Raw genomic sequence first — 72,089 nt, 5'->3', positions numbered from 1 at the left:
GCATTTCTGGAAATTGAACACTGGATGGCAGCTGTGCTTTAAAAGCCATTCACTCGTTCATGATAGACCCTCACAGGAAACACACAATAAGGAGATTTTTCACTTATCCTTTGGTGGAATGGCTGTGATGGGGGGAGGGGATGATGATGTAGCATTTTTGTCTCTGTTGTTTCACTGATATTAGGACTTTCAATGTGCTGCTGCCTGACCTTGTAAAACATTAACTCTTTTAACACAGATTGTGACCATATAATCAAATGAGAATAAGGAGTTTAATTAAAGGCATTTAAAAAGTTGCAATTTTATTACATCATTATTTAAAAAGACACAAAAATGGCAGCAATAATCACTGGTATTGAGGCCAATAATCACATCCATAGATGGAGCCCATATTTCATATCAAAAATAGGTAAAAGTAAATAGAGCATGTGACCATGTTGTAAAACACTTAAAGTTGTGTAAAAACCGTGGCGTAGGAACGGGCGGTGAAATAAGCGCGCCAAAAAAACTATAAAGTTTAAGTTTTTTTTCCGTAATTCATCAGATGAGCGTGATAACGGACGCTGCGCTGAATGGCGGCGCGTAGGAACGGGCGGTGAAATAAGCGCGCCTAAACAACTATAAAGTTTACGTTTTTTTTCCGTAATCCATCAGATGAGCGTGATAACGGTTGCTGTGCTGAACGGCGGCACGTAGGAATGGGCGGTGAAATAAGTGCACCAAAAAAACTATAAAGTTTACGTTTTATTTCTGTAATTCATCAGATGAGCGTGATAACGGACGCTGCGCTGAATGGCGGCGCGTAGGAACGGGCGGTGAAATAAGCGCGCCAAAAAAACTATAAAGTTTACGCTTTTTTTCCATAATTCATCAGATGAGCGTGATAACGGACGCTGCGCTGAATGGCGGCACGTAGGAACGGGGGATGAAATAAGCGCGCCAAAACAACTATAAAGTTTACGTTTTTTTTCCGTAATCCATCAGATGAGCGTGATAACGGACGCTGCGCTGAATGGCGGCGCGTAGGAACGAGCGGTGAAATAAGCGCGCCAAAAAAACTATAAAGTTTACGTTTTTTTTCCGTAATTCATCAGATGAGCGTGATAACGGATGCTGTGCTGAACGGCGGCACGTAGGAACGGGCGGTGAAATAAGTGCGCCTAAAAAACGATAAAGTTTACGTTTTTTTTCTGTAATTCATCAGATGAGCGTGATAACGGACGCTGCGCTGAACGGCGAAGCGTAGGAACGGGCGGTGAAATAAGCGCGCCAAAAAAACTATAAAGTTTACGTTTTTTTTCCGTAATTCATCAGATGAGCGTGATAACGGAAGCTGCGCTGAACGGTGGCGCGTAGTAACAGGCGGTGAAATAAGCGCGCCAAAAAACTATAAAGTTTACTTTTTTTCCATAATTCATTAGATGAGCGTGATAACGGAAGCTGCGCTGAACGGCGGCGCGTAGGAACGGGCGGTGAAATAAGCGCGCCAAAAAAGCTATAAAGTGTACGTTTTTTTTCCATAATTCATTAGATGAGCGTGATAACGGAAGCTGCGTTGAACGGCGGCGCGTAGTAACGGGCGGTGAAATAAGCACGCCAAAAAAACTATAAAGTTTACGTTTTTTTTCCGTAATTCATCAGATGAGCGTGATAACGGATGCTGTGCTGAACGGCGGCACGTAGGAACGGGCGGTGAAATAAGTGCGCCAAAAAAACGATAAAGTTTACGTTTTTTTTCTGTAATTTATCAGATGAGCGTGATAACGGACGCAGCCCTTACCGGCGGCGTCGGAGCGACTTTTTTTTGTTGCAGATTGAATTTTAAGTGCTTTTGGTATCATCAAACCTGTAGCCAGCTCTCATCCTCATTGAGCTGCTCCAAGGGTGAGGGCTGGCTAGGGGTCGCCCTGGAGGCACCTGTAGCCAGCTCTCATCCTCATTGAGCTGCTCCAAGGGTGAGGGCTGGCTAGGGGTCGCCCTGGAGGCACCTCTAGCCAGCTCTCATCCTCATTGAGCCGCTCCAAGGGTGAGGGCTGGCTAGGGGTCGCCGTGGAGGCACCTGTAGCCAGCTCTCATCCTCATTGAGCCGCTCCAAGGGTGAGGGCTGGCTAGGGGTCACCCTGGAGGCACCTGTAGCCAGCTCTCATCCTCATTGAGCCGCTCCAAGGGTGAGGGCTGGCTAGGGGTCGCCCTGGAGGCACCTGTAGCCAGCTCTCATCCTCATTGAGCCGCTCCAAGGGTGAGGGCTGGCTAGGGGTCGCCCTGGAGGCACCTGTAGCCAGCTCTCATCCTCATTGAGCCGCTCCAAGGGTGAGGGCTGGCTAGGGGTCGCCCTGGAGGCACCTGTAGCCAGCTCTCATCCTCATTGAGCCGCTCCAAGGGTGAGGGCTGGCTAGGGGTCGCCCTGGAGGCACCTGTAGCCAGCTCTCATCCTCATTGAGCCGCTCCAAGGGTGAGGGCTGGCTAGGGGTCGCCCTGGAGGCACCTGTAGCCAGCTCTCATCCTCATTGAGCCGCTCCAAGGGTGAGGGCTGGCTAGGGGTCGCCCTGGAGGCACCTGTAGCCAGCTCTCATCCTCATTGAGCCGCTCCAAGGGTGAGGGCTGGCTAGGGGTCGCCCTGGAGGCACCTGTAGCCAGCTCTCATCCTCATTGAGCCGCTCCAAGGGTGAGGGCTGGCTACGGGTCGCCCTGGAGGCACCTGTAGCCAGCTCTCATCCTCATTGAGCTATTCCAAGGGTGAGGGCTGGCTAGGGGTCGCCCTGGAGGCAACTGTAGCCAGCTCTCATCCTCATTGAGCTATTCCAAGGGTGAGGGCTGGCTACGTGTCGCCCTGGAGGCACCTGTAGCCAGCTCTCATCCTCATTGAGCGTGATAACGGACGCTGCGCTGAACGGCGGCGCATAGGAACGGGCGGTGAAATAAGCGCGCCAAAAAAACTATAAAGTTTACGTTTTTTTCCGTAATTCATCAGATGAGGGTGATAACGGACGCTGCGCTGAACGGCGGCACGTAGGAACGGGCGGTGAAATAAGCGCGCCAAAAAAACTATAAAATTTACGTTTTTTTTCCGTAATTCATCAGATGAGCGTGATAACGGAAGCTGCGCTGAACGGCTGCGCGTAGGAACGGGCGGTGAAATAAGCGCGCCAAAAAAGCTATAAAGTGTACGTTTTTTTTCCATAATTCATTAGATGAGCGTGATAACGGAAGCTGCGTTGAACGACGGCGCGTAGGAACGGGCGGTGAAATAAGCGCGCCAAAAAAAGTATAAAGTTTACGTTTTTTTTCCGTAATTCATCAGATGAGCGTGATAACGGACGCTGCGCTGAATGGCTGCGCGTAGGAACGGGCGGTGAAATAAGCGCGCCAAAAAAACTATAAAGTTTACGTTTTTTTCCGTAATTCATCAGATGAGCGTGATAACGGATGCTGTGCTGAACGGCGGCACGTAGGAACGGGCGGTGAAATAAGTGCGACAAAAAAACGATAAAGTTTACGTTTTTTTTCTGTAATTTATCAGATGAGCGTGATAACGGACGCAGCCCTTACCGGCGGCGTCAGAACGACTTTTTTTTGTTGCAGATTGAATTTTAAGTGCTTTTGGTATCATCAAACCTGTAGCCAGCTCTCATCCTCATTGAGCTGCTCCAAGGGTGAGGGCTGGCTAGGGGTCGCCCTGGAGGCACCTGTAGCCAGCTCTCATCCTCATTGAGCTGCTCCAAGGGTGAGGGCTGGCTAGGGGTCGCCCTGGAGGCACCTGTAGCCTGCTCTCATCCTCATTGAGCTGCTCCAAGGGTGAGGGCTGGCTAGGGGTCGCCCTGGAGGCACCTGTAGCCAGCTCTCATCCTCATTGAGCTGCTCCAAGGGTGAGGGGTGGCTATGGGTCGCCCTGGAGGCACCTGTAGCCAGCTCTCATCCTCATTGAGCTGCTCCAAGGGTGAGGGCTGGCTAGGGGTCGCCGTGGAGGCACCTGTAGCCAGCTCTCATCCTCATTGAGCCGCTCCAAGGGTGAGGGCTGGCTAGGGGTCGCCCTGGAGGCACCTGTAGCCAGCTCTCATCCTCATTGAGCCGCTCCAAAGGTGAGGGCTGGCTAGGGGTCGCCCTGGAGGCACCTGTAGCCAGCTCTCATCCTCATTGAGCCGCTCCAAGGGTGAGGGCTGGCTAGGGGTCGCCCTGGAGGCACCTGTAGCCAGCTCTCATCCTCATTGAGCCGCTCCAAGGGTGAGGGCTGGCTAGGGGTCGCCCTGGAGGCACCTGTAGCCAGCTCTCATCCTCATTGAGCCGCTCCAAGGGTGAGGGCTGGCTAGGGGTCGCCCTGGAGGCACCTGTAGCCAGCAACCCTCCTCATTGAGCCGCTCAAAGGGTGAGGGCTGGCTAGGGGTCACCCTGGAGGCACCTGTAGCCAGCTCTCATCCTCATTGAGCCGCTCCAAGGGTGAGGGCTGGCTAGGGGTCGCCCTGGAGGCACCTGTAGCCAGCTCTCATCCTCATTGAGCAGCTCCAAGGGTGAGGGCTGGCTAGGGGTCGTCCTGGAGGCACCTGTAGCTAGCTCTCATCCTCATTGAGCCGCTCCAAGGGTGAGGGCTGGCTAGGGGTCGCCCTGGAGGCACCTGTAGCCAGCTCTCATCCTCATTGAGCCGCTCCAAGGGTGAGGGCTGGCTAGGGGTCGCCCTGGAGGCACCTGTAGCCAGCTCTCATCCTCATTGAGCCGCTCCAATTGTGAGGGCTGGCCAGGGGTCGCCCTGGAGGCACCTGTAGCCAGCAACCATCCTCATTGAGCCGCTCAAAGGGTGAGGGCTGGCTAGGGGTCACCCTGGAGGCACCTGTAGCCAGCTCTCATCCTCATTGAGCCGCTCCAAGGGTGAGGGCTGGCTAGGGGTCGCCCTGGAGGCACCTGTAGCCAGCTCTCATCCTCATTGAGCAGCTCCAAGGGTGAGGGCTGGCTAGGGGTCGCCCTGGAGGCACCTGTAGCCAGCTCTCATCCTCATTGAGCTATTCCAAGGGTGAGGGCTGGCTAGGTGTCGCCCTGGAGGAACCTGTAGCCAGCTCTCATCCTCATTGAGCGTGATAACGGACTCTGCGCTGAACGGCGGCGCATAGGAACGGGCGGTGAAATAAGCGCGCCAAAAAAACTATAAAATTTATGTTTTTTTTCCGTAATTCATCAGATGAGGGTGATAACGGACACTGCGCTGAACGGCGGCGCGTAGGAACGGGCGGTGAAATAAGCGCGCCAAAAAAACAATAAAATTTACGTTTTTTTTCCGTAATTCATCAGATGAGCGTGATAACGGAAGCTGCGCTGAACGGCGGCGCGTAGTAACGGGCGGTGAAATAAGCGCGCCAAAAAGACTATAAAGTTTACGTTTTTTTTCCGTAATTCATCAGATGAGCGTGATAACGGATGCTGTGCTGAACGGCGGCACGTAGGAATGGGCGGCGAAATAAGTGCGCCAAAAAAACGATAAAGTTTACGTTTTTTTTCTGTAATTTATCAGATGAGCGTGATAACGGACGCAGCCCTTACCGGCGGCGTCAGAGCGACTTTTTTTTGTTGCAGATTGAATTTTAAGTGCTTTTGGTATCATCAAACCTGTAGCCAGCTCTCATCCTCATTGAGCTATTCTAAGGGTGAGGGCTGGCTAGGGGTCGCCCTGGAGGCACCTGTAGCCAGCTCTCATCCTCATTGAGCGTGATAACGGACGCTGCGCTGAACGGCGGCGCATAGGAACGGGCGGTTAAATAAGCGCGCCAAAAAAACTATAAAATTTACGTTTTTTTTCCGTAATTCATCAGATGAGCGTGATAACGGAAGCTGCGCTGAACGGCGGCGCGTAGGAGCGGGCGGTGAAATAAGCGCGCCAAAAAAGCTATAAAGTGTACGTTTTTTTTCCATAATTCATTAGATGAGCGTGATAACGGAAGCTGCGTTGAACGGCGGCGCGTCGGAACGGGCGGTGAAATAAGCGCGCCAAAAAAACTATAAAGTTTACGTTTTTTTCCGTAATTCATCAGATGAGCGTGATAACGGACGCTGCGCTGAATGGCGGCGCGTAGGAACGGGCGGTGAAATAAGCGCGCCAAAAAAACTATAAAGTTTACGTTTTTTTTCCGTAATTCATCAGATGAGCGTGATAACGGATGCTGTGCTGAACGGCGGCACGTAGGAACGGGCGGTGAAATAAGTGCGCCAAAAAAACGATAAAGTTTACGTTTTTTTTCTGTAATTTATCAGATGAGCGTGATAACGGACGCCGCCCCTAACGGCGGCGTCAGAGCGACTTTTTTTTGTTGCAGATTGAATTTTAAGTGCTTTTGGTATCATCAAACCTGTAGCCAGCTCTCATCCTCATTGAGCTCTTCCAAGGGTGAGGGCTGGCTAAGGGTCGCCCTGGACGCACCTGTAGCCAGCTCTCATCCTCATTGAGCTGCTCCAAGGGTGAGGGCTGGCTAGGGTTCGCCCTGGAGGCACCTGTAGTCAGCTCTCATCCTCATTGAGCTGCTCCAAGGGTGAGGGCTGGCTAGGGGTCGCCCTGGAGGCACCTGTAGCCAGCTCTCATCCTCATTGAGCTGCTCCAAGGGTGAGGGCTGGCTAGGGGTCGCCCTGGAGGCACCTGTAGCCAGCTCTCATCCTCATTGAGCTGCTCCAAGGGTGAGGGCTGGCTAGGGGTCGCCCTGGAGGCACCTGTAGCCAGCTCTCATCCTCATTGAGCTGCTCCAAGGGTGAGGGCTGGCTAGGGGTCGCCCTGGAGGCACCTGTAGCCAGCTCTCATCCTCATTGAGCTGCTCCAAGGGTGAGGGCTGGCTAGGGGTCGCCCTGGAGGCACCTGTAGCCAGCTCTCATCCTCATTGAGCTGCTCCAAGGGTGAGGGCTGGCTAGGGGTCGCCCTGGAGGCACCTGTAGCCAGCTCTCATCCTCATTGAGCTGCTCCAAGGGTGAGGGCTGGCTAGGGGTCGCCCTGGAGGCACCTGTAGCCAGCTCTCATCCTCATTGAGCTGCTCCAAGGGTGAGGGCTGGCTAGGGGTCGCCCTGGAGGCACCTGTAGCCAGCTCTCATCCTCATTGAGCTATTCCAAGGGTGAGGGCTGGCTACGGGTATGCCCTGGAGGCACCTGTAGCCAGCTCTCATCCTCATTGAGCTATTCCAAGGGTGAGGGCTGGCTAGGGGTCGCCCTGGAGGCACCTGTAGCCAGCTCTCATCCTCATTGAGCTATTCCAAGGGTGAGGGCTGGCTACGTGTCGCCCTGGAGGCACCTGTAGCCAGCTCTCATCCTCATTGAGCGTGATAACGGACGCTGCGCTGAACGGCGGCGCATAGGAACGGGCGGTGAAATAAGCGTGCCAAAAAAACTATAAAGTTTACGTTTTTTTTCCGTAATTCATCAGATGAGGGTGATAACGGACGCTGCGCTGAACGGCGGCGCGTAGGAACGGGCGGTGAAATAAGCGCGCCAAAAAAACTATAAAATTTACGTTTTTTTCCGTAATTCATCAGATGAGCGTGATAACGGAAGCTGCGCTGAACGGCGGCGCGTAGGAACGGGCGGTGAAATAAGCGCGCCAAAAAAGCTATAAAGTGTACGTTTTTTTTCCATAATTCATTAGATGAGCGTGATAACGGAAGCTGCGTTGAACGGCGGCACGTAGGAACGGGCGGTGAAATAAGCGCGCCAAAAAAACTATAAAGTTTACGGTTTTTTTCCGTAATTCATCAGATGAGCGTGATAACGGATGCTGTGCTGAACGGCGGCACGTAGGAACGGGCGGTGAAATAAGTGCGCCAAAAAAACGATAAAGTTTACGTTTTTTTTCTTTAATTTATCAGATGAGCGTGATAACGGACGCAGCCCTTAACGGCGGCGTCAGAGCGACTTTTTTTTGTTGCAGATTGAATTTTAAGTGCTTTTGGTATCATCAAACCTGTAGCCAGCTCTCATCCTCATTGAGCTGCTCCAAGGGTGAGGGCTGGCTAGGGGTCGCCCTGGAGGCACCTGTAGCCAGCTCTCATCCTCATTGAGCTATTCCAAGGGTGAGGGCTGGCTACGGGTATGCCCTGGAGGCACCTGTAGCCAGCTCTCATCCTCATTGAGCTATTCCAAGGGTGAGGGCTGGCTAGGGGTCGCCCTGGAGGCACCTGTAGCCAGCTCTCATCCTCATTGAGCTATTCCAAGGGTGAGGGCTGGCTACGTGTCGCCCTGGAGGCACCTGTAGCCAGCTCTCATCCTCATTGAGCGTGATAACGGACGCTGCGCTGAACGGCGGCGCATAGGAACGGGCGGTGAAATAAGCGCGCCAAAAAAACTATAAAGTTTACGTTTTTTTTCCGTAATTCATCAGATGAGGGTGATAACGGACGCTGCGCTGAACGGCGGCGCGTAGGAATGGGCGGTGAAATAAGCGCGCCAAAAAAACTATAAAATTTACGTTTTTTTTCCGTAATTCATCAGATGAGCGTGATAACGGAAGCTGCGCTGAACGGCGGCGCGTAGGAACGGGCGGTGAAATAAGCGCGCCAAAAAAGCTATAAAGTGTACGTTTTTTTTCCATAATTCATTAGATGAGCGTGATAACGGAAGCTGCGTTGAACGGCGGCACGTAGGAACGGGCGGTGAAATAAGCGCGCCAAAAAAACTATAAAGTTTACGTTTTTTTTCCGTAATTCATCAGATGAGCGTGATAACGGATGCTGTGCTGAACGGCGGCACGTAGGAACGGGCGGTGAAATAAGTGCGCCAAAAAAACGATAAAGTTTACGTTTTTTTTTTGTAATTTATCAGATGAGCGTGACAACGGACGCAGCCCTTAACGGCGGCGTCAGAGCGACTTTTTTTTGTTGCAGATTGAATTTTAAGTGCTTTTGGTATCATCAAACCTGTAGCCAGCTCTCATCCTCATTGAGCTATTCCAAGGGTGAGGGCTGGCTAAGGGTCGCCCTGGAGGCACCTGTAGCCAGCTCTCATCCTCATTGAGCTGCTCCAAGGGTGAGGGCTGGCTAGGGGTCGCCCTGGAGGCACCTGTAGCCAGCTCTCATCCTCATTGAGCTGCTCCAAGGGTGAGGGCTGGCTAGGGGTCGCCCTGGAGGCACCTGTAGCCAGCTCTCATCCTCATTGAGCTGCTCCAAGGGTGAGGGCTGGCTAGGGGTCGCCCTGGAGGCACCTGTAGCCAGCTCTCATCCTCATTGAGCTGCTCCAAGGGTGAGGGCTGGCTAGGGGTCGCCCTGGAGGCACCTGTAGCCAGCTCTCATCCTCATTGAGCTGCTCCAAGGGTGAGGGCTGGCTAGGGGTCGCCCTGGAGGCACCTGTAGCCAGCTCTCATCCTCATTGAGCTGCTCCAAGGGTGAGGGCTGGCTAGGGGTCGCCCTGGAGGCACCTGTAGCCAGCTCTCATCCTCATTGAGCTGCTCCAAGGGTGAGGGCTGGCTAGGGGTCGCCCTGGAGGCACCTGTAGCCAGCTCTCATCCTCATTGAGCTGCTCCAAGGGTGAGGGCTGGCTAGATGTCGCCCTGGAGGCACCTGTAGCCAGCTCTCATCCTCATTGAGCTGCTCCAAGGGTGAGGGCTGGCTAGGGGTCGCCCTGGAGGCACCTGTAGCCAGCTCTGATCTTCATTGAGCTGCTCCAAGGGTGAGGGCTGGCGATGGGTCGCCCTGGAGGCACCTGTAGCCAGCTCTCATCCTCATTGAGCTGCTCCAAGGGTGAGGGCTGGCTAGGGGTCGCCCTGGAGGCACCTGTAGCCAGCTCTCATACTCATTGAGCTGCTCCAAGGGTGAGGGCTGGCTAGGGGTCGCCCTGGAGGCATCTGTAGCCAGCTCTCATCCTCATTGAGCTATTCCAAGGGTGAGGGCTGGCTAGGGGTATGCCCTGGAGGCACCTGTAGCCAGCTCTCATCTTCATTGAGCTATTCCAAGAGTGAGGGCTGGCTAGGGGTCGCCCTGGAGGCACCTGTAGCCAGCTCTCATCCTCATTGAGCTATTCCAAGGGTGAGGGCTGGCTACGTGTTCCCCTGGAGGCACCTGTAGCCAGCTCTCATCCTCATTGAGCGTGATAACGGACGCTGCGCTGAACGGCGGCGCATAGTAACGGGCGGTGAAATAAGCGCGCCAAAAAAACTATAAAGTTTACGTTTTTTTTCCGTAATTCATCAGATGAGGGTGATAACGGACGCTGCGCTGAACGGCGGCGCGTAGGAACGGGCGGTGAAATAAGCGCGCCAAAAAAACTATAAAATTTACGTTTTTTTTCCGTAATTCATCAGATGAGCGTGATAACGGAAGCTGCGCTGAACGGCGGCGCGTAGGAACGGGCGGTGAAATAAGCGTGCCAAAAAAGCTATAAAGTGTACGTTTTTTTTCCATAATTCATTAGATGAGCGTGATAACGGAAGCTGCGTTGAACGGCGGCGCGTAGGAACGGGCGGTGAAATAAGCGCGCCAAAAAAACTATAAAGTTTATGTTTTTTTTCCGGAATTCATCAGATGAGCGTGATAACGGACGCTGCGCTGAATGGCGGCGAGTAGGAACGGGCGGTGAAATAAGCGCGCCAAAAAAACTATAAAGTTTACGTTTTTTTTCCGTAATTCATCAGATGAGCGTGATAACGGATGCTGTGCTGAACGGCGGCACGTAGGAACGAGCGGTGAAATAAGTGCGCCAAAAAAACGATAAAGTTTACGTTTTTTTTCTTTAATTTATCAGATGAGCGTGATAACGGACGCAGCCCCTAACGGCGGCGTCAGAGCGACTTTTTTTTGTTGCAGATTGAATTTTAAGTGCTTTTGGTATCATCAAACCTGTAGCCAGCTCTCATCCTCATTGAGCTGCTCCAAGGGTGAGGGCTGGCTAGGGGTCGCCCTGGAGGCACCTGTAGCCAGCTCTCATCCTCATTGAGCTGCTCCAAGGGTGAGGGCTGGCTAGGGGTCGCCCTGGAGGCACCTGTAGCCAGCTCTCATCCTCATTGAGCTGCTCCAAGGGTGAGGGCTGGCTAGGGGTCGCCCTGGAGGCACCTGTAGCCAGCTCTCATCCTCATTGAGCTGCTCCAAGGGTGAGGGCTGGCTAGGGGTCGCCCTGGAGGCACCTGTAGCCAGCTCTCATCCTCATTGAGCTGCTCCAAGGGTGAGGGCTGGCTAGGGGTCGCCCTGGAGGCACCTGTAGCCAGCTCTCATCCTCATTGAGCTGCTCCAAGGGTGAGGGCTGGCTAGGGGTCGCCCTGGAGGCACCTGTAGCCAGCTCTCATCCTCATTGAGCTGCTCCAAGGGTGAGGGCTGGCTAGGGGTCTCCCTGGAGGCACCTGTAGCCAGCTCTCATCCTCATTGAGCTGCTCCAAGGGTGAGGGCTGGCTAGGGGTCGCCCTGGAGCACCTGTAGCCAGCTCTCATCCTCATTGAGCTGCTCCAAGGGTGAGGGCTGGCTAGGGGTCGCCCTGGAGGCACCTGTAGCCAGCTCTCATCCTCATTGAGCTGCTCCAAGGGTGAGGGCTGGCTAGGGGTCTCCCTGGAGGCACCTGTAGCCAGCTCTCATCCTCATTGAGCTGCTCCAAGGGTGAGAGTTGGCTAGGGGTCGCCCTGGAGGCACCTGTAGCCAGCTCTCATCCTCATTGAGCTGCTCCAAGGGTGAGGGCTGGCTAGGGGTCGCCCTGGAGGCACCTGTAGCCAGCTCTCATCCTCATTGAGCTATTCCAAGGGTGAGGGCTGGCTGCGGGTCGTCCTGGAAGTACCTGTAGCCAGCTCTCATCCTCATTGAGCGTGATAACGGACGCTGCGCTGAACGGCGGCGCATAGGAACGGGCGGTGAAATAAGCGCGCCAAAAAAACTATAAAGTTTACGTTTTTTTTCCGTAATTCATCAGATGAGGGTGATAACGGACGCTGCGCTGAACGGCGGCGCGTAGGAACGGGCGGTGAAATAAGCGCGCCAAAAAAACTATAAAATTTACGTTTTTTTTCCGCAATTCATCAGATGAGCGTGATAACGGAAGCTGCGCTGAACGGCGGCACGTAGGAACGGGCGGTGAAATAAGCGCGCCAAAAAAACTATAAAGTTTACGTTTTTTTCCGTAATTCATCAGATGAGCGTGATAACGGAAGCTGCGCTGAACGGCGGCGCGTAGGATCGGGCGGTGAAATAAGCGCGCCAAAAAAACTATAAAATTTACGTTTTTTTTCAGTAATTCATCAGATGAGCGTGATAACGGAAGCTGCGCTGAACGGCGGCGCGTAGGAACGGGCGGTGAAATAAGCGCGCCAAAAAAACTATAAAGTGTACGTTTTTTTTCCATAATTCATTAGATGAGCGTGATAACGGAAGCTGCGCTGAACGGCGGCGCGTAGGAATGGGCGGTGAAATAAGCGCACCAAAAAAACTATAAAGTTTACGTTTTTTTTTCGTAATTCATCAGATGAGCGTGATAACGGAAGGTGCGCTGAACGGCGGCGCGTAGAAACGGGCTGTGAAATAAGCGCGACAAAAAAACTATAAAGTTTACGTTTTTTTTCCATAATTCATTAGATGGGTGTGATAACGGACGCTGCGTTGAACGGCGGCGCGTAGGAACGGGCGGTGAAATAAGCGCGCCCAAAAAAATATAAGTTTTACGTTTTTTTTTCCGTAATTCATCAGATGAGCGTGATAATGGACGCTGCACTGAACGGAGGCGCGTAGGAACGGGCAGTGAAATAAGCGCGTCAAAAAACTATAAAGTTTTCGGGTTTTTTCCGTAATTCATCAGATGAGCGTGATAGCGGAAGCTGCGCTGAACGGCGGCGCGTAGGAACGGGCGGTGAAATAAGCGCGCCAAAAAAACTATAAAGTTTACGTTTTTTTCCGTAATTCATAAGATGAGCGTGATAACGGAAGGTGCGCTGTACCGCGGCGCGTGGGAACGGGCGGTGAAATAAGCGCGGCAAAAAAATTATAAAGTTTACGTTTTTTTTCCATAATTCATTAGATGAGCGTGATAACGGAAGCTGCGCTGAATGGCGGCACGTAGGAACGGGCGGTGAAATAAGAGCGCCAAAAAAACTATAAAGTTTACGTTTTTTTTCCGTAATTCATCAGATGAGCGTGATAACGGACGCAGCCCTGAACGGCGGCGTCAGAGCGACTTTTTTGTTGCAGATTGAATTTTAAGTGCTTTTGGTATCATCAAACCAGTAGCCAGCCCTCACCTTCATTGAACGATTCCAAGGGTGAGGGCTGGCTACGGGTCATGCTGGAAGTACCTGTAGCCAGCTCTCATCCTCATTGAGCTATTCCAAGGGTGAGGGCTGGCTACGGGTCGTCCTGGAAGTACCTGTAGCCAGCTCTCATCCTCATTGAGCTATTCCAAGGGTGAGGGCTGGCTACGGGTCATCCTGGAAGTACCTGTAGCCAGCTCTCATCCTCATTGAACGATTCCAAGGGTGAGGGCTGGCTACGGGTCATCCTGGAAGTACCTGTAGCCAGCTCTCATCCTCATTGAGCTATTCCAAGGGTGAGGGCTGGCTACGGGTCGTCCTGGAAGTACCTGTAGCCAGCTCTCATCAAGAAAAAGCTACGCCTACTAAGTTGCATTAACCAATCGGAGCAGATTCATGATTTACATTCAAATAAACCAATCACTGACAAGTGCATCATTTTAGGAAAAGGAAAAGGAGTTTTGGAGGGAAGTTTAATTTGATCCAGTGCTCAGGAGCAACAAGGGTGATTAGTGCACAAGAGAAGTTGTGACCTTAGCCAATTACAACCATGCCGCCCAAAAGAAGGTAAGTACACCTGGTGGGATAGTGAGTGGGAGGGAAATATGAATCTGCAGAGGTATGTGTTGCTTCTAGAAATACTCTTTCTGGACACCATTGCAGCATGCATTCTGGGGTACACTGAGACCATGGGAGTATTTGCAGAAGAGGTTAACATACAGCATGTATTGGGATCAGGTGCCTAACTATACTGCAGCATCATCTGAGCTTGTACTGGAATCAGGTGTATAAGTATACTTGTACTCATATAGCTTGTACTGGAATCAGGTGTATAAGTATACTTGTACTCATATAGCTTGTACTGGAATCAGGTGTATAAGTATACTTGTACTCATATAGCTTGTACTGGAATCAGGTGTATAAGTATGCTTGTACTCATATAGTTTGTACTGGAATCAGGTGCCTAATCTGATGTCCTCTCTGTGACCTCTGCAAACTTTTTAGCTTGGTTGTATTACTGTGGTGGGGGGAGGGGGAAGGATTGTGGTGTGAAAGTGTATTATAACATCATGTTAAGGCTTGCAATTGTTCAGGCTCAGTCACAGAAAGGGTTTATGTTTTTGGCGCGGTCTTTCTGTATCTTTCAAAGTTTGCAGTGTGAAAAGGCTTTAAACTGTATATGTACTTGCTCGCTCACTCGTTTTTTCTCCTTTTTGACTGATAAATGAGTGCCGGTCATGTGCAAAACTGTATAAGCATTTGCATAGTCAATACCACATTATTTTTTTGCACGGTATCTTTGTCAATCTAAATAATTCTTGCAAAACCTCAGATTTGCGCAAGATCTAGGAACATGCATATGATAAAAAACCGCATGTGTTTTGTGCACAATATTGTCACAATTTGTGTAGTATGCTATAAAAGTGCATTAACTTGTGCTAAACAATTGCTCCTTAAAAAATTGTGTACGTTTGTCCGTTTTTGTGACCAAAAATGAGGGCTGGCTATTGGTGGTCAAAATACACTCTAGAGCCAGCCCTCATCTTTTTAAAAAAAATCTATGGCAATGATGAGACGTGCCTTTTCTCATGAGCTGTGTATTTGTTGTAAAAAAAAAATCTGATTTTTGAAATCCAGTTATCCTGCTGAAACATAAAAAATGCTGGTTGATATTAGTGGGTGGAAAAGCTAGATTCTCACTGATATTGTTCCTGATCTTACATTTTTCTTTTTTACAGCGGCTTCAGGATGCTGAAGACATGTCCACTATGTTACAAAACATTTACTCAACTGCCACAGCACCTTACACGACAATGCCTTAGATACTGTACAGAAGAGGAGAAGGATGCGCTAGTGAAAGAATCTAGAAACTCACTGATAGCAATTGCAACAAAAGGAACATATATCCCTTATGACAAGATTCCAGAGATCACTACAAAGGACGATCTTATCTCCTTCCTGGAGGACAGAGGGTTTATAGTACCCGAGAAACCAACTATGGCCAGGTATGCCCCACTAGCATCTTATTCTTTGAATACTGATGTTCATACTTGTGTAAGCTTTATAGATTTGCATATATGTTCTGAACTATGCCAAATAATCACGTGTATTTTATGTTTACAGGATTGTTGAAGATGATGGGGCATCACCTGTGCAGGATGAGCTGACAACCAGTGAGCAAGAGCTGCCTAATGAGGAGGAAGTGATGTCTGTTGAGGAGGAAATGTCTACAGTCATCGAGGAGGAGCCGCCCGTCCCAGAGGAAGAGCCGCCCGTCCCAGAGGAAGAGCCGCCCGTCCCAGAGGAAGAGCCGCCCGTCCCAGAGGAAGAGCCGCCCGTCCCAGAGGAAGAGCCGCCCATCACAGAGGAAGAGCCGCCCGTCACAGTGGAAGAGCCGCCTGTCACAGAGGATTATGATGTCTACAGGTCAGTGTAAATTTATACAAGGAATTTACTTTAATCCCTTGCTCAAACATTGCCTTGGCCTCAGCACATCCTGGCTTTTAGGCCACTTTAAAAAATTGTCAACACTGCTGGCCTACTCAAGATTGTACTTCACGTTATTACTAAGGATTTTTATAATTTACAGGACTGTTGAAGATGAGGAGCCATCTACATCAACTGGCACATCGGCACGCCGAGCCATATCAAATCCTGAATTGGTGCATCTTTCAGCTGCAGAAGACTATACATCCTCTGAAACATCCGACAGTGAAGCCAATCAACAACCAGAGACCAGAGAAAGAGAGGAAAATACCAGCCAAACAGATGAAGACAGGCCGAGGTCAGTTAGTGTGTGTAACATTCTCACTCAACATGCTTTTATATATATATATATATATATATAGATATATATATATCTATATATCTATATATATATCTATATCTATCTATCTATATATATATCTATATATATATATATATATATAGAGCAAAAAAACAATACAAATAATGTTTAACTGGGACAATTAATAGCATATCCCACAACTTTACAGCCCTTACAAAGTAATTTTTTCTCCTATTTTAGGCAATAGATTTCCCTTCCATTGCAGCCATAAAACAGGATGCCAAAAAAGTGCCCTACACACAGACAGCTCTGTGGGGCACACAGCTTTGGCGGGGCATACTAAAATGCACTGCCATTACGATTTTCATCTGTGGGCCAGTAGAGGATGATGTACTAGCTTTACCCACAGATGAACTTCAGAACACGCAGTGTTCAGCAGTGGATGCTGCGTATAAAGGGCAGGCAGCCAGCAAAGTGCTGCTGCCAGTCAGAGCACTGGGGTCCACAGAAATCGGGCCTGGGGACACAGAAATGTTTACCACCCCTGACAACGGTGAGTGGAACCCCCAGCTGTCAAGGTCCCCGACATTTCCCCAGATTCTTCCACTGGGTGAGGGCCCCATGAATGCATCGTTACAGGGAACCCTGGACTCACAGGCCCCATAGCGGCTGCATAGTCTACTGCCATTGGCAGGACGTCACTATATATATGCTGTATATGCTTACACAGTATTTTTCTCAAAGTTGTAATTTGTTTCTACTCTGACCTGTTGTTCTTTCTTCCAAATTTGTAGGATGACAAGCCAGAAATGGACTGTTGACAAGAGGATCAAAATGAAAGATGCAGGTTATTATGATCGCCATTCTCTGTCTCATCCAATATTAAAAGGTTTTTCCTCTTATTTGCAGAACCATTGCAAGCTGGAAAGATACAAACAAATTGTTGAAAATGTGTCAAGGTTTTTATACTTTATGAACAAATGCCGTGTGAGCCTCAACTTTGCGACAAAGATTGAAAACGCCCATTTATTTTTCAAAAACCTTCAAGATCTCGGTCTGTGCAACCAAACTGTCACCAACTACATTAAGAATGTCCGGAAATTTGTACATTATCAACTATTTGCAACCAATTTACGCGATAAAAATGAAAAACTCTTCAAGGCAATGAAGTATTTCCAGTATGTGACTGCGGATATTCAGAAGAAATTTTCCAAGGGAGTTGCAAAAGAAGTTGTCAGCAAAAGGTATGTCAGCTAATTTTTATCCTTTCAGATGTATGCACAATTATTATTTTTTCTCTTTTCTCTCTCCCGCCAGGATTTTTCATACATGACTTAAAAATAGGCCTCACCTATCAGTCACATTTATTAATCTTTCTCTTAGGTACCTGGAGTTGCATAAATTGGACAAAACACCTCAGCAATGCCAGGAGATCCTGGCCGTTGCAAAGCCAGCTTTCCTGCAAGCCATCGAGGATGTCCAAGGAGGATCCCGAAATGAAGTGCATCAGTTGGAGATTCTCTATTACCTTGAGGCCTTAATCATACTAAAACACTTACAAAGACCAGGAGTTGTCAGAAACATGACGGTAAGTAACAACCTACTCATTATCCTGATTTAAAGCCACATGTCTATCTAACTTTCCCATGTCTTGACTCACAGGTTTCTGAGTGGACAGAGAGGATGCGTCACATCTATCAAAATGAACAGCTAATAATTGTCGGAGTTAAATGCCATAAGACTGCTGCCCACCAAGTAGCCTGTTTTGTGCTTACTGAAGAAGAAGAAAAGATAAGATGTTCCTGTCACTACGACGGCACCCACATTAGAGAGGGATCTGTTAGTTGTCATGACTTCAACCCGTAGGATTAGTGGCATTCTGTCCCTTTTAGTAGATCCTCCCTTTAACCAGATTTTACAGGACAACTTGGTGCTACATCCTCATGCAGGTGTGTTAGGAGTCTTTCCCTTATTTCCCTGCAGTATCCAGGATGCTAAACCATAGTATCGGTGTCCAGAATAGTGCATTTTCTTAACAATAATGCTTGTTGCAGCAGCATCCAGAATGCATTATCAGTAGGAACAGATATGCTCTCCCTTATCACAGATGTTCTGCACTTTAAATGAATGGTGCGCAGTTTATAGTCTGACATATGTTTGGTGTGAGGTGACTTTTCTATATATTTAGATTGTGTGGTTCCTATCATTACAGATGAGCGTTGTTCTACTCGAACTGTTCGCCAATCTCAAATTCGAGCTGTTTTGGGCGGTGTTCGAGCCGTTCGGCGAACACGAACAATTTGAGAAAAATTCGGCTGTTCGAGGTTATGTTCGATAACTGTTTGTGCACCAAAATCATAACTGGATTTTTTCTCAGTAATGATGAAAATTAATGTTAATACGCAGTTTGAGTGTACAGCGGGGTGGGGGGAGGGGCAGGGGATGGATCTCTGCAGGAACAATGAAGATCTCCATTTTTTTTTCTCTTTCCCGCATTTACAGTGGGGAGGTGCAATCTGTCAGCTTATCAGCAGCGCACACACGGAGCAAAGTGCTTTTTTTCACACAAGCAAGGGCATGTGTCATTGGCAGTGTATGTCACATGTCCTTGCCCTATAAGACCAAGCCATTTTCCCCGTCGCCACCATTTTCTCACTGCTGCAGCTGCGTGTTAGACGGCACCGCTGTTGCTGTGTGCGCTATACCTTGTTAATTTCAAGCCAATTTTCGCACAAATATACAGATAGCTTGGGAGTAGGGAATAGTTGTGATTGCAGTCCTTTTAAGGACTAGGTTACAGCATTTCCTACGACTTTTATCAGGCAGGTCTGTGCTCTTAAATAGATAGGTTGTGGGAGTAAAGACTAATTGTAATTGGAGTCCTTTTCAGGACTAGGTTACATCAGTTCCTATCAGTTTTTGCCAGGCAGGTCTGTGCCAGTGCTGTGCAAGTTTTTTTCACAGCATTTGGCTGAATCTAGCAAAGCTAATCCTTTTTGGCCTATTGCAGAGTGTGTTAGTCAGTGGAGTAGCCTATCTGTGTTGCAAGATATACCACCTGTGTATAGAATACCAATTTTTTTACTGCACCTAGTGAAGTAAAATCTTTTGGGCATAGCATCATTCTATTAGTCCATCTATACATCTATATATCCATCAGGTTGCAAACTGAATCTAATTTTTTTCTGCATCTAGCTCTGAAAAAATATTTGGCCTTCTAGCAGTGTGTCGGACTTTCTCTATTAGTCCACCTATACTGACCTCCATCAGGTTGCAAATTCAAAATAATTTTTTGTATGCATCTAGCTCTGAAAAAATATTTGGCCTTCTAGCAGTGTGTGGGACTTTCTCTATTAGTCCATCTATACTGACCTCCATCAGGTTGCAAACTGAATCTAATTTTTTTCTGCATCTAGCTCTGAAAAAATATTTGGCCTTCTAGCAGTGTGTCGGACTTTCTCTATTAGTCCATCTATACTGACCTCCATCAGGTTGCAAATTAAAAATAATTTTTATCTGCATCTACAGTACCTCTGAAAAAATATTTGGGCTTCTAGCTGTGTGTGGGACTTGTTGTATTAGTCCATCTATACTGACCTCCATCAGGTTGCAAACTGAATATATTTTTTTCTGCATCTACCTCTGAAAAAATATTGGGCTTCTAGCTGTGTGTGGGACTTGTTGTATTAGTCCATCTATACTGACCTCCATCAGGTTGCAAACTGAATATATTTTTTTCTGCATCTACCTCTGAAAAAATATTGGGCTTCTAGCTGTGTGTGGGACTTGTTGTATTAGTCCATCTATACTGACCTCCATCAGGTTGCAAACTGAATATATTTTTTTCTGCATCTACCTCTGAAAAAATATTGGGCTTCTAGTTGTGTGTGGGTCTTGTTCTATTAATCCATCTATACAGACCTCCATCAGGTTGCAAACTGAATATAATTTTTTTCTGCATCTAGCTCTGAAAAAATATTTGGCCTTCTAGCAGTGTGTGGGACTTGTTCTATTAGTCCACCTATACTGACCTCCATCAGGTTGCAAATTCAAAATAATTTTTTGTATGCATCTAGCTCTGAAAAAATATTTGGCCTTCTAGCAGTGTGTGGGACTTTCTCTATTAGTCCATCTATACTGACCTCCATCAGCTTGCAAACTGAATCTAATTTTTTTCTGCATCTAGCTCTGAAAAAATATTTGGCCTTCTAGCAGTGTGTCGGACTTTCTCTATTAGTCCATCTATACTGACCTCCATCAGGTTGCAAATTAAAAATAATTTTTATCTGCATCTACAGTACCTCTGAAAAAATATTTGGGCTTCTAGCTGTGTGTGGGACTTGTTGTATTAGTCCATCTATACTGACCTCCATCAGGTTGCAAACTGAATATATTTTTTTCTGCATCTACCTCTGAAAAAATATTGGGCTTCTAGCTGTGTGTGGGACTTGTTGTATTAGTCCATCTATACTGACCTCCATCAGGTTGCAAATTGAATATAATTTTTTTCTGCATCTAACCCAGCCAATAGTTTTGGCCTAATACCACAGTTTGGCCACTCAGCTCTGCTCGGTTACCATCCATTGTTTTTTTGTGCAAACAACTCCAGAGTTGTGAATTAGTTAACCACCAAAATGAGTGGAAAAAGGCCTGCTGCTGGTGGAAAGGGGAATAGGCGTGTTGGGAAGGGGAAAAAAGGTTGTGTCCGTGGGGTAGGTGTTAAAGCAACAGTAACATCTGCAGAAGAAAGACCATCTTCCAGCCAAACTAAAATGTCTACTTCTTTTAGCGGACAATGTGATAAGATCCCTTTCTTACGGCCACGCCAATCACTAAAAATTCCAGATGAGGCACAAAAACAGCAGGTGCCTCAACGGATATCAAGTGCTCCTTTAAGTGGGCTCTCCTCCACATCAACTTCAACATCACAAATACTCCAGTCCTCAAAGGTGTCACCCAAATCGCACTTGCTTCCTCACAGCTCCCAAATCTCCAGCTGCCCGTCTGAGTATGGGGTAACACAGATGGTTGAGTCTGCAGAGTTGTTTACTCATACTATAGCCTGGGAATCAGAGGTCGACTCCAGCGCTTCTGTGAATCCAGACAAGGAAATGATCTGCACTGATGCCCAGAATCTTTGAGTCGGATCCAGGACCAGACGCAGAAGGTTCTGACCATAATGTAAACCCTCATTCCCAAACTGTAACTCCTGTTGGTGGAGACAATGAGGAAGACGATGATAAGACTCAAATACCTGATTGGAGCGACAACTTTAGTTTTTTGTCAGGGCAGGAACAGGTTGGCTCTGAGGACGACGGGTGTGATAACACACAGGGTGATGATGATGAGGTTGGAGATCCCACTTACTGTCAACCCACAGTCAGCCAAGAGATGAGGTCAGCAGAGGAGGTGGAGGAAGATGCTAGTGATGACGAGGTCAGGTTGCGCCTTCCTGGACAGAGACGTAGTACTGGAAGCACGTCAACAACTGCATCCTCAAACACAACTCTGCCTCTCACCACAAGTCGTGGTGGCTCTTCAGGTCGCATGGGTGCTAAGCCTTGCATAGCCTGGGCATTTTTTCAGATCGATAAAGATGACCCAACTCGTGTTATCTGTAACATTTGTCAGCAAAAGCTAAGTAGAGGCCAAAAAATACATAGTTTGAGTACTTCATGCATGAACCGGCACATGGACATGAAGCATAAGTTGCAGTGGGAAGCTCAGTGTGCTACAATGCGGCCTAGCCGGCCGGGCCAACCACCGTCTGCCATATCTTGTGCATCCGTGGCCTCTTCATCCTCTGTGACTGGGGTGACAGCAGTCACACCTGTTTTGGGGCGCAGACCTGCCACCTCTTTACCCGCAACAGCCAGCGTGATTGGCAGGTCATCATTTTCTTTGGAGGTAGTAACACCAGCTGGTGTTGAGCGCTGTCCGACATCGATAGCACCACCTTTGGATCAAGGCAACCTAACATGTCCGCCTGCATCTTCCTCACAGACCGGCAGTTTGCCGGGGACACCCTTATCAACCCCGTCTAAGCACAATAGCCAGCCCTCGGTCCCTCAGATGTGGACAAGTAAAAGACCATTTCCTCCTAGCCATGAGAAAGCTAAGAGGTTGAATTTCACCATCTGCAAGCTCTTGGCTACAGAAATGCTGCCTTTCTGCCTGGTGGACGCAGAGGATTTTCGAGACCTTATGTCCGTCGCAGTGCCCCAGTACCAGATGCCCAGTCGGCACTACTTCTCAAAGAAAGGTGTGCCTGCGCTCCACCAGCATGTCGCACACAACATCACCGCTTCTTTGAGAAACTCTGTGTGTGACAGGGTGCATTTCACCACAGACACTTGGACGAGTAGGCATGGACAGGGGCGTTACATGTCGCTGACTGGGCACTGGGTAACTATGGTGACAGCAGGAAAAGGGGCTGCTGTCCAAGTCTTGCCGTCCCCACGAGTTGTGCGTCAATCCTCTTTATGTCAAAGTTCCTCCACTGCTTCTGCCTCCTCAACCTCCTCTCGGTCTTCCACCTGCACCCAAAGCCTGTCTGGTCATGCCACAAGCTTTCTAACTGCGCAGAAGGGATCCTGCACACCTCCTTACTATGCTGGCAGTAGGGCTCAACGTCATCAGGCGGTTTTTACATTGAAATGTCTGGGAAATGTGAGTCACACAGCTGAGGAGTTGTGGTCAGCTCTGGAGAACCAATTTCATGAATGGTTGTCTCCACTGGACCTGAAACCAGGGAAGGCCGTGTGCGACAATGCTGCAAACCTGGGTGCGGCCCTTCGCCGGGGCAATGTCACACACGTGCCTTGTATGGCTCACGTGTTGAACCTGGTTGTCCAGCAATTTTTAGCCCACTATCTCAGACTAGATGGCCTTCTGCAGAGGGCACGGTCGCTGTGTGCTCACTTCCGCCGTTCGCATCCCTCAGCTCAGCGACTTACATCTCTACAGAAGTCGTTGGGCCTGCCACTTCACCGGCTAAAATGCGATGTGCCTACCCGGTGGAATTCAACTATGCACATGTTGCAGCGACTGTGGCAGCACCGACAAGCCCTGGTGCAATACGTTCTGACGTATAGCCTGGGCCAACGAGATTCAGAGGTGGGGCAAATCACGCTGGAGGAGTGGTCTCAGATCAGGGACCTATGCACCCTTCTGCACAGTTTTGAAATGGCGACGAAGATGTTTAGTGCTGACGATGCCATTATCAGCATGACTATTCCGGTGATTTACATGCTGGAGCACATGTTAAACAGAATTCGGAGTCAGGTGGTGGCACAAGAGGAGGTGGAGGAAGTAGAGGAGGAGGAGTTGTATGCGGAAGGGCTAACATCTGCAAGGTCCAGACGGTCGGCAGCACCAAGGCGGCAGGCATGTGAGGGTGGGGGAGATGGTTTTACCAGGGCGCATGGTAGCAGCCAAACTAGTGAGGAAGGTGCATGAGCCCAGGAAGAAGTGGAGGACGAACTGATGGAAGACTCATCAGATGAGGGAGACCTTGATCACATTTCTGTTGTGCGAGGTTGGGGGGAGAGGACAGAGGAAGGAAGCATGATTGTTACCTCGCCACCAACACAACAGGGACTTGGTGCTCCTGGATGCGCAACACACACGAGTGCCTTCTTGCTGCACTACCTGCAACATGACCCTCGAATTGTGAGAATTAGAAATAATCCTGACTACTGGGTTGCCACACTGTTAGATCCCCGGTACAAAAGTAAATTTGCAGAAATTATTCCTGCCATAGAAAGGGATGCACACATGCAGGAGTATCAGCAGAGACTGTTGCAGAATCTTACATGTGCTTTTCCACAAAATACCAGTGGTGCACGTAGTGAATCTCACAGTTCCAACTTGCCAACCGTGGGACCGTCAAGTGTTCAGCACTCAAACCGTAACAGAACCACAGTATCTGCTGGTAACATCAATTTTGCGGAATCATTTCACCACTTTTTTAGCCCATCCTTTGCAAGGCCACATGAGACAAGAAGTCTGACACATAGTCAACGCCTAGAGACGATGGTACAGGAGTATCTCCAAGTAAACATTGAAGCCACGACTGTGTCACTGGACCCTTGCTCTTTTTGGGCTTCCAATCTGGATAAATGGCCGGAGCTAGCCACTTACGCCTTGGAGATCTTGTCATGCCCCGCAGCCAGCGTTCTGTCTGAACGTGTGTTCAGCGCTGCTGGTGGTGTGCTGACAGATAAGCGCACGCGGCTCTCCACTGATAATGTAGACAGACTCACGTTCATAAAGATGAACAAATCATGGATCCGAAACGACTTTTCTACCCCTGTGTCATCCTGGGGAGAGTAAAAGCTTGATGATTGGTTAAAATCACCCTACCAACCGTTTTAAGCTTTCAAATTACTAATCATGTTTATCTGTATCTTGACTGGAAAATAATTTGGGCTTTGTAGCAGTGTGCAGCACTGATCCTATTAGGCCATCTATAATAAGCTCCACCAGATTTAAAATTAAAAATAATTTTTAGCTGCATCTAGCCCGGAAAATAATTTTGGGGCTCCAAGATGCGCAAGACACATAAGTGCCTTCTTGCTGCACTACCTGCAGAATGACCCTCATATCATAACTACTGGGTTGCCACACTCTTAGATCCCCCAAACTTTTCGATCAACCTTTTCATTTTAATAAAGACCAAAAAAATGGTCATTTTTGAAATTATAAGCATTAGCAGGTTGTTAGAAACTGAAATCAAACAGTTTTCAACTCAAAACTTTATTCTAGGTGATGTTACATTTTCACATAGGACCCCTTGTTCGAAAGGAGCTTCTGAACTCTCTCGTCCATTGAATTTGTCAGGTTTTGGATGGTTTCTGCTTCAATTGTTTTGCATGAGGACAGAATACCTTCCCAGAGCTGTTGCTTAGATGTGAACTGCCTCCCGCCATCATAGACACTCCTTTTAATGATGCTCCAAAGGTTCTGAATGGGGTAGAGGTCAGGGGAGCATGGGGGTCACACCATAAGTTTGTCCCCTTTTATGCCCATATCAGCCAGAGATGCAGATGTTTTATGTGCAGCATGAGATGGTGCATTATCATGCAGAAAAATGATCTTGCTGTGAAATACACGGTTCTTCTTCTTGAACCATGGCAGGAAGTGCTGTTTGAGAAAATCCACATACATTATGGAGTTCATCTTTAGCGCCTTCAGGGATCCTAAAGGGGCCGACAATCTCTCTCCCCATGATTCCAGCCCAAAACATTACTCCACCTCCTCCTTGTTGGCGCTGTAGCCGTGTTTGCGTGGGGTGTCCATCAACCAGCCATCCTCCACTCCATCCATCTGGACCATCGAGCGCTGCACGGCACTCATCCGTGAACAAAACAGTTTTGAAATCAGTCTTCATGTAATGTTTGGCCCACTGGAGCCGTTTCTGCTTGTGTGAAGTGGATAGAGGAGGTCGACAGGATGGCGTATGCACAGCTGCAAACCTCTGAAGGACCCTGCATCTTGTTGTTCGGGGGACGTTGGAGGCACCAGCAGCTTCAAAAACTTGTCTGCTGCTATGACAAGGCTTTCTTGCCGCTGCTCTTTTAACCTGACGTAATTGCCTGTAGGAAAGAGTCCTCAATTTGCCCTTATCAGCACGCACACGTGTGTACTGTGAATCAGCTACATACTTCTTGATTGCCAAGACACTTCATCCTGATCATCGCACAATGTTGATTGTAGTCATGCCTTGACCTAAACACTCCACAATTTGTTGCTTCTCAGCAGCCGACACATCCTTTTTCTTTCCCATTTTGGCAGAAAATGTAGGCTGCTTAATAATGTGAGAGAGCCTTCTTAAGTAGTCTTGCCTTTCATTGGACACACCTGCCAAACTAATTAGCACAGGTGTCTGCAATTGCTTACAGTGATATAAAGAGCCCTGACACACATCACCATCAATGAGTTTAACTGACAAACAAACAAATTCTTCCCTTATCACTCCTAAACACTTTTTGCATAATAATTTGGAACGCAGTGTACATGTGCTTTTCCACAAAACACCAGTGGTTCACGTAGTGAATCTTACAGTTCTAACTTGCCAACCGTGGTCTGTATGGAATTGTTCAATAAAGGGCCCAAAATTAAGATAACATAGATGGGAGAGGTCTCTATGAATAGGAATTCCTAAGTATTTGATACCCTGTGAGGGCCAGGCAAAGGGAAAGTTGGACTGGATGGAATCCTATATGGATTTGGGGAGGGAGACATCGAGGGCCTCAGACTTCGCTGCATTGATTTTAAAATTTTACCATGTAACAAAGTGATCTATTTCAGCCATAACAGCAGGGATGGATATATGTGATTGAGTGATATATACTAGGACATCATCAGCAAATAGAGAGCACTTGTACTCGGTGCCTCCCACCTCAATCCACCTAATATTGGGGTTATGGCGAATTGATGAGAGCAGGTGCTCCGTCACTAGGATGTATAAGAGAGGGGACAGAGGACATCCCTGCCTTGTCCCATTGGTGATTGTGAAAGGTGATGAAAATGTTCTGACGCACCCCCTGGGCCTTGGGACACCCGGAGCCGGACCCTTTTTGGTGGATGCTGGTGGTTGTAGTCTTCGTGGCGGCGACCCGGTTCCGTGGCTCAGGGCGGTCAAACCAGTGGCGGAACTATTTATGTGGTTTTGATGTTTAAATGTCCGACTACGCCACCCGTGGATTGCGGTCAGAGTGAACCGCCGCTACAGGGCAGACCGCTGAGGCTGGTGTTGTGGGTGCAGCAGAGCGTAGCATAACTCCCCACGGGAGGAGTATAGCCTCAGGGCAGTGTATGCGGAGGATGGGGGTGATGGTGCAGGGCAGCAGCAGTAATGACACGGAGTCAATGATGCAGTCCAGGGCCTTTACTCACACTTCTTATTATCCAGACCACGTCTGCAGGTAACGGCTGCCCACGTCGTACTGTGCTCACCAGGTGAGGGGCTCAGACAACTCCCAGATAACTTTGGAGCACTTCACAGGACCCCCTTTGTGTGTCCTTTGTCTGGCCTTTCTTACCAACACTTCTGTCCGGCTGCCTCGGGCCTCCTCTTGGTAAACTTGGCGCCAGTTTCCCTGACCCTATGTGGTGCCTTCCTAGCGGGTGTAGCGAGGGGCTGCGCCACATAAAATGTCAGAGCCTCCGGTTTCTAGCTGAGGGTCGTTTCCTGCCTCCACTAGTTCGGGGACCGGTCTCCCCCTTTGCCTGACCCCTCCACGCAGGTGGATTCGGGCGTGCGGTGGCGACTCGCCCGTCCGCACCCCTGGGATCCCTTCATTCCTCGTTCCTGGAGCCTTCTCCGCTCCTCTTCCTTCCTTCTCCCTCTTCCAGGCCTGGGCCTCTGTTACTAGGCCCGCCTCCGGAGCAGAGCTCATGCAGAGCCCCTGCTCCCTGCCACTTCTGCTCAGACTTCTCTGCACTGAACTAAGATGGTGCCCACCTTTTATACTCCCTTCTCAATGCACCCAGGAACTGCTTCCTCCCTGCTCCTGCACTACAGGGTTCCCCTTCCTCAGTGTTCCCTCCCCCCACTCCAGCCAGGGACAGGGACTGTCGTGCCCATCTCAGGGGCATATTGGTCGCCCTGCCCCACGGCAATGTGGTGTAATGCATGCAGGTGTCGGGTCCTGATCCACACTCCATCCTTACCTGAGAGTGAGATATCACACCTCTGGGTGAGGTGCAATACGTCTGTAGCAACCGAGCCCTCAGGGTGCTACAGTTCCATTTATCTTCAGCCTAGGTGACGTATTGCGATACAGGGCCGTGATTTTGGCTATAAAAGGGTCCCCTAGACCCCTACCCCAAGCTTTTTAAGAGAATCATATATGGCGTGCCAGGAGGCTCTATGGAATGCTTTCTCAGCATCCAACGAGAGTATCTAATTACAAATTTTTAACTGCATCTAGCCCAGGAAATACTTTGTGCCTAGTAGCAGTGTCTGCTAGTCAGCGGATTATCCCGGCTGTTAAGCAAGCTGCACCACCTGTAGTTTAGACACTTAATTTTTTCAAAGGAAATGCTTCGGGACCATGGGATACTTAGTGAAGAGCATCAGGAGGCACCCCAAGGCATAGGGGCTGGGACTGGCAGTAGGATGCCTTGCGGTGGACAGCCGAGCTCGATCCTTATAAAAGCTTTTTAACTGCAGCAGCTTTAGTGGACGCTACTGGAGCTGGAATTACCGCGGCTGCTGGCATGAGACTTGCCCTCCAATAGATCCTTGTAAATGGATTTAAAGTGTATTCATTCAAATTAGAGAGACAATTTAAATTAAAAAGCTTAGAGCTGCCTCCACCACAGGGGGAGCACCAGCGGACAGGCACCAGTATTGGGAGAGGGGGGCTGGCCGTCAGGGTTCACCGCGGCTCTGGCACAAACCCGGCGACACGGAGGTGGCACGGGCAGGAGCGGACTGGCCGTGTCGGCTTCTCACTTTTTGGATTTTAGAAGGGCATGACATGCCTATATCTGTGTCTCCCCCTCCTTTTACTCCTCCACCTCTTTTATTTTTGCATGACTATATGTACTTGTCACTTTTCCATGTGTTAGTTATGTCTTCTGAGCAGTTTGTCAGCTTTTGGACACCTTTGAAGGTGTTTTCTATGTGTTTCTATGTGTTTTTGTTTGCCTGCCATTGGTTTTAACGGTGTTCGAAGGTGTTCGACGAACAGTTCGACGAACAGTTCGGCGAACACACGGGTGTTCGACGAACCGAACCGAACTCGAACACTACGGGGGTGGCTCAACACTACCTATCATGCTTTGAAATCCAACTGAGGCGGAGGAGAGATACCGCCCTTTTAGTCTGTAGGTTTCGCTCTCCTGGTCAGGCACATCCCTCCCTCACATTGGTGCGGTCATTGACTCCAGTAATTAATTTAGTCTATTTCAAATTTTCTTATCTTAATATTGAAGGGCCCAACTCAATTTTTATTAAGTGGTTTACTGTTTTTTGTTTTGTTTATTTACAGTGGTTTAACATCTACTTTAAAAAAGTGAGACGGGTGCTGGCCAAAAAAGACAGTTCAGATAAATTCTTCTTATCGACTACAGGAAGACAGATATATAATGTATCCACCGACCTTCATCGCTACCAGAAGAAGTAAGTCTTAAAAGTTAAAAATCCTACATATTAGATGTTGTGCCATGTATTTATGATCTACTCTATTGCTATCTAGGTACAAACTTAAATCCATCTCTAGTCAGGTGGCAAGAAAAACTTGTGAAACATGGACCGTGTCACATTTAACAGAGACACAGAGGTATCTTTTCTCCAAATATCTCAGTCATTCCAACATGACAGCAGAGAGGAATTACAGAGAAAAAACGTTAGGAGAACTCTGCCAAGCATACAGACTGGTCTTGGCAGCAGGGAAATCATCGGAAAATCAACCTCAACCCAGCAGCTCAAGGTAATTTATTGCAAAGCAGTTATGATCTATTTCACCAAATTGTTGATAAAATGTAATATTCTGTTTTCTATCTCCCCTAAAGAGAAGCAGAAGGGAGCAATGGAGAAGAGGAGCAAATGGTCCAGCAAGCTGAAGACTACAGTGCCCAGGGTGAAACAGAGGACCTCGGTGTATCAAATTTAAATACTAAGACTCAAAGGTGGGTATATTATTAAATCAAGCAAGCTAGTAGGAGTTGGCAAACTGTACATAGCTTGTGATGTTATGGACAATGACTTGTTCTTCCGAGCATCCTCAGCACCTATACCCAGGCAAAGTGCTCTCAGTAGCGGCCACTTGTAGACAGTATGCGGAAGGGTATATTACAGGCGTTTATTGATGATATCTCCATCGCAGAACAAACCTCGATGCCTAAACTTTTAGGATTGATAGAAGATATCCTTATACCACTCTAAGTGCCCAGAAAATGTAATGTTATTATTTATATCAGGCGGAGAGCACCAATCGAACCTAGGGTCACAACAAGGTCCATGAAGACAGGGATGCAGTTGAGGAAAAGGAAACACCCAGGGTAATTGGTCAATATACTCATTCACATTGTCCTTGAACAATAAACATTTCGGTTTTAACATATGTATTCCCCTTCTTTCCTTTAAAGAGATTAAGAAGACGGCAGTGATCAGCTCCCAAGAAAGAATGAGGCGTTTCGGAGACTAAAGTTCCGGTCTTGTTAAAGTTTCTGAATTCATGTTTTATTTGTTTCTTTTCTATTCTAGGTTGTTCTACAATTCCAGGTGAACGGGGCCCTCGAAGCAATGGGAGAAGATTTTCTTTATTATAAACATTTGTACTGTTTGTATTAGTGTTAAAGGGATTATGTCACCAGGTTTTAGCCATCTCATCTGAGCGCACCATAATGTGGACACAGACATCTTTATTCCAGTGATGTATCACTTACTAGGCTGCTCAGTGTAGTTTGCATTAAAACACTGTTAAATCATCTGGAGATTATCATTAGAGCACTACTCCAGTAGTCAAGTCATACTTGGGAGCTGCCAAATCTGCAACAGAGAAAACAGTAATTTTATCAAAATGACAGCAAGGAGCTCAGTAAGTGAAACATTGCTGGATCAGGATTTCTATCTCTACATTATGCTGCTGTCCGATGGGATGTCAAAAACCTGGTGACAGAGTCCTTTTAATAACTATTTTAAAGATAAATATAAAGTAGAAGTCCTATGGCTATGATGAAACAATTCTGACAACTGTTCAAATGGCACAATCATTTACTACCGTCAGGTTTCTGAGCCGTTTAGTCTAATGCTTTGTCAGTATTACTAGAATCCATAATAATTTAAAGGTCAGGTAGCCATAAAAGTGCTCCTGCCAGTCAGAGCAGTGCAGTCCCTGGAAATCAGGCCTAGGGAAGCAGAATATATTACCATCCCTAACAACGGTAAGCATGACCCCCAGCTGTCCAGCAACCCGACATGTAGAACTGCCTATAAAAATGACCATTTGTCCAGTTAGTGCATCACTCTCTGGTGCCCTTTTACACTGGCACACTGCTTTCTGTCTCTTTCTCTCTTTCTCAGTGCAATGCTCTCTGGTGCTCTTTCACTCTCTTTCCAGTGCACCACTCTCTGATGTGTTCTCTTTCTCCCTACTGCACCGCTCTCTGGCACTCCTCTGTCTTTATAGTGCACTGCTCTCTTTTGTGCTCTCTCAGTCTCCAGTGCATCACTGGCACTCGCTTTTGATCTCTCCCCATTGCACCACTCTCTCGCATGCTCTCTCTCTGGTGCTCTCTTTCCATCCAAAGTGCCTTTTTTTTGTCTCTGTGCCTTCACGAGCCTCTCAATCTCTGTCTTTGCCCATCTGTGGCTCTCTATCGGTCTCTGTGCCTCTCTGTCCCTCCCTGTGCTTCTATTTACCTTTTGCATCCCTCTATGTGCCTACCTTTACCCCTTTGCTCCCTTCTTTGCCTCTATGTGCCTCTCAATGACTCTCTCTCATGCACACCTCTTCCTGTAGGTCAAAGGTAAGAAGCACTACTCAAGTTGCAGCAGAGAAGATTAATTGGTAAGTAACCACAAAGCTACACAGTGTTCAACACTTGTGTATTTTTTAAGAATCTTGTTGCTGTAGGATGCTTCCTGAACATTAAAGTGAATTGTCAGGAAACATCTTTAAGCTACAGGATCCTTGAAAAATATGCAAGTTTTTATGGGATGATTTGTCAGGCTATCAACAATCACACAGGGCCACAGGCCCGTCAACAGGGCAATAGCCCACTCCACAAGGCCAATGACCCTTTGCAAAGGGCCAGAGGTCCCTTTCCGCAGTGCCATAGGCATTTCCACAGGGCCATAACCCACTCCAGCTCTCTCCACAGGGCAACAGGCCCATTTGAAGGGCCACAGATCCCTCTTCAGGGTCACAGGCCTTTCCACAGGGCCGCACCCACCTTCAGCTCTCTCCACAGGGCCATAGGCCCTTTCCTCAGGGCCACAAGCCCCTCCAGCTCTCTCCACAGGGCAACAGACCACTATACAGGGTCACAGGCCTTTCCACAGGGCCACAAGCCCCTTCAACTCTCTCCACAGGACCACAGGCTCCTACCGGGCCACAGGCCTTTACACAGTGCCACAAGCCCCTCCAGCTCTTTCCACAGGCAATCATGTTGCATGTTGTTTACTGCAAAAGACTTCATAGGCCCCAATCTTACTCCAGAGCCTTCCACAGGCCCCTCCAGCCCACTCCACATGGCCTTTTTTAGCAGAGCAAAACTCCCTCCAGCTCTCTTTACATCACTACATGCCCCTCTGCGGGCAAACAACCCCTTCAACTCTCTCCACAGTACCATAGGCTCCTTCTGCCGGGCCACAAGCATTTCCACAGGGCCACAATACCCTCCAACTCTTCTCCACAGGACAACAAGCTCTCATTACAGGGCCATAGCTCCCCTCCACAGGGCCAAATGCACTTTCTGCATGGACACAGCCCCATTTAGCTCTCTCCACAGAGACACAAGGCCCGTCTGCAGAGCACAAGCCCCCTCTTCAAGGCCAAAAGGCCTTTCTACATGGCCATAGTCATTTCCATAGGGCACGAGCCCCTCCAGCTCTCTCCACAGGGCAACGGACCCCTATACAGGGTCACAGGCCTTTCCACAGGGCCACAAAACCTTAGGCTCTCTCCACAGGCAATCATGTTGCATGTTGTTTACTGCAGAGGACTTCATAGGCCCAAATCTTACTCCAGAGCCTTCCACAGGCCCCTCCAGCCCACTCCACATGGCCTTTTCCTCAGGCCACAACTCCCTCCAGCTCTCTTTACATCGCCACATGCCCCTCTGCGGGGCCACAGACCCCTATACAGCGTCACATGCCTTTCCACAGGGCCTCAACCCCTTCAGCTCTCTCCACAGGACCACTGCCTCCTTCTGCCGGGCTACAAGCCTTTCCACAGGGCCACAAACCCCTCCAACTGTTCTCCGCAGGACAAAAAGCTCTCTTTACCAGGCCATAGCTCCCCTCCACAGGTCCAAATGCACTTTCTGCATGGACACAGCCCCCTTTAGCTCTCTCCACAGAGACACAAGGCCCGTCTGCAGGGCACAAGCCCCCTCTTCAAGGCCAAAAGGCCTTTCTACATGGCCATAGTCATTTCCATAGGGCACGAGCCACTACAGCTCTCTCCACAGGGCAACGGACCCCTATACAGGGTCACAGGCCTTTCCACAGGGCCACAATCCCCTCCAACACTTCTCCACACGACAACAAGCTCTCTTTACCGGGCCATAGCTCCCCTCCACAGGGCCAAATGCACTTTCTGCATGGCCACAGCCCCCTTTAGCTCTCTCCACAGAGACACAAGGCCCGTCTGCAGGGCACAAGCCCCCTCTTCAAGGCCAAAGGGCCTTTCTACATGGCCATAGTCATTTCCATAGGGCACAAGCCCCTCCAGCTCTCTCCACAGGGCAACGGACCGCTATACAGGGTCACAGGCCTTTCCACAGGGCCACAACACCTTCAGCTCTCTCCACAGGACCACAGGCTCCTACTGGGCCACAGGCCTTTCCACAGTGCCACAAGCCCCTCTAGCTCTCTCCACAGGCAATCATGTTGCATGTTGTTTACTGCAAAGGACTTCATAGGCCCAAATCTTACTCCACAGCCTTCCACAGGCCTTTCCAGCCCGCTCCACATGGCCTTTTCCTCAGGCCACAACTCCCTCCAGCTCTCTTTACATCGCCACATGCCCCTCTGCGGGGCCACAGACCCCTATACAGGGTCACAGGCCTTTCCACAGGGCCTCAACCCCTTCAGCTGTCTCCACAGGACCACAGGCTTTTCCACAGCCCACAACTCCTTCCACCTCTCACCACAGGGCCACAGCCCCTTCCACAAGGCCAAAGGGCCTATCCATAGGGCCACAGACCTTTCCACATGGCCACAACACCCTCCAGCTCTCTCCACAGGACAAGAAGCTCTCTTTACAGGGCCATAGCTCACCTCCACAGGGCCAAATGCACTTTCCACACGGCCACAATTCCCAACAGCCCTCTCCACAGAGTCACAGGGCCCGTCTGCAGGGCACAAGCCCCCTCTTCAAAGCCAAAAGGCCTTTCTGCATGGTCATAGTCATTTCCATAGGGTACGAGCCCCTCCAGCTCTCTCCACAGGGCAACGAACCGCTATACAGGGTCACAGGCCTTTCCACAGGGCCACAACACCTTCAGCTCTCTCCACAGGACCACAGGCTCCTACCCGGCCACAGGCTTTTACACAGTGCTACAAGTCCCTCTAGCTCTCTCCACAGGCAATCATGTTGCATGTTGTTTACCGAAAAAAGGACTTCATAGGCCCAAATCTTACTTCAGACCCTTCCACAGGCCCCTCCAGCCCGCTCCACATGGCCTTTTCCGCAGGCCACAACTCCTTCCAGCTCTCTTTATATCGCCACATGCCCCTCTGCGGGGCCACAGACCCCTATACAGGGTCACAGGCCTTTCCACAGGGCCTCAACCCCTTCAGCTCTCTCCACAGGACCACTGGCTCCTTCTGCCGGGCCACAAGCATTTCCACAGGGCCACAATCCCCTCCAACTCTTCTCCACAGGACAACAAGCTCTCTTTACAGAGCCATAGCTCCCCTCCACAGGGCCAAATGCACTTTCTGCACGGCCACAGCCCCCTTTAGCTCTCTCCACAGAGACACAGTGCCCGTCTGCAGGACACAAGCCCCCTCTTCAAGGATAAAGGGCCTTTCTACATGGCCATAGTCATTTCCATAGGGCACAAGCCCCTCCAGCTCTCTCCACAGGGCAACGGACCCCTATACAGGGTCACAGGCCTTTCCACAGGGCCACAACACCTTCAGCTCTCTCCACAGGACCACAGGCTACTACCGGGCCACAGGTCTTTCCACAGTGCCACAAGCACCATCCAGCTCTCTCCACAGGCAATCATGTTGCACTTTTGCAACAAGAGTCAATTTTTGTTGCAGTTCGGCAACATTGGAGTCAACCCTGTTGCAAATCGGACACGAAGCTTGAAAATTTAGATGTTTACTGCAAAGGACTTCCTAGGCCCCCATCTTACTCCAGAGCCTTCCACAGGCCCCTCCAACACGCTCCACATGGCCTTTTCCACAGGCCACAACTCCATCCAGCTCTCTTTACATCGCCACATGCCCCTCTGCGGGGCAACAGACCCCTATACAGGGTCACAGGCCTCTCCACAGGGCCTCAACCCCTTCAGCTCTCTCCACAGGACCACTGGCTTCTTCTGCCGGGCCACAAGCCTTTCCACAGGGCCACAATCCCCTCCAATTCCACAGGACAACAGGCTCTCTTTACAGGGCCATAGATCCCCTCCACAGGGCCAAATGCACTTTCCACATGGCCACAACCCCCTCCAGCTCTCTACACAGAGTCATGGGGCCCGTCTGCAGGGCACAAGCCCCTTCATCAAGGCCAAGGGGCCTTTCTACAGGGCCACTGGCCTATAAATAGTGCCACAACCTCCTCTGCCTCTCTCAAGAGGGCCACAGGCTCCTTCTACAGGGCAAGGGCCCCCTCCACAAGGCCAAAGGCCCTTTGCAAAGGGCCATAGGTCCATTCCACAGGGCCATAGTCATTTCCATAGGGCCATAACCACCCTCAAGCTCTCTCCACAGAACCGCAGGCTCCTTCTACAGGTTTACAGGCATATACACAGGGCCACATCCGCCTTCACCTCTCTCCACAAGGTGACAGGGCCCTTTCACTGTGTCATAGGCCTTTCCATAAGGCCACAACCCCCTCTGTCTCTCTCAAAAAGGACAGAGGCTCCCTTTACAAGGCAACAGCCCCCTCCACAAGGCCAAAGGCCTTTTTCAAAGGGCCACAGGTCCCTTTCGCAGGGCCATAGGCATTTCCCCAAGGCAATAACCCCCTACAGCTCTCTCCACAGGACCACAGGCTCCTTCTACAAGACTACAACCCCTTTGAGCTCTTTCATCAGAGCCACAGCCTCCTCCGCCCCCCTTTAATCAGTTAAAAGGGCTCAATTGAGTGACCACAACACCTTCAGCTCTCTCCACAGGACCACAGGCTCCTACTGAGCCACAGGACGTTCCACAGTGCCACAAGCCCCTCTAGCTCTCTCCACAAGCAATCATGTTGCATGTTTTTTACTGCAAAGGACTTCATAGGCCCAAATCTTACTCCAGAGCCTTCCACAGGCCCCTCCAGCCGGCTCCACATGGCCTTTTCCTCAGGCCACAACTCCCTCCAGCTCTCTTTACATCGCCACATGCCCCTCTGCGGGGCCACAGACCCCTATACAGGGTCACAGTCCTTTCAACAGGGCCTCAACCCCTTCAGCTCTCTCCACAGGACCACAGGCTTTTCCACAGCCCACAACTCCTTCCAGCTCTCACCACAGGGCCACAGCCCCTTCCACAAGGCTAAAGGGCCTATCCATAGGGCCACAGACCTTTCCACAGGGCCACAACACGCTCCAGCTCTCTCCACAGGACAAGAAGCTCTCTTTACAGGGCCATAGCTCACCTCCACAGGGCCAAATGCACTTTCCACACGGCCACAACTCCCAACAGCCCTCTCCACAGAGTCACAGGGCCCGTCTGCAGGGCACAAGCCCCTCTTCAAGGCCAAAAGGCCTTTCTACATGGCCATAGTCATTCCCATAGGGCACGAGCACCTCCAGCTCTCTCCACAGGGCAACGGACCCCTGTACAGGGTCACAGTCCTTTCCACAGGGCCACAACAGCTTCAGCTCTCTCCACAGGCAATCATTTTGCATGTTGTTTACTGCAGAGGACTTCATAGGCCCAAACCTTACTCCAGAGCCTTCCACAGGCCCCTCCAGCCCGCTCCACATGGCCTTTTCCTCAGGCCACAACTCCCTCCAGCTCTCTTTACATCGCCACATGCCCCTCTGCGGGGCCACAGACCCCTATACAGGGTCACATGCCTTTCCACAGGGCCTCAACCCCTTCAGCTCTCTCCACAGGACCACTGCTCCTTCTGCCGGGCTACAAGCCTTTCCACAGGGCCACAATCCCCTCCAACTCTTCTCCACAGGACAACAAGCTCTCTTTAAAGGGCCATAGCTCCCCTCCACAGGGCCAAATGCACTTTCTGCACGGCCACAGCCCCCTTTAGCTCTCTCCACAGAGACACAAGGCCCGTCTGCAGGGCACAAGCCCCCTATTCAAGGCAAAAATGCCTTTCTACATGGCCATAGTCATTTCCATAGGGCACGAGCCCCTCCAGCTCTCTCCACAGGGCAACGGACCGCTATACAGGGTCACAGGCCTTTCCACAGGGCCACAACACCTTCAGCTCTTCCACAGGACCACAGGCTCCAGCCCGGCCACAGGCCTTTCCACAGTGCTACAAGTCCCTCCAGCTCTCTCCACAGGCAATCATGTTTCATGTTGTTTACCGCAAAAGGACTTCATAGGCCCAAATCTTACTTCAGACCCTTCCACAGGCCCCTCCAGCCCGCTCCACATGGCCTTTTCCGCAGGCCACAACTCCCTCCAGCTCTCTTTACATCGCCACATGCCCCTCTGCGGGGCCACAGACCCCTATACAGGGTCACAGTCCTTTCCACAAGGCCTCAACCCCTTCAGCTCTCTCCACAGGACCACAGGCTTTTCCACAGCCCACAACTCCTTCCAGCTCTCACCACAGGGCCACAGCCCCTTCCACAAGGCTAAAGGGCCTATCCATAGGGCCACAGACATTTCCACAGGGCCACAACACCCTCCAGCTCTCTCCACAGGACAAGAAGCTCTCTTTACAGGGCCATAGCTCACCTCCACAGGGCCAAATGCACTTTCCACACGGCCACAACTCCCAACAGCTCTCTCCACAGAGTCACAAGGCCCGTCTGCAGGGCACAAGCCCCCTCTTCAAGGCCAAAAGGCCTTTCTACATGGCCATAGTCATTTCCATAGGGCACGAGCCCCTCCAGCTCTCTCCACAGGGCAACGGACCCCTATACAGTGTCACAGGCCTTTCCCCAGGGCCACAATCCCCTCCAACTCTTCTCCACAAGACAACAAGCTCTCTTTACCGGGCCATAGCTCCCCTCCACAGGGCCTAATGCACTTTCTGCATGGCCACAGCCCCCTTTAGCTCTCTCCACAGAGACACAAGGCCCGTCTGCAGGGCACAAGCCCCCTCTTCAAGGCCAAAAGGCCTTTCTACATGGCCATAGTCATTTCCATAGGGCACAAGCCCCTCCAGCTCTCTCCACAGGGCAACGGACCCCTATACAGGGTCACAGGCCTTTCCACAGGGCCACAACACTTTCAGCTCTCTCCACAGGACCACAGGCTCCTACTGGGCCACAGGCCTTTCCACAGTGCCACAAGCCCCTCCAGCTCTCTCCACAGGCAATCATGTTGCATGTTGTTTACTGCAAAGGACTTCATAGGCCCAAATCTTTCTCCAGAGCCTTCCACAGGCCTTTTCAGTCCACTCCACATGGCCTTTTCCTCAGGCCACAACTCCCTCCAGCTCTCTTTACATCGCCACATGCCCCTCTGCGGGGCCACAGACCCCTATACAGGGTCACAGGCCTTTCCACAGGGCCTCAACCCCTTCAGCTGTCTCCACAGGACCACAGGCTTTTCCACAGCCCACAACTCCTTCCACCTCTCACCACAGGGCCACAGCCCCTTCCACAAGGCCAAGGGGCCTATCCATAGGGCCACAAACCTTTCCACATGGCCACAACACCCTCCAGCTCTCTCCACAGGACAAGAAGCACTCTTTACAGGGCCATAGCTCACCTCCACAGGGCCAAATGCACTTTCCACACGGCCACAACTCCCAACAGCCCTCTCCACAGAGTCACAGGGCCCGTCTGCAGGGCACAAGCCCCCTCTTCAAAGCCAAAAGGCCTTTCTGCATGGCCATAGTCATTTCCATAGGGCACGAGCCCCTCAAGCTCTCTCCACAGGGCAACGGACCGCTATACAGGGTCACAGGCCTTTCCACAGGGCCACAACACCTTCAGCTCTCTCCACAGGACCACAGGCTCCTACCCGGCGACAGGCTTTTCCACAGTGCTACAAGTCCCTCTAGCTCTCTCCACAGGCAATCATGTTGCATTTTGTTTACCGAAAAAAGGACTTCATAGGCCCAAATCTTACTTCAGACCCTTCCACAGGCCCCTCCAGCCCGCTCCACATGGCCTTTTCAGCAGGCCACAACTCCCTCCAGCTCTCTTTACATTGCCACATGCCCCTCTGCGGGGCCACAGACCCCTATACAGGGTCACAGGCCTTTCCACAGGGCCTCAACCCCTTCAGCTCTCTCCACAGGACCACTGGCTCCTTCTCCCGGGCCACAAGCATTTCCACAGGGCCACAATCCCCTCCAACTCTTCTCCACAGGACAACAAGCTCTCTTTACAGAGCCATAGCTCCCCTCCACAGGGCCAAATGCACTTTCTGCACGGCCACAGCCCCCTTTAGCTCTCTCCACAGAGACACAGGGCCCGTCTGCAGGACACAAGCCCCCTCTTCAAGGCCAAAGGGCCTTTCTACATGGCCATAGTCATTTCCATAGGGCACAAGCCCCTCCAGCTCTCTCCACAGGGCAACGGACCCCTATACAGGGTCACAGGCCTTTCCACAGGGCCACAACACCTTCAGCTCTCTCCACAGGACCACAGGCTACTACCGGGCCACAGGTCTTTCCACAGTGCCACAAGCACCATCCAGCTCTCTCCACAGGCAATCATGTTGCACTTTTGCAACAAGAGTCAATTTTTGTTGCAGTTCGGCAACATTGGAGTCAACCCTGTTGCAAATCGGACACGAAGCTTGAAAATTTAGATGTTTACTGCAAAGGACTTCATAGGCCCCCATCTTACTCCAGAGCCTTCCACAGGCCCCTCCAACACGCTCCACATGGCCTTTTCCACAGGCCACAACTCCATCCAGCTCTCTTTACTTCGCCACATGCCCCTCTGCGGGGCAACAGACCCCTATACAGGGTCACAGGCCTCTCCACAGGGCCTCAACCCCTTCAGCTCTCTCCACAGGACCACTGGCTCCTTCTGCCGGGCCACAAGCCTTTCCACAGGGCCACAATCCCCTCCAATTCCACAGGACAACAGGCTCTCTTTACAGGGCCATATCTCCCCTCCACAGGGCCAAATGCACTTTCCACATGGCCACAACCCCCTCCAGCTCTCTACACAGAGTCATGGGGCCCGTCTGCAGGGCACAAGCCCCTTCATCAAGGCCAAGGGGACTTTCTACAGGGCCACTGGCCTTTAAATAGTGCCACAACCTCCTCTGGCTCTCTCAAGAGGGCCACAGGCTCCTTCTACAGGGCAAGGGCCCCCTCCACAAGGCCAAAGGCCCTTTGCAAAGGGCCATAGGTCCATTCCACAGGGCCATAGTCATTTCCATAGGGCCATAACCCCCCTCAAGCTCTCTCCACAGAACCGCAGGCTCCTTCTACAGGTTTCCAGGCATATACACAGGGCCACATCCGCCTTCACCTCTCTCCACAAGGCGACAGGGCCCTTTCACTGTGTCATAGGCCTTTCCATAAGGCCACAACCCCCTCTGTCTCTCTCAAAAAGGACAGAGGCTCCCTTTACAAGGCAACAGCCCCCTCCACAAGGCCAAAGGCCTTTTTCAAAGGGCCACAGGTCCCTTTCGCAGGGCCATAGGCATTTCCCCAAGGCAATAACCCCCTCCAGCTCTCTCCACAGGACCACAGGCTCCTTCTACAAGACTACAACCCCTTTGAGCTCTTTCATCAGGGCCACAGCCTCCTCCGCCCCCCTTTAATCAGTTAAAAGGGCTCAATTGAGTGACCACAACACCTTCAGCTCTCTCCACAGGACCACAGGCTCCTACTGAGCCACAGGACTTTCCACAGTGCCACAAGCCCCTCTAGCTCTCTCCACAGGCAATCATGTTGCATGTTTTTTACTGCAAAGGACTTCATAGGCCCAAATCTTACTCCAGAGCCTTCCACAGGCCCCTCCAGCCGGCTCCACATGGCCTTTTCCTCAGGCCACAACTCCCTCCAGCTCTCTTTACATCGCCACATGCCCCTCTGCGGGGCCACAGACCCCTATACAGGGTCACAGGCCTTTCCACAGGGCCTCAACCCCTTCAGCTCTCTCCACAGGACCACAGGCTTTTCCACAGCCCACAACTCCTTCCAGCTCTCACCACAGGGCCACAGCCCCTTCCACAAGGCTAAAGGGCCTATCCATAGGGCCACAGACCTTTCCACAGGGCCACAACACGCTCCAGCTCTCTCCACAGGACAAGAAGCTCTCTTTACAGGGCCATAGCTCACCTCCACAGGGCCAAATGCACTTTCCACACGGCCACAACTCCCAACAGCCCTCTCCACAGAGTCACAGGGCCCGTCTGCAGGGCACAAGCCCCTCTTCAAGGCCAAAAGGCCTTTCTACATGGCCATAGTCATTCCCATAGGGCACGAGCACCTCCAGCTCTCTCCACAGGGCAACGGACCCCTGTACAGGGTCACAGTCCTTTCCACAGGGCCACAACAGCTTCAGCTCTCTCCACAGGCAATCATGTTGCATGTTGTTTACTGCAGAGGACTTCATAGGCCCAAACCTTACTCCAGAGCCTTCCACAGGCCCCTCCAGCCCGCTCCACATGGCCTTTTCCTCAGGCCACAACTCCCTCCAGCTCTCTTTACATCGCCACATGCCCCTCTGCGGGGCCACAGACCCCTATACAGGGTCACATGCCTTTCCACAGGGCCTCAACCCCTTCAGCTCTCTCCACAGGACTACTGCCTCCTTCTGCCGGGCTACAAGCCTTTCCACAGGGCAACAATCCCCTCCAACTCTTCTCCACAGGACAACAAGCTCTCTTTAAAGGGCCATAGCTCCCCTCCACAGGGCCAAATGCACTTTCTGCACGGCCACAGCCCCCTTTAGCTCTCTCCACAGAGACACAAGGCCCGTCTGCAGGGCACAAGCCCCCTCTTCAAGGCCAAAAGGCCTTTCTACATGGCCATAGTCATTTCCATAGGGCACGAGCCCCTCCAGCTCTCTCCTCAGGGCAACGGACCGCCATACAGGGTCACAGGCCTTTCCACAGGGCCACAACACCTTCAGCTCTTCCACAGGACCACAGGCTCCAGCCCGGCCACAGGCCTTTCCACAGTGCTACAAGTCCCTCCAGCTCTCTCCACAGGCAATCATGTTTCATGTTGTTTACCGCAAAAGGACTTCATAGGCCCAAATCTTACTTCAGACCCTTCCACATGGCCTTTTCCGCAGGCCACAACTCCCTCCAGCTCTCTTTACATCGCCACATGCCCCTCTGCGGGGCCACAGACCCCTATACAGGGTCACAGGCCTTTCCACAAGGCCTCAACCCCTTCAGCTCTCTCCACAGGACCACAGGCTTTTCCACAGCCCACAACTCCTTCCAGCTCTCACCACAGGGCCACAGCCCCTTCCACAAGGCTAAAGGGCCTATCCATAGGGCCACAGACATTTCCACAGGGCCACAACACCCTCCAGCTCTCTCCACAGGACAAGAAGCTCTCTTTACAGGGCCATAGCTCACCTCCACAGGGCCAAATGCACTTTCCACACGGCCACAACTCCCAACAGCTCTCTCCACAGAGTCACAAGGCCCGTCTGCAGGGCATAAGCCCCCTCTTCAAGGCCAAAAGGCCTTTCTACATGGCCATAGTCATTTCCATAGGGCACGAGCCCCTCCAGCTCTCTCCACAGGGCAACGGACCCCTATACCGGGTCACAGGCCTTTCCCCAGGGCCACAATCCCCTCCAACTCTTCTCCACACGACAACAAGCTCTCTTTACCGGGCCATAGCTCCCCTCCACAGGGCCAAATGCACTTTCTGCATGGCCACAGCCCCCTTTAGCTCTCTCCACAGAGACACAAGGCCCGTCTGCAGGGCACAAGCCCCCTCTTCAAGGCCAAAAGTCCTTTCTACATGGCCACAGTCATTTCCATAGGGCACAAGCCCCTCCAGCTCTCTCCACAGGGCAACGGACCCCTATACAGGGTCACAGGCCTTTCCACAGGGCCACAACACTTTCAGCTCTCTCCACAGGACCACAGGCTCCTACTGGGCCACAGGCCTTTCCACAGTGCCACAAGCCCCTCCAGCTCTCTCCACAGGCAATCATGTTGCATGTTGTTTACTGCAAAGGACTTCATAGGCCCAAATTTTACTCCAGAGCCTTCCACAGGCCTTTCCAGCCCACTCCACATGGCCTTTTCCTCAGGCCACAACTCCCTCCAGCTCTCTTTACATCGCCACATGCCCCTCTGCGGGGCCACAGACCCCTATACAGGGTCACAGGCCTTTCCACAGGGCCTCAACCCCTTCAGCTGTCTCCACAGGACCACAGGCTTTTCCACAGCCCACAACTCCTTCCACCTCTCACCACAGGGCCACAGCCCCTTCCACAAGGCCAAGGGGCCTATCCATAGGGCCACAAACCTTTCCACATGGCCACAACACCCTCCAGCTCTCTCCACAGGACAGGAAGCTCTCTTTACAGGGCCATAGCTCACCTCCACAGGGCCAAATGCACTTTCCACACGGCCACAACTCCCAACAGCCCTCTCCACAAAGTTACAGGGCCCGTCTGCAGGGCACAAGCCCCCTCTTCAAAGCCAAAAGGCCTTTCTGCATGGCCATAGTCATTTCCATAGGGCACGAGCCCCTCAAGCTCTCTCCACAGTGCAACGGACCGCTATACAGGGTCACAGGCCTTTCCACAGGGCCACAACACCTTCAGCTCTCTCCACAGGACCACAGGCTCCTACCCGGCGACAGGCTTTTCCACAGTGCTACAAGTCCCTCTAGCTCTCTCCACAGGCAATCATGTTGCATGTTGTTTACCGAAAAAAGGACTTCATAGGCCCAAATCTTACTTCAGACCCTTCCACAGGCCCCTCCAGCCCGCTCCACATGGCCTTTTCCGCAGGCCACAACTCCCTCTAGCTCTCTTTACATTGCCACATGCCCCTTTGCGGGGCCACAGACCCCTATACAGGGTCACAGGCCTTTCCACAGGGCCTCAACCCCTTCAGCTCTCTCCACAGGACCAATGGCTCCTTCTGCCGGGCCACAAGCATTTCCACAGGGCCACAATCCCCTCCAACTCTTCTCCACAGGACAACAAGCTCTCTTTACAGAGCCATAGCTCCCCTCCACAGGGCCAAATGCACTTTCTGCACGGCCACAGCCCCCTTTATCTCTCTCCACAGAGACACAGGGCCCGTCTGCAGGACACAAGCCCCCTCTTCAAGGCCAAAGGGCCTTTCTACATGGCCATAGTCATTTCCATAGGGCACAAGCCCCTCCAGCTCTCTCCACAGGGCAACGGACCCCTATACAGATTCACAGGCCTTTCCACAGGGCCACAACACCTTCAGCTCTCTCCACAGGACCACAGGCTACAACCGGGCCACAGGTCTTTCCACAGTGCCACAAGCACCATCCAGCTCTCTCCACAGGCAATCATGTTGCACTTTTGCAACAAGAGTCAATTTTTGTTGCAGTTCGGCAACATTGGAGTCAACCCTGTTGCAAATCGGACACGAAGCTTGAAAATTTAGATGTTTACTGCAAAGGACTTCCTAGGCCCCCATCTTACTCCAGAGCCTTCCACAGGCCCCTCCAACACGCTCCACATGGCCTTTTCCACAGGCCACAACTCCATCCAGCTCTCTTTACATCGCCACATGCCCCTCTGCGGGGCAACAGACCCCTATACAGGGTCACAGGCCTCTCCACAGGGCCTCAACCCCTTCAGCTCTCTCCACAGGACCACTGGCTTCTTCTGCCGGGCCACAAGCCTTTCCACAGGGCCACAATCCCCTCCAATTCCACAGGACAACAGGCTCTCTTTACAGGGCCATAGATCCCCTCCACAGGGCCAAATGCACTTTCCACATGGCCACAACCCCCTCCAGCTCTCTACACAGAGTCATGGGGCCCGTCTGCAGGGCACAAGCCCCTTCATCAAGGCCAAGGGGCCTTTCTACAGGGCCACTGGCCTTTAAATAGTGCCACAACCTCCTCTGGCTCTCTCAAAGGGCCACAGGCTCCTTCTACAGGGCAAGGGCCCCCTCCACAAGGCCAAAGGCCCTTTGCAAAGGGCCATAGGTCCATTCCACAGGGCCATAGTCATTTCCATAGGGCCATAACCCCCCTCAAGCTTTCTCCACAGAACCGCAGGCTCCTTCTACAGGTTTCCAGGCATATACACAGGGCCACATCCGCCTTCACCTCTCTCCACAAGGCCACAACCCCCTCTGTCTCTCTCAAAAAGGACAGAGGCTCCCTTTACAAGGCAACAGCCCCCTCCACAAGGCCAAAGGCCTTTTTCAAAGGGCCACAGGTCCCTTTCGCAGGGCCATAGGCATTTCCCCAAGGCAATAACCCCCTCCAGCTCTCTCCATAGGACCACAGGCTCCTTCTACAAGACTACAACCCCTTTGAGCTCTTTCATCAGGGCCACTGCCTCCTCCGCCCCCCTTTAATCAGTTAAAAGGGCTCAATTGAGTGACCACAACACCTTCAGCTCTCTCCACAGGACCACAGGCTCCTACTGAGCCACAGGACTTTCCACAGTGCCACAAGCCCCTCTAGCTCTCTCCACAGGCAATCATGTTGCATGTTTTTTACTGCAAAGGACTTCATAGGCCCAAATCTTACTCCACAGCCTTCCACAGGCCCCTCCAGCCGGCTCCACATGGCCTTTTCCTCAGGCCACAACTCCCTCCAGCTCTCTTTACATCGCCACATGCCCCTCTGCGGGGCCACAGACCCCTATACAGGGTCACAGGCCTTTCCACAGGGCCTCAACCCCTTCAGCTCTCTACACAGGACCACAGGCTTTTCCACAGCCCACAACTCCTTCCAGCTCTCACCACAGGGCCACAGCCCCTTCCACAAGGCTAAAGGGCCTATCCATAGGGCCACAGACCTTTCCACAGGGCCACAACACGCTCCAGCTCTCTCCACAGGACAAGAAGCTCTCTTTACAGGGCCATAGCTCACCTCCACAGGGCCAAATGCACTTTCCACACGGCCACAACTCCCAACAGCCCTCTCCACAGAGTCACAGGGCCCGTCTGCAGGGCACAAGCCCCCTCTTCAAGGCCAAAAGGCCTTTCTACATGGCCATAGTCATTCCCATAGGGCACGAGCACCTCCAGCTCTCTCCACAGGGCAACGGACCCCTGTACAGGGTCACAGTCCTTTCCACAGGGCCACAACAGCTTCAGCTCTCTCCACAGGCAATCATGTTGCATGTTGTTTACTGCAGAGGACTTCATAGGCCCAAACCTTACTCCAGAGCCTTCCACAGGCCCCTCCAGCCCGCTCCACATGGCCTTTTCCTCAGGCCACAACTCCCTCCAGCTCTCTTTACATCGCCACATGCCCCTCTGCGGGGCCACAGACCCCTATACAGGGTCACATGCCTTTCCACAGGGCCTCAACCCCTTCAGCTCTCTCCACAGGACCACTGCTCCTTCTGCCGGGCTACAAGCCTTTCCACAGGGCCACAATCCCCTCCAACTCTTCTCCACAGGACAACAAGCTCTCTTTAAAGGGCCATAGCTCCCCTCCACAGGGCCAAATGCACTCTCTGCACGGCCACAGCCCCCTTTAGCTCTCTCCACAGAGACACAAGGCCCGTCTGCAGGGCACAAGCCCCCTCTTCAAGGCCAAAAGGCCTTTCTACATGGCCATAGTCATTTCCATAGGGCACGAGCCCCTCCAGCTCTCTCCACAGGGCAACGGACCGCTATACAGGGTCACAGGCCTTTCCACAGGGCCACAAGACCTTCAGCTCTTCCACAGGACCACAGGCTCCAGCCCGGCCACAGGCCTTTCCACAGTGCTACAAGTCCCTCCAGCTCTCTCCACAGGCAATCATGTTTCATGTTGTTTACCGCAAAAGGACTTCATAGGCCCAAATCTTACTTCAGACCCTTCCGGAGGCCCCTCCAGCCCGCTCCACATGGCCTTTTCCGCAGGCCACAACTCCCTCCAGCTCTCTTTTCATCGCCACATGCCCCTCTGCGGGGCCACAGACCCCTATACAGGGTCACAGGCCTTTCCACAGGGCCTCAACCCCTTCAGCTCTCTCCACAGGACCACTGGCTCCTTCTGCCGAGCCACAAGCATTTCCACAGGGCCACAATCCGCTCAAACTCTTCTCCACAGGACAACAAGCTAACTTTACAGGGCCATAGCTCCCTTCCTCAAAGCCAGCCCTCATGGTGTTTGTGTTATTAAAGAAAAAAAAAATTTGAGGGCTGGCTAGAGGCAGCCGTGGACACACGATAGCCAGCCCTCATGGTGTTTGTGTTATTAAAGAAAAAATAATAATTTTAGGGCTGGCTAGAGGCAGCCGTGGACACATGATAGCCAGCCCTCATGGTGTTTGTGTTATTAAAGAAAAAAAAAATTTAAGGGCTGGCTAGAGGCAGCCGTGGACACACGATAGCCAGCCCTCATGGTGTTTGTGTTATTAAAGAAAAAAAAAATTTAAGGGCTGGCTAGAGGCAGCCGTGGACACATGATAGCCAGCCCTCATGGTGTTTGTGTTATTAAAGAAAAAAAATAAATTTGAGGGCTGGCTAGAGGCAGCCGTGGACAAACGATAGCCAGCCCTCATGGTGTTTGTGTTATTAAAGAAAAAAAAAATTTAAGGGCTGGCTAGAGGCAGCCGTGGACAAACGATAACCAGCCCTCATGGTGTTTGTGTTATTAAAGAAAAAAAATAAATTTGACGGCTGGCTAGAGGCAGCCGTGGACAAACGATAACCAGCCCTCATGGTGTTTGTGTTATTAAAGAAAAAAAAATAATTTGAGGGCTGGCTAGAGGCAGCAGTGGACACACGATAGCCAGCCCACATGGTGTTTGTGTTATTAAAGAAAAAAAATAAATTTGAGGGCTGGCTAGAGGCAGCCGTGGACACATGATAGCCAGCCCACATGGTGTTTGTGTTATTAAAGAAAATAAATAAATTTGAGGGCTGGCTAGAGGCAGCCGTGGACACACGATAGCCAGCCCTCATGGTGTTTGTGTTATTAAAGAAAATAAATAAATTTAAGGGCTGGCTAGAGGCAGCCGTGGACACACGATAGCCAGCCCACATGGTGTTTGTGTTATTAAAGAAAATAAATAAATTTGAGGGCTGGCTAGAGGCAGCCGTGGACAAACGATAGCCAGCCCTCATGGTGTTTGTGTTATTAAAGAAAGTAAATAAATTTGAGGGCTGGCTAGAGGCAGCTGTGGACACACGATAGCCAGCCCTCATGGTGTTTGTGTTATTAAAGAAAATAAATAAATTTAAGGGCTGGCTAGAGGCAGCCATGGACACACGATAGCCAGCCCACATGGTGTTTGTGTTATTAAAGAAAATAAATAAATTTGAGGGCTGGCTAGAGGCAGCCGTGGACAAACGATAGCCAGCCCACATGGTGTTTGTGTTATTAAAGAAAAAAAATAAATTTGAGGGCTGGCTAGAGGCAGCCGTGGACACATGATAGCCAGCCCTCATGGTGTTTGTGTTATTAAAGAAAAAAAATAAATTTGAGGGCTGGCTAGAGGCAGCCGTGGACACACGATAGCCAGCCCTCATGGTGTTTGTGTTATTAAAGAAAATAAATAAATTTGAGGGCTGGCTAGAGGCAACCGTGGACACACGATAGCCAGCCCACATGGTGTTTGTGTTATTAAAGAAAAAAAATAAATTTGAGGGCTGGCTAGAGACAGCCGTGGACAAACGATAGCCAGCCCACATGGTGTTTGTGTTATTAAAGAAAAAAAATAAATTTGAGGGCTGGCTAGAGGCAGCCATGGACAAACGATAACCAGCCCTCATGGTGTTTGTGTTATTAAAGAAAAAAAATAAATTTGAGGGCTGGCTAGAGGCAGCCGTGGACATACGATAGCCAGCCCACATGGTGTTTGTGTTATTAAAGAAAAAATATAAATTTGATGGCTGGCTAGAGGCAGCCGTGGACACACTATATATATATATATATATATATATATATATATATACATATATATATTTCTGCAGTATCTGTGCATTATGAATCGTGATATGTGTTAAAGGGGCCCACTGAGACTTTCGCCTAGGGCCCACAAAAACCTGGAGCCGGCCCTGCCCATGTGTGGTGATTATTGATTCCAGTACTAATAGGAATAGCAGGGGCACTAACAGCATGAATGGGGTGTTTATTTATTTGTATTTTGGATATTGTTTCTTCTGGTGTGTGAATATATGGCACTGACCAGTTTAGTGCCCTGTATTTGTGTGGTTTTTGCCTTGGATTCTTACATTTTATTATATTGTCTGCTATAGTATATATTTTGTGCTATAGTGCATTACCTCTAATACTGGTGGCGGATTTGCCAGTCAGTATATTAATGTGCAAAATTGATCACCAGGGACAGCCTAAGTGTATATTTGATCTTTACTTGATCTATTACAATCATGTGTTTTTCTGGGATGGATTTTGGAGTAGGTGGGCTTTCCATTAGTGGGTAATTCCACTATATTAACTTTTACTTGTGTTTTCATTAATTGGATTGTGACATTGTTTGTATGTATTTATAAAAAATATAATTCATTGTAATTTATTGAAGTATTGTCTAGATTGGGTGATCACTGCACAAGAGCATACCTCTTTTCTTCTTGCCGATGTTTATATATATTTGGTATGCTGCATGTTGATCCCATAGTGATTAGATGGTGCCCTCCATAACTTTGAGTTTGGGACATGGACAGATTTTTCACACTTCTACAATTGAGTTCACTCTCAACTTTTCAGACGTCTGCAGACGGAGTCTCTTATCTTTTCTGTACTACAAGATGTTTTGCTGACAATTGGCCAAATACACAAGTCCTTCTGCAGCCTTATCTCAAATGAAATAACATACAAACCTTAGCTTTTTTTTCTCTTTTTTCAAATGCTTCCTCAGGGCTGGCTGGAGACAGCCGTGGGCACACGAGAGCCAGCCCTCGTGGTTTTAATGTTATTAAAAAAAATAAAAAAAATTGAGGGCTGGCTGGTGACAGCCATGGGCACACGATAGCCAGCCTTCATGGTTGCATTTCTTATAAATAAAAATATAAACCTTTAGGGCTGGCTGGCGAGAGCCGTGTGCACGCGGATAGCCAGCCTTCATGGGGGTGTTATATTTATATCCCACCAAGGACAACATCTGAAACGAGTTTGTATGTTCTCCCCGTGTTTGCATGGGTTTCCTCCGGGTTCTCCGGTTTCCTCCCACACTCCAAAGACACACTGATAGGGAATCTAGATTGTGAGCCCCAATGGGGACAGCGACAATAATGTATGTAAAGCGCTGTGGAATATGTAAGCGCTATATAAAAATAAAAATAAGATGATGATAAAAAATATAAACCTTGAGGGCCGGCTGGAGACAGCCGTGGGCACACGATAGCCAGCCCTCATGCTCTTTACAGAGCCATAGCTCCCCTCCACAGGGCCAAATGCACTTTCCACATGGCCACAATCCCCTCCAGCTCTCTCCACAGAGTCACTGGGCCCATCTGCTGGGCACAAGCCCCTTCATCAAGGCCAAGGGGCCAGTCTACAGGGCCACTGGCCTTTAAATAGGGCCACAACCCCCTCTGGCTCTCTCAACAGGGCCACAGGCTCCTTCTGCAGGGCAACAGCCCCCTCCACAAGGCCAAAGGCCCTTTGCAAAGGGCTATAGGTCCATTCCACAGGGCCATAGTCATTTCCATAGGGCCATAACCCCCCTCAAGCTCTCTCCACAGAACCACAGGCTCCTTCTACAGGTTTACAGGCATTTACACAGGGCCACAACCGCCTTCACCTCTCTCCACAGGGCCCTTTCACTGTGTCATAGGCCTTTCCATAAGGCCACAACCCCCTCTGTCTCTCTTAAAAAGGACAGAGGCTCCCTTTACAAGGCAACAGCCCCCTCCAAAAGGCCAAAGGCCTTTTTCAAAGGGTCATAGGTCCCCTCCGCAGGGCCATAGGCATTTCCCCAAGACAATAACCCCCTCCAGCTCTCTCCAGAGGACCACAGGCTCCTTCTACAAGGCTACAACCCTTTTCAGCTCTTTCATCAGGGCCACAGCCTCCTCCACCCCCCTTTAATTAGTTAAAAGGGCTCATTTGCGTCACCACAACACCTTCAGCTCTCTCCACAGGACCACAGGCTCCTACCGGGCCACAGGCCTTTCCACAGTGCCATAAGCCCCTCCAGCTCTCTCCACAGGCAATCATGGTGCATGTTGTTTACTGCAAAGGACTTCATAGGCCCAAATCTTACTCCAGAGCCTTCCACAGGCACCTCCAGCCCGCTCCACATGGCCTTTTCCGCAAGCCACAACTCCCTCCAGCTCTCTTTACATCGCCACATGCCCCTCTGCGGGGCCACATACCCCTATACAGGGTCACAGGCCTTTCCACAGGGCCTCAACCCCTTCAGCTGTCTCCACAGGACCACAGGCTTTTCCACAGCCCACAACTCCTTTCAGCTCTCACCACAGCGCCACAGCCCCTTCCACAGGGCTAAAGTTCCTATCCATAGGGCCACAGACATTTCCACAGGGCCACAACACCCTCCAGCTCTCTCCACATGACAAGAAGCTCTCTTTACAGGGCCATAGCTCACCTCCACAGGGCCAAATGCACTTTCCACACGGCCACAACTCACAACAGCTCTCTCCACATAGTCACAGGGCCCGTCTGCAGGGCACAAGCGCCCTCTTCAAGGCCAAAAGGCCTTTCTACATGGCCATAGTCATTTCCATAGGGCACGAGCCCCTCCAGATCTCTCCACAGGGCAACGGACCCCTATACAGGGTCACAGGCCTTTCCACAGGGCCACAACACCTTCAGCTCTCTCCACAGGACCACAGGCTCCTACTGGGCCACAGGCCTTTCCACAGTGCCATAAGCCCCTTCAGCTCTCTCCACAGGCAATCATGTTGCATGTTGTTTACTGCAAAGGACTTCATAGGCTCAAATCTTACTCCAGAGCCTTCCACAGGCCTCTCCAGCCCGCTCCACATGGCCTTTTCCTCGGGCCACAACTCCCTCCAGCTCTCTTTACATCGCCACATGCCCCTCTGCGGGGCCACAGACCCCTATACAGGGTCACAGGCCTTTCCACAGGGCCTCAACCCCTTCAGCTCTCTCCACAGGACCACAGGCTTTTCCACAGCCCACAACTCCTTCCAGCTCTCACCACAGGGCCACAGCCCTTTCCACAAGGCTAAAGGGCCTATCCATAGGGCCACAGACCTTTCCACAGGGCCACAACACCCTCCAGCTCTCTCCACAGGACAAGAAGCTCTCTTTACAGGGCCATAGCTCACCTCCACAGGGCCAAATGCACTTTCCACACGGCCACAACTCCCAACAGCTCTCTCCACAGAGTCACAGGGCCCGTCTGCAGGGCACAAGCCCCCTCTTCAAGGCCAAAAGGCCTTTCTACATGGCCATAGTCATTTCCATAGGGCACGAGCCCCTCCAGCTCTCTCCACAGAGCAACGGACCCCTATACAGGATCACAGGCCTTTCCACAGGGCCACAACACCTTCAGCTCTCTCCACAGGACCACAGGCTCCTACTGGGCCACAGGCCTTTCCACAGTGCCACAAGCCCCTCCAGCTCTCTCCACAGGCAATCATGTTGCATGTTGTTTACTGCAAAGGACTTCATAGGCTCAAATCTTACTCCAGAGCCTTCCACAGGCCTCTCCAGCCCACTCCACATGGCCTTTTCCTCAGGCCACAACTCCCTCCAGCTCTCTTTACATCGCCACATGCCCCTCTGCGGGGCCACAGACCCCTATACAGGGTCACAGGCCTTTCCACAGGGCCTCAACCCCTTCAGCTGTCTCCACAGGACCACAGGCTTTTCCACAGCCCACAACTCCTTCCAGCTCTCACCACAGGGCCACAGCCCTTTCCACAAGGCTAAAGGGCCTATCCATAGGGCCACATACCTTTCCACAGGGCCACAACACCCTCCAGCTCTCTCCACAGGACAAGAAGCTCTCTTTACAGGGCCATAGCTCACCTCCACAGGGCCAAATGCACTTTCCACACGGCCACAACTCCCAACAGCTCTCTCCACAGAGTCACAGGGCCCGTCTGCAGGGCACAAGCCCCCTCTTCAAGGCCAAAAGGCCTTTCTACATGGCCATAGTCATTTCCATAGGGCACGAGCCCCTCCAGCTCTCTCCACAGGGCAACAGACCCCTATACAGGATCACAGGCCTTTCCACAGGGCCACAACACCTTCAGCTCTCTCCACAGGACCACAGGCACCTACTGGGCCATAGGCCTTTCCACAGTGCCACAAGCCCCTCCAGCTCTCTCCACAGGCAATCATGTTGCATGTTGTTTACTGCAAAGGACTTCATAGGCTCAAATCTTACTCCAGATCCTTCCACAGGCCTCTCCAGCCCGCTCCACATGGCCTTTTCCTCAGGCCACAACTCCCTCCAGCTCTCTTTACATCGCCACATGCCCCTCTGTGGGGCCACAGACCCCTATACAGGGTCACAGGCCTTTCCACAGGGCCTCAACCCCTTCAGCTGTCTCCACAGGACCACAGGCTCCTACTGGGCCACAGGCCTTTCCACAGTGCCACAAGCCCCTCCAACTCTTCTCCACAGGACAACAAGCTCTCTTTACCGGGCCATAGCTCCCATCAACAGGGCGAAATGCACTTTCTGCACCGCCACTGCCCCCTTTAGCTCTCTCCACAGAGACGCAAGGCCCGTCTGCAGGGCACAAGCCAAATGCACTTTCCACACGGCCACAACTCCCAACAGCTCTCTCCACAGAGTCACAGGGCCCGTCTGCATGGCACAAGCCCCCTCTTCAAGGCCAGAAGGCCTGTCTACATGGCCATAGTCATTTCCATAGGGCACGAGCCCCTACAGCTCTCTCCACAGGGCAACGGACCCCTATACAGGGTCACAGGCCTTTCCACAGGGCCTCAACCCCTTCAGCTCTCTCCACAGGACCACTGGCTCTTTCTGCTGGGCCACAAGCATTTCCACAGGGCCACAATCCCCTCAAACTCTTCTCCACATGACAACAAGCTAACTTTACAGGGACATAGCTCCCTTCCTCATAGCCAGCCATCATGGTGTTTGTGTTATTAAAGAAAAAAAAAATTTGAGGGCTGGCTAGAGGCAGCCGTGGACACACTATAGCCAGCCCTCATGGTGTTTGTGTTATTAAAGAAAAAAAAATTGGGGGGTTGGCTAGAGGCAGCCGTGAACACACGATAGCCAGCCCTCATGGTGTTTGTGTTATTAAAGAAAAAAAAAATTGGGGGGCTGGCTAGAGGCAGCCGTGGACACACGATAGCCAGCCCTCATGGTGTTTGTGTTATTAAAGAAAAAAAAAATTGGGGGGCTGGCTAGAGGCAGCCGTGAACACACGATAGCCAGCCCTCATGGTGTTTGTGTTATTAAAGAAAAAAAAAATTGGGGGGCTGGCTAGAGGCAGCCGTGAACACACGATAGCCAGCCCTCATGGTGTTTGTGTTATTAAAGAAAAAAAAAATTGGGGGGCTGGCTAGAGGCATCCGTGGACACATGATAGTCAGCCCTCATGGTGTTTGTGTTATTAAAGAAAAAAAAAATTGGGGGGCTGGCTAGAGGCAGCCGTGGACACACGATAGCCAGGCCTCATGGTGCTTGTGTTATTAAAGAAAAAAAAAATTGGGGGGCTGGTTAGAGGTAGCCGTGGATACACGATAGCCAGCCCTCATGGTGTTTGTGTTATTAAAGAAAAAAAAAAATTGTGGGGCTGGCTAGAGGCAGCCGTGAACACACGATAGCCAGCCCTCATGGTGTTTGTGTTATTAAAGAAAAAAAAAATTGGGGGGCTGGCTAGAGGCAGCCGTGAACACACGATAGCCAGCCCTCATGGTGTTTGTGTTATTAAAGAAAAAAAAAATTGGGGGGCTGGCTAGAGGCAGCCGTGGACACATGATAGCCAGCCCTCATGGTGTTTGTGTTATGAAAGAAAAAAAAATTGGGGGGCTGGCTAGAGGCAGCCGTGAACACACGATAGCCAGCCCTCATGGTGTTTGTGTTATTAAAGAAAAACAAAAATTGGGGGGCTGGCTAGAGGCAGCCGTGGACTCACGATAGCCAGCCCTCATGGTGTTTGTGTTATTAAAGAAAAAAAAATTGGGGGGTTGGCTCGAGGCAGCCGTGGACACACGATAGCCAGCCCTCATGGTGTTTGTGTTATTAAAGAAAAAAAAAATTAGGGGGCTGGCTAGAGGCAGCCGTGAACACACGATAGCCAGCCCTCATGGTGTTTGTGTTATTAAAGAAAAAAAAAAATTGGGGGGCTGGCTAGAGGCAGCCGTGGACACACGATAGCCAGCCCTCATGGTGTTTGTGTTATTAAAGAAAAAAAAAATTGGGGGGCTGGCTAGAGGCAGCCGTGAACACACGATAGCCAGCCCTCATGGTGTTTCTGTTATTAAAGAAAAAAAAAATTGGGGGGCTGGCTAGAGGCAGCCGTGGACACATGATAGCCAGCCCTCATGGTGTTTGTGTTATTAAAGAAAAAAAAAATTGGGGGGCTGGCTAGAGGCAGCCGTGAACACACGATAGCCAGCCCTCATGGTGTTTGTGTTATTAAAGAAAAAAAAAATTGGGGGGCTGGCTAGAGGCAGCCGTGAACACACGATAGCCAGCCCTCATGGTGTTTGTGTTATTAAAGAAAAAAAAATTGGGGGGCTGGCTAGAGGCAGCCGTGGACACATGATAGCCAGCCCTCATTGTGTTTGTGTTATTAAAGAAAAACAAAAATTGGGGGGCTGGCTAGAGGCAGCCGTGGACACACGATAGCCAGCCCTCATGGTGTTTTTGTTATTAAAGAAAAAAAAAATTGGGGGACTGGCTAGAGGCAGCCGTGGACACATGATAGCCAGCCCTCATGGTGTTTGTGTTATTAAAGAAAAACAAAAATTGTGGGGCTGGCTAGAGGCAGCCGTGAACACACGATAGCCAGCCCTCATGGTGTTTGTGTTATTAAAGAAAAACAAAATTGGGGGGCTGGCTAGAGGCAGCCGTGGACACATGATAGCCAGCTCTAATGGTGTTTGTGTTATTAAAGAAAAAAAAAATTGGGGGGCTGGCTAGAGGCAGCTGTGGACACACGATAGCCAGCCCTCATGGTGCTTGTGTTATCAAAGAAAAAAAAAATTGGGGGGCTGGCTAGAGGTAGCCGTGGATACACGATAGCCAGCCCTCATGGTGTTTGTGTTATTAAAGAAAAAAAAAATTGGGGGGCTGGCTAGAGGCAGCCGTGAACACACGATAGCCAGCCCTCATGGTGTTTATGTTATTAAAGAAAAACAAAAATTGGGGGGCTGGCTAGAGGCAGCCGTGGACACACGATAGCCAGCCCTCATGGTGTTTGTGTTATTAAAGAAAAAAAAAATTGGGGGGCTGGCTAGAGGCAGCCGTGGACACATGATAGCCAGCCCTCATGGTGTTTGTGTTATTAAAGAAAAAAAAAATTGGGGGGCTGGCTAGAGGCAGCCGTGGACACATGATAGCCAGCCCTCATGGTGTTTGTGTTATTAAAGAAAAAAAAAATTGGGGGGCTGGCTAGAGGCAGCCGTGGACACATGATAGCCAGCCCTCATGGTGTTTGTGTTATTAAAGAAAAACCAAAATTGGGGGGCTGGCTAGAGGCAGCCGTGGACACACGATAGCCAGCCCTCATGGTGTTTGTGTCATTAAAGAAAAAAAAAATTGGGGGGCTGGCTAGAGGCAGCCGTGAACACACGATAGCCAGCCCTCATGGTGTTTGTGTTATTAAAGAAAAACAAAAATTGGGGGGCTGGCTAGAGGCAGCAGTGGACACACGATAGCCAGCCCTCATGGTGTTTGTGTTATTAAAGAAAAAAAAAATTGGGGGGCTGGCTAGAGGCAGCCGTGGACACACGATAGCCAGCCCTCATGGTGTTTGTGTTATTAAAGAAAAAAAAAATTTGGGGGGCTGGATAGAGGCAGCCGTGAACACAATGCTTCATTTCTGCATCGTGGTTACATAGCCTTAGTGTTATTAAAGCAAAAAAAATTTGAGAGTTGGCTATAGACATTATATGCCCAATATGAGGGCTGGATGCAGGTAATCCAGGACAACCAGCAGCAAGCTCTCATGCTTGCGTGCACATTAGAAAGAGAAACATTGCCATCTGGTGTTTTTACAATCCTACAATAAAAAATTAAAAAGTTGGACAACATTGCCACCCGGTGGAGTTTCCTCAGAACACACAATGTCAACAAAAAAGTCAATGAGGGCTGGCTATTGGTCAATCAGGTAAGTGATTTAGCCAGCTCTAATGTTACATTTTTTTGCATTTTTATTGCGTAGACCCCCTCAGGAGCGATATTTCAGGCCGCAGAGTGCGCAGTTTCGAGCAAAAATTTTGCCTTAACCCTGAAAAAAATTTAGCGCATCCCACCGCGTGCGTAAGCGTCCCAAATGCCAAAAAACAAATTTCCCCCATCAGTCCCTATATATTACTATAGTACAGAAGGTCATACTACCATATTGACTCTTTAATCCAGTTCCAATGTATCAAGGTCAAGCCTGTTGCACAAATGCAACAAATGTTGCATTCGGCAACAAAAGTCGGCCATCTTGTGTCCCGTTTGCAACAAAAGGTCATCTTTTGTTGCCTTTCGGCAACATTTCAGGTCAAGCCTGTTGCAAACGGGACACGAAGCCTCTGATTTTGACCAAAGGTGCACCTCCATGGTGTTCCCATGGATATTGTTTCTGATAGAGGACCTCAGTTTGTGGCTCGCTTTTGGCGTGCTTTTTGTGACAAGTTAGGAGTCCATTTGTCATTTTAGTCTGGTTATCATCCTGAGTCTAATGGACAGACTGAAAGAAAGAACCAGGATATTGAACAGTTTTTGCTTTGTTTTGTGGACAATCAAGAGGTGTGGTCTGAGTTTCTGCCTCTCGCAGAATTCACTCTTAACAATACTACATCCTCCTCTGGTGGGTGTTCTCCTTTTTTTTGTTGTACTGGGAGACATCCGTCTTTTGGTTCGTTCTCCAAATTGGGGTCGGCGGTGCTGGAGGAGGAGAATTTTTCCAGTGATTTGGAGAGAGTTTGGACTAATGTACGTTGTAACCTGCAAGAGGCTAACAAGAAGTCCAATAAGTATTTTCACAGGAAACGTAAAGAGATTTTGTTTACTGTGTGGTGACATGGTTTGGTTGTCCTCGAAGAACCTGCGGTTGAGGTATCCCTCTAAAAAACTGGGTCCTAAGTTTGTGGGTCCATTTAAAGTGCTTCAGGTTGTTAACCCATCTGCTGTTAGGTTGGATATCCCTACTTCCTGGAAGATTAATCCTGTGTTTCATGTTTCCTTGTTGAAAAAGGCTGACGTATCTAATACGGACGCCACTGTCACAGTTCCCCCTGTGGTGGAAGACGGCAAATATGAGATTTCTCACATTTTGAATTCTATATGGCATAGAGGGAAATTACAGTATCTTGTCTCCTGGAAGGGTTTCGGTCCCGAAGACTACTCCTGGGTAAGGACGGATAATGTCTCTGCTCCTAGGCTACTTAAAGCAATCCACAGGAGGTTTCCGGATATGCCTAGGCCTGGAGGATCCAGAGGATCCTCATAAAAGAGGGGGTACTGTTAGAACCCTCCTGTTAGTTTTTGCTATCTTGTGTTTTGCGGTCACGTGACCATCTGCCTATATATTCCAGCTCCGCCCTTCTGGCTTTGCTGGACTGCAGTGTTGTTTGACTGTCTCTCTAGCAAGGAGCTTTGGTGCCTATCTCTGTCTAGTTCGCTTGGTCCTCTGGGACCTCTAGTACTTTTTGTCAGTTTATCTTTTGTGCTCTGCAACAACTTCTGTTTAGGAGGTGTCCCATTTTTGTCCCAGTCCTTTTAGGGACCCCTCCCTTAATTCTAAAGGTCTTCGTTCAGACTAGCCGAGTACTAATGCGGGTCTGTTCACAAGGAACAGGCAGCCCGCTACATCGTAGGGATTCAGCTTAGTCTTACTGTAGGAACAACTTTCCCCTATCTTTCCTTAGTTTATGTTGCAGATCATAACAATAACTGTATGGCAGACTCTCTCCTTTCTAATGGGAAGATGTCGCAATTGTTACTGAGGCCCTGCTCTATGTGTCTTTAAATTCTTAGCGGGGTATTTCCTAAAATTGGTCAGCCATTGGAGTCACTGCATACCCTATAACTGTATAGCAGACTCTCAACTTTCTAATGGGAATTTCTCGTTACTGTGGCCCTGCTCTATGTGTCTTTAAATTCTTAGTGGGGTTTATCCTAAAATTGTTCAGCCGTTGGACTCCTTGCATACCCTATAACTGTATAGCACACTCTCTCCATTCTAATGGGAACATGTCGTACTCGTTACTGTGGCCCTGCTCTATGTGTCTTTAAAATCTTAGTGGGGTTTCTCCTAAAATTGGTCAGCCGTTGGACTCACTGCATACCCTATAACTGTATAGCAGACTCTCTCCTTTCTAATAGAAATGTGTCATTACTGTGGCCCTGCTCTATGTGTCTTTAAATTCTTAGTGGTGTTTTACCTAATATTGGTCAGCCATTGGACTCACTGCATACCCTATAACTGTATAGCAGACCCTCTCCTTTCTAATGGGAACATGTCGTACTTGTTACTGTGGCCCTGCTCTATGTGTTTTTAAATACTTAGTAGAGTTTTTCCTAAGTTTGGTAATCCGTTGGACTCACTGCATAGACTAACTGTACAGCAGACTCTCTCCTTTCTAATGGGAATTTGTCGTTACTGTGGCCCTGCTATATGTGTCTTTAAATTCTTAGTGGGGTATTTCCTAAAATTGGTCAGCCGTTGGACTCACTGCATACCCTATAACTGTGTAGCAGACCCTCTCTTTTCTATTGGGAACATGTCGCACTTGTTACTGTGGCCCTGCTCTATGTGTCTTTAAATTGTTAGTGAAGTTTTTCCTAAGTTTGGTCATCCGTTGGACTCACTACGTACCCTATAACTGTATAGCAGACTCTCTCCTTTCTAATGGGAATTTGTCATTACTGTGGCCCTGCTCTGTGTCTTTAAATTCTTAGTGGGGTTTTTCCTAAACTTGGTCAGCCGTTGGACTCACTGTATACCCTATAAATGTAAAGCAGACCCTCTCTTTTCTAATGGGATTTTGTCATACACGTTACTGTGGCCCTGCTCTATGTATCTTTAAATTTTTAGTGGGGTTTTTCCTCAAATTGGTCAGCCGTTGGATTCACTGCATACCCTATAACTGTATAGCAGACCCTCTCCTTTCTAATGGGAACATGTCGTACTTTTTACTGTGGCCATGCTCTATGTGTAGTTAAAATCTTAATGGTGTTTTTCCTAAAATTGGTCAGCCGTTGGACTTTCTGCATACCCTATAACTGTATATCAGGCCCTCTCCTATCTAATGGGAACATGTCGTTCTTTTTACTGTGGCCCTGCTCTATGTGTAGTTAAATTCTTAGTGGGGTTTTTAATAAAATTGCTTAGCCTTTTGGACACACTGCTTACCCGATAACTGTATAGTAGACCCTTTCCTTTCTAATGGGAATTTGTTGTTACTGTGGCCCTGCTCTATGTGTCTTTAAATTCTTTGTGGGGTTTTTCCTAAAATTGGTCAGCCCTTGGACTCACTGCCTACCCTATAACTGTATAGCAGACTCTCTCCTTTCTAATAGAAATTTGTCATTACTGTGGCCCTGCTCTATGAGTCTTCAAATTCTTAGTGGTGTTTTACTTAAAATTGGTCATCCGTTGGACTCACTGCATACCCTATAACTGTATAGCAGACCCTCTCCTTTCCAATGGGAACATGTCGTACTTGTTACTGTGGTCCTGCTCTATGTGTCTTTAAATATTTAGTGGAGTTTTTCCTAAGTTTGGTAATACGTTGGACTCACTGCATACCCTATAACTGTATAGCAGACCCTCTCCATTCTAATGGGAACACGTCATACTTGTTACTGTGGCCCTGCTCTATGTGTCTTTAAATTCTTAGTGAAGTTTTTACTAAATTTGGTCACCAGTTTGACTCACTGCATAGCCTAAAACTGTATAGCAGACTTGCTCCTTTCAAATGGGAATTTAGTCGTTACTGTGGCCCTGCTCTATGTGTCTTTAAATTCTTAGTGGTGTTTTACTTAAAATTGGTCATCCGTTGGACTCACTGCATACCCTTTAACTGTATAGCATACCCTCTCCTTTCCAATGGGAACATGTCGTACTTGTTACTGTGGTCCTGCTCTATGTGTCTTTAAATACTTAGTGGACTTTTTCCTAAGTTTGGTAATCCGTTGGACTCACTGCATACACTATAACTGTATAGCAGACCCTCTCCATTCTAATGGGAACATGTCGTACTTGTTACTGTCGCCCTGCTCTATGTGTTTTTAAATTCTTAGTGCAGTTTTTCCTAAACTTGGTCAGCCATTGGACTCACTGCATACCCTATAAATGTATAGCAGACCCTCTTTTCTAATGGAATTATGTCGTACATGTTACTGTGGCCCTGGTCTAAGTGTCTTTAAATTCTTAGTGGCGTTTTTCATAGAATTGGTCATCCGTTGGACTCACTGCATCCCCTATAACTGTATAGCAGACTCTCTCTTTTCTAATGGGAATTTTCGTTACTGTGGCCCTGCGTATTTGTCTTTAAATTCTTAGTGGGGTTTTTCCCACTATAGGAGATGCGCTCCTTTATAATTGCAACATTTTTTTTACTGAGACCCTCCTCTATGTCTCTTCAAAAGGGTATTGGGTTGCGTCCAAATTTTTGGCAGCCCTTGCAGTCACTGCATATGCAATAACAGTATAAATAAAACAGGATGAGTCTGATGATGTGTCACACACCATTTTGCCAGATAAGGTTGTAAAATGTTAAAATGACATTTCCAGGTGAATGCATTTGTCTTAAAAAATAACGTAAAAAAAACCAAAGCATTAGTTTCTTTCTTTAGTATAAAAAACAGCATCACCAATTTAACCTCAATGTAATCACATTGTTCAGCTCCTGCACCTCCTCCTCCGTCTCCGAAATGATCACATCAGTCACAAGCTGACAGCGCTGCCTTGGCTAAGCGGCAACAGGCTATGCTGAAGATAACATGCTTAATGATTAGGTGACAAACCACCCAGAGCTGCTGAGTTGTTGAAAGCTGTAAAACTGCAGCCTGATCTGTGGCTCACCGCTGAACATACAGCTAGGCATGGTCATGTGTGACAATGGGCGGAACCTGGTGACGGAGAAATGACAGCCAGAGTTGATACGGTTTACCTCTATGCCAGTCCTTACACCGAGCTAAAGAATATGGCTGTGGTGAAATACAACTCCCACTGAGAAGCTCTTTCAGATTGAAAAACATTGTGCCCACCAGAGGATTTGATTCTGAGGACTCACCTTTCTCCCCCGCTCAAGAGCCCCATAGCAGCTGCAAAGTTAGCGCTATCATGAACTCTCCTGAGGTAGAAGCCAAGGCACACCAGAGGATTCTCTGGTGGGACCGTCTAAGCCTGCCGAGAGGCAGTCCTGGCTAAGAAAAGTGTGGGGGAAGGTTCCCGGACACTCTATGGCTGCTTTTTTAATGTGGATCGGACTTGCTTATGCATGTTATTTCTGAAACCGCATTGCAGATCAGGCCATTGCCCATCTCTGTAGTTCTGAAATTAAATGCGCAAAGAAATATGTGCGTGTGTCAAAGCACCACCGACAAGTGCGAGTTGATGTTGGACGGGCTGCCATGGCTTCTGCAACAGAGCAGATACGGTTTCCCTCTATGCCAGTCCTTTCACCTAGCTAAATACAACTCAGCAAAAAAAGCTGTGGACTGGCTCCGTACCGTCCCTGGCCTCCACGAGCCTAAAAGGCCACATTTCAAGTGAAATCAGCTTTAGAGGACTTCCTGGGAGAAATGACAGCTGGGTAGATATGGTTTCCCAAGTCCTTTCACCAAGCTAAAGATATATACAACTCCACCAAAAAAGCTGTGGACTGGCTCCGTACCGTCCCTGGCCACATTCACCTGTCCACAAGTTTGTGGTTAGGCGGTCCTTCCCAGTAAGTGCACTGGGGAGGGCACGGGTAATGTTGTGGGGCCCGTGCTTGTGGAAGGCGGAGACGATAGCGAGAAAAATAGTAGTGGCTGGGTACCGAGTATGGATACTTAGTCGCTGCCGCCATAAAATTGTGGACAGCTTCCGCCTCCACGAGCCTAAAAGGCCACATTTCAAGTGCAAGCAGCTGTCAAAAATTTGGCAGTATAGTATTGCAGCCTGTGGGAGGGTGGGTGGCTGGCTGCATACTTGTGCTTGCATTCCAAGGAATGGTGTAGGGACAACTGAACGCTGCACTGGGACAAGGACGTGGACGGTGATTGTTGCAAGTCTGCAACGACAGGTGCATGGCAGGAGGCATCTTTGAATACGCCAAGGATCACTTATGATGGGCACACTTTTAGGCAGTGACATGGGAGTCAGAAATGCTTCCAGAGGTCTTCCCCATGCTGTTCCAATGTCTTTTCAGCACTGTATGCATGTGTCTGATGATGTGTCACACACCACATGGCCAGATAAGGTTGTAAAATGTTAAAATGACATTTTCCAGTGAATGCATTTGTCTTGGTTGAAAGCAAAGCAAAAGTGCAAAAACGCATCAAAAATGCTACCTGTGAACATAGCCCAAGGTGTGGAGGAGTATTTTTGTTTTTGGTTATTTATTTTGCCTTATATACAAGTCATTACCCTGGAAAGGATGTTCCTTAACATATTTCACAGGAAAATCCATTTTGGTTTCGTTTTTGTATGTTTAATTGTGAGTCCATAAAAGTGGCGTAATACTCTGACAACATTGTTGACAGCAGTGACCTGGGAGTCAGTAATGCTTCCAGGGGTCTTCCCCATGCTGCCCAGTGGTCAGCGCTCATAGCACTTGAGTAAATCTGCTACACATAGGCGATCTGCTCATCGTCTGTGTGTAGCACAGGCAATCAGAGAAGTGCTGCTTCTAGTCTTCCATAGAGACTATTGAAGCATGCAAAAAGTGTAAAAAAAATGTTTTTACAAATATTGAAAAAATAAAAAAATATAAAAGTTTAAATCACCCCCCTTTCGCCCTATTCAAAATAAAACAATAAAAAAACACACATTATCAGTTCAAAGGTACACTTGAACTGTGAGAGATAGAATCTTAAAAATAAATCCAGAAAATCACATTGCATGATTTATACATAATTCATTTGCATTTTATTGCATAAAACAAGTATTTCATGCAATAGAAAAACAGAACTTAATAGTCACTATCATGCTGGACGACCCATCATCAATGCTCTTACTGAGGGAAGGAGGTTTTTGGCCAAAATCTCACGATACAAGACGCCATCCATCATCCCTTCAATACGGTGCAGTTATCCTGTCCCCTTTGCAGAAAAGGACCCCAAAGTATGATGTTTCCCCCACCATGCTTCATGGTTGGGACAATATTCTTGTTGTTGTACTCATCCTTCTTCCTCCAAACACGGCGAACGGAGTTGATACCAAAAAGTTCTATTTTGGTCTCATCTGACCACATGACCTTCTCCGATGCCTCCTCTGGATCATCCAGATGGTCATTGGCGAACTTCAAAAGGGCGTGGAAATGTGCTGGCAGGAGCAGGGTGACATTGCATGCAGGATTTTAATCCATGACGGCATAGTGTGGTACTAAAGAAAATGTTTGAGACTGTGGTCCTACCTCTCTTCAGGTCATTGACCAGGTCCTTCCATATAGTTCTGGGCTGATTCCTGACCTCTCTCAGAATCATCCTTACCCCACGAGGGGAGATAATGCATGGAGCCTCAGACTGAGGAAGATTGACAGTCATATTGTGTTTCTTCCATTTTCTAATAACTGTGCCAACAGTTGCCTGCTCACCAAGCTGCTTGCCTATTGTCTTGTAGCCCATCCCAGCCTTGTGCAGGTCTACAATTTTGTCCCTGGTGTACATAGACATCTCTCTGTTCTTGGCCATTGGCCATGGGGGAGATGTTGGAGTGTGATTGATTGAGTGTGTGCAAAGGTGACTTTTATACAGGTAATGAGTTCTAACAGGTGCAATTAATACAGGTAATCAGTGCAGAGTAAGAAGGCTTCTTCTAGAAAAACTAACAGGTCTGTGTAAGCCAGAATCCTTGCTGGTTGGTAGGTGATCAAATACTTATTTCATGCAATAAAATGCAATTTAATTATTTAAAAATCATACAATGTGATTTTTTGTTTTTTTATTTTTAGATTCTGTTTCTCACAGTTGAAGTGCACCTACGATAAAAATTATGGACCTCTCCATTCTTTGTAGGTGGGAAAATTTGTAAAATTGGCAGTGTATCAAATACTTATTTTCCCCACTGTATAACACGCCAAATTGGAAAACATAATGATGTAAGGTACCAAACACCTACAGTGAAACATGGTGGTGGCAATGTTTGTGGCAGCTTTTCTGCATCTGCCATTGTACCTCAGCATAGAATTGAAGGCAATATGAATGCTGCCATGTACAAGGATATACTGGAGAATGTAATGCTCTCACATGGTAAAACCAAAGTAGACAGGGGATGGAAATTCAAGAAAAACAATGATCATAAGTACACATCCAATTTAGTAAAAATTTGGTTAGCGAAGAAAAATGTTTGCTGTTGCAATGGCCAAGCCAATCACCTGATTTAAACCCTATAGAGCACCTTTGGGATGAGTTAGGTCGACGAGTTGGGGCCCGTACCCATAGCAGTAAAGATGAATTGTATGCAGATTTTCAAATGGAATAGAGCTAGATCCCTCAAGATGTCTTTATTACCCTAATAGCTTCAATGCCCCATCGGTGTGGTGCAGTAATTAAAGCAAGAGGTTACAAAATACTAAGTTATGGCATTGTAAAAAATGAATTACTGTCTATGTTGTGACTACTGTTGAGCGAGCACTAAAATGCTCAGGTGCTCGAAGCTCAGGCCGAGCTCGCCGTGATACTCGGGTGCTCGACCCGGGCAACGAGCCCATTGTTAGTCTATGGGAGACCCGAACATTTTTGCGGCGGCACCCCCGGCAGTCTTTTAAAAGCCTAACAAGTGCCCAAAACGATAGTGACAGTGCTCAAATGACATGGGGACAGCATGGGGATCGCCCCAGGAAGCATTTCTGACCCCCAGGTCACTGCTGTCAACAACGTGGTCAGAGGTATTAAGCCACTTTTACAGGCTGACGATAAAACGTTCAAAAACAAAAGTGAAACTTTTTTCCTGTGAAATATGTTAAGGAACATCCTTTCCAGGGAAAAGACTTGTGTATAAGTTAAAATAAATGACCAAAAACAAAAACACTCCTCCACACCTTCGGCTATGTTCACAAGTAGCATTTTTTATGCGTTTTTGCAGTTTTGTATTGCGTTCAACTATGACAAATGCATTCACCGTGAAATGTCATTTTAACATTTTACAACCTTATCTGGCCATGTGCTGTGTGACACATGCATAAAGTGCTGAAAAGACAAGGGAACAGCATGGGGAAGACCCCTGGAAGCATCTCTGATTCCCAGGTCACTGTCTAAAAGTGTGCCCATCATAAGTGATCCTTACCGCATCAGAAGATGCAGACTTGCAACTATCCCCATGAGTTCTAGTCCCAGGGCAGTGTTCAATTGTACCTCCCCCATTCCTTGCAATACAAGCTCAAGTATGCAGCCTGCCACCCACCCACCCCCAGGCTGCAATACCATACTGCTAGCTTGCTTGAACTTGAAATTGGGCCTTTTAGGCATGTGGAGGCGGAATCTGGACACCACGTCATGGCTGTGTTGGCGGCCTGGAATCCATACTCAGACCCCAGCCGCCCGGCGGCCGGGTGTCCATACTCAGTCCCCAGCGGCCCCGCGGCCGGGTGTCCACACACGGTCCCCAGCCGCCTGGGGGCAGCCGGGTGTCCATAAACAGTCCACAGCCGCCCCTATTTCTCCTTGGAACATCCCCCCACACACTTTTCTTAGCCCAGCCTGCTTTAGGCAGCATTGGACGAGCCCACCAGAGAACCAGACTCCTCCGGTGGGCCCTGACTTCTCCATCGGTGGAGTTGAGAGTGCCAAGGTGAGGAGCATGATGATGATGACAGAAGTTAGCATCTGCTATGTTTTCTTTTAATGCAAGTGTAAGTGTGCAGCCTGCCACCCACCCACCCCCAGACTGCAATTCCATACTGCTAGCTTGTACTTGAAATGGGGCGTTTTAGTTTGGAGGAGGCAGAAGCTGGCCACTACCTCATGGCTGCTTCGGCAGCGAGGTATCCATACTCAGTCCCCAGCTGCCCATATTTGTCCTGGTGTGCCTTATACATAAGATTAAGCGCGTATACCAAAACATTACCTGTGCCCTCCCCAGTGCATTTAGTGGGAAGGAGAGCCTATTCCGCTGTAGTGTGTGCATGCCAAACCCCTGTTCATGGTACATGCGAAGATGCCTCCCACCTTGCACCTGTCGTTGCAGACTTGCAACTATCCCCATTCAAGTCCTTGTCCCAGGGCAGTGTTCAATTGTACCTCTCCCATTCCTTGCAATGCAAGCGCAAGTATGCAGCCTGCCACCCACCCACCCCCAGGCTGCAATACCATACTGCTTGCTTGCTTGCACTTTAAATTGGGCCTTTTAGGCATGTGGAGGCGGAATCTGGCCACCACGCCATGGCTGTGTCGGCGGCCTGGTATCCATACTCAGTCCCCAGCCGCCTGGTGGCCGGGTGTCCCCGCTTGCTTCCCAGCCTCCAGGGGGTGGCCGGGTGGCCATACTCGGTCCCCAGCCACCCCTATTTGTCCCGGTAACCTTTCCCACACTTTTCTTAGCCTGGCCTGCTTTAGGGCAGCATTGGCCGAGCCCACCGGACTATCAGACTCCTCCGATGGGCCCGGGCTTCTCCATCAGGGGAGTTGAGAGTGCCAAGGTGAGGAGCATGATAAGGATGATAGAAGTTAGCATCTGCTTTGTTTTGTTGTAATGCAAGCACATGTATGTAGTAGCGGCTAGGCCTGAGGTGGTCAGCGTTTTGGCGCATATCCTATCTCCTCCGAGGATTGCTGGATGTTTTCCTGCTACTATCCAAGTTCTATGACTCCCGTTAAAACAAAGCTTCAGGTGATAAATGATGGATGAGGTAGTGGCAAAGGAGAAAGAGCAGGAGGAACAGGGACCATTCACATCAATATCAGGCCAGTCAGCCAGATATGTCTTGTAGGATATGTTTCTGTAACAAAACCAGCGGTTCGGCTACACAGTTATAGGGCATACAGTGAGTGCAATGCCTACCAAAAATTTCGAGCCACTCCAATGCCCCTTGGAAATGACATGGAGGTCAGAGGGTGTTAACTAAACCTTTTTTTCCATTTATAGCAACTGGGTGGCCTAAGCAGTGAATGGAAGGCTTTCCAAAAATTATGAGGAACTGTAATGCCCCTTACAAGAGCCATGTGTGGCACCCCAGGGGTCTGGTCACCACAGTAATAGAGATATTACGTCGGAGAGCAAGTGGGTGGTTTCCTGGTCAGGATCCCTTAAACATGCAACATCCTCCTGCCCCAATCCTGGGAGGGGAGAATTCTGCCCTTATAAACTGGATCTGGGGCGGGGTTGAGTGAGTCAGAGAACAGTCAGAGTCAGAGTGAGAGCAAGGGAAAGTAACAGCAAGGAGCTCTGTAGGAGCTATGAGCTAAAGACCAGGGGCTGGAAGCTGAGCAGAGCTCGCCCTGGCAGAAGACAATAGGAACCGGACACAGGAGTCCGAAGCTGTGAGGACTTATATATCCAGCAGCAGAAACCAGCCGGCAGGGGATTTCAGGTCCTCTGGCCATAGAAGCCCGGAGGCTCAGTCACAAGCAAGGGACCAGCACCGCCGTCGTGGAGCGGAGGCTAACAGAAGGCCCCAAGTCACCAGCCATACGGGTGAGCACTATAAGGTACACTCAGGGACGTGGACTACTTCTACCCGCTTACAGGAAGGTAGCCAGGAAGAGTGCAGACAGACGGGGAGGCCTACAACTCCACCTGGCCAGGGGAACTCCTGCTTGCTCACAGACTGACCAGGCCTCTTATGCTAGCCAGTACTCCCGGGAGGGTTCTACCTTATAATCATCAGTAAAGACACTGAACTGCACTGCAAAGAATCTGAGTAATTTCTGCTGCGCTCGTGCACCATCACCCCCATCATCCACACTCACTGCCCTGAGGCTATACTCCTCCCGAGGGGAGTTATCCCATTCTATGCAGCGCACACAACACAAGCCTCAGCGGTCTGCCTCGCAGCGCTGGTACTGCCTTACCGCAATCCACGGGTGGCACAGTCGGACAATTAACCTCAAAACCTAAGAAAGACTGCCACTGGTTTGACCAGCCTGAGCCACGAGACCGGGTCACCGCCACGGAGACTACAGACCCCAGAGACCCGGCACCGGGTATCCCACACACGTGTACACACAGCCCAGGGGGCGCGTCACATGTAGAGATGAGCGTTGTTCTACTCGAACTGTTCGCCAATCTCAAATTCGAGCTGTTTTGGGCGGTGTTCGAGCCGTTCGGCGAGCACGAACAATTTGAGAAAAATTTGGCTGTTCGAGGTTATGTTCGATAACTGTTCGTGCACCAAAATCATAACTGGATTTTTTCTCAGTAATGATGAAAATTAATGTTAATACGCAGTTTGAGTGTACAGCGGGGTGGGGGGAGGGGCAGGGGATGGATCTCTGCAGGAACAATGAAGATCTCCATTTTTTTTTTCTCTTTCCCGCATTTACAGTGGGGAGGTGCAATCTGTCAGCCTATCAGCAGCGCACACACGGAGCGAAGTGCTTTTTTTCACACAAGCAAGGGCATGTGTCATTGGCAGTGTATGTCACATGTCCTTGCCCTATAAGACCAAGCCATTTTCCCCGTCGCCACCATTTTCTCACTGCTGCAGCTGCGTGTTAGACGGCACCGCTGTTGCTGTGTGCGCTATACCTTGTTAATTTCAAGTCAATTTTCGCACAAATCTACAGATAGCTTGGGAGTAGGGAATAGTTGTGATTGCAGTCCTTTTAAGGACTAGGTTACAGCATTTCCTACGACTTTTATCAGGCAGGTCTGTGCTCTTAAATAGATAGATTGTGGGAGTAAAGACTAATTGTAATTGGAGTCCTTTTCAGGACTAGGTTACATCAGTTCCTATCAGTTTTTTGCCAGGCAGGTCTGTGCCAGTGCTGTGCAAGTTTTTTTCACAGCATTTGGCTGAATCTAGCAAAGCTAATCCTTTTTGGCCTATTGCAGAGTGTGTTAGTCAGTGGAGTACCCTATCTGTGTTGCAAGATATACCACCTGTGTATAGAATACCAATTTTTTTACTGCACCTAGTGAAGTAAAATCTTTTGGGCATAGCATCATTCTATTAGTCCATCTATACTGACCTCCATCAGGTTGCAAATTGAATATAATTTTTTTCTGCATCTAGCTCTGAAAAAATATTGGGCTTCTAGCTGTGTGTGGGACTTGTTGTATTAGTCCATCTATACTGACCTCCATCAGGTTGCAAACTGCATATATTTTTTTCTTCATCTACCTCTGAAGAAATATTGGGCTTCTAGCTGTGTGTGGGACTTGTTCTATTAATCCATCTATACAGACCTCCATCAGGTTGCAAACTGAATATATTTTTTTCTGCATCTACCTCTGAAAAAATATTGGGCTTCTAGCTGTGTGTGGGACTTGTTGTATTAGTCCATCTATACTGACCTCCATCAGGTTGCAAACTGAATATATTTTTTTCTGCATCTACCTCTGAAAAAATATTGGGCTTCTAGCTGTGTGTGGGACTTGTTCTATTAATCCATCTATACAGACCTCCATCAGGTTGCAAACTGAATATATTTTTTTCTGCATCTACCTCTGAAAAAATATTGGGCTTCTAGCTGTGTGTGGGACTTGTTGTATTAGTCCATCTATACTGACCTCCATCAGGTTGCAAACTGAATATATTTTTTTCTGCATCTACCTCTGAAAAAATATTGGGCTTCTAGCTGTGTGTGGGACTTGTTCTATTAATCCATCTATACAGATCTCCATCAGGTTGCAAACTGAATATATTTTTTTCTGCATCTACCTCTAAAAAAATATTGGGCTTCTAGCTGTGTGTGGGACTTGTTGTATTAGTCCATCTAAACAGACCTCCATCAGGTTGCAAACTGAATATATTTTTTTCTGCATCTACCTCTGAAAAAATATTGGGCTTCTAGCTGTGTGTGGGACTTGTTGTATTAGTCCATCTATACTAACCTCCATCAGGTTGCAAACTGAATATATTTTTTTCTGCATCTACCTCTGAAAAAATATTGGGCTTCCAGCTGTGTGTGGGACTTGTTCTATTAATCCATCTATACAGACCTCCATCAGGTTGCAAACTGAATATATTTTTTTCTGCATCTACCTCTGAAAAAATATGTGGCCTTCTAGCAGTGTGTGGGACTTTCTCTATTAGTCCATCTATACTGACCTCCATCAGGATGCAAACTGAATATAATTTTTTTCTGCATCGAGCTCTGAAAAAATATTTGGCCTTCTAGCAGTGTGTGGGACTTTCTCTATTAGTCCATCTATACTGACCTCCATCAGGTTGCAAATTGAATATAATTTTTTTCTGCATCTAACCCAGCCAATAGTTTTGGCCTAATACCACAGTTTGGCCACTCAGCTCTGCTCGGTTCCCATCCATTGTTTTTTTGTGCAAACAACTCCAGAGTTGTTAATTAGTTAACCACCAAAATGAGTGGAAAAAGGCCTGCTGCTGGTGGAAAGGGGAATAGGCGTGTTGGGAAGGGGAAAAAAGGTTGTGTCCGTGGGGTAGGTGTTAAAGCAACAGTAACATCTGCAGAAGAAAGACCATCTTCCAGCCAACCTAAAATGTCTACTTCTTTTAGCGGACAATGTGATAAGATCCCTTTCTTACGGCCAAGCCAATCGCTACAAATTCCAGATGAGGCACAAAAACAGCAGGTGCTTCAACGGATATCAAGTGCTCCTT

This window comes from Phyllobates terribilis, unplaced genomic scaffold (assembly GCF_046119375.1).
Source record: "Phyllobates terribilis strain yellow unplaced genomic scaffold, ASM4611937v1 Scaffold_57__1_contigs__length_8443340, whole genome shotgun sequence".
In the NCBI taxonomy this organism is placed as follows: domain Eukaryota; kingdom Metazoa; phylum Chordata; class Amphibia; order Anura; family Dendrobatidae; genus Phyllobates; species Phyllobates terribilis.
This window is presented reverse-complemented; position numbering follows the sequence as displayed.